This window comes from Trematomus bernacchii, unplaced genomic scaffold (genome assembly GCF_902827165.1).
Source record: "Trematomus bernacchii unplaced genomic scaffold, fTreBer1.1, whole genome shotgun sequence".
NCBI classification, from domain to species: domain Eukaryota; kingdom Metazoa; phylum Chordata; class Actinopteri; order Perciformes; family Nototheniidae; genus Trematomus; species Trematomus bernacchii.
This window is the reverse complement of record NW_022987869.1, coordinates 1,010,155-1,071,102: the sequence shown is the minus strand read 5'-3', so window position 1 is coordinate 1,071,102 and position 60,948 is coordinate 1,010,155. Positions and strand designations below refer to the sequence as shown.

The window sequence follows — 60,948 nt, the reverse complement described above, 5'->3', positions numbered from 1 at the left end:
CAAATGCAGAGAGACTAACTTATGGCAACACAAAAGAAAATATGGGAGCGGTGGAGATGAGGAGCTGTCGGCGTTCTGGCGATTTACTCGGAAGGCTTCAGTAGAAGCTGCTGGGAGTCCCAGCAGCTTCTACTGAAGCCAGTCCCCAACTCCGGGGACTTCCGGCCGGGGACTCCGGGTGGCAGTATACACCGTGAAGTGGTTTGCAGCCTGCCAGTAAACTCAAAGCAGAAGAAGAAGAAGTGACGTCAGCGGCTCATCTGCATAATCTTCCCTCAGGGAACTTATTCCGGTGTGAACGTGATCTGTACTAAGTGCCCTGGGGTAATAAGTGCCCTGGGGTAATAAGTGCCGGGGCACTAAGTGCCGGCACTAAGTACGGCAAAGTACTTGGTGTGAACGCGGCTATTGAGAACGCAGTTTAGTTCTGTGGGAACGTCATTTTGAGGAGACAGGGTTGCTGTAGCTTATGTGCATATGACATTAAAACCTTTGAATCTTGAATCTATAACTTAAAAGCATGAAAGATAATTTAGAAATGAATAGTAATCCTGGCAGACATCTGATTGGACCCCAAAAATAACACTTAAATTATTAAATGTTAAAGGATTTTCAAACAGTATCTTTTAGATAGTAGGTACATGTACAAAGAACTGTGTAGTATAAACTAGAAATCATTAAAGGTTAAATGAGTGCATTTTCATTGTTGTAATCACTGCAGCCTTGGAACACAGTTGGCAGAAGACTCATCGAGATACAAAGTACATTTTTATCTTAGTTTTACAGTCGTTGAACAAGAAAGAATACAATGGAAATACTGAAAAGCAAATGTACTTCAAATATAAGGACATTATAAGCATTGCAGGACATAAACAATGTAAAGATATTAGAAAATAAAACAGATGTTGAAACTAAATGTGGTCAGGGCTCTCTACGGGTCAAGAGATTAGGCAACATTAAAATCTGATCTCTTTATTGCTTGAACCGCTGTAAATACAGCCTACAGAAGAATCCAAAACACAGACATTGAAGCACAATCACTCCAGTCAATCTGAAGAAAGGCACCAAAACTACAGGAAGGATGCTCCTCTGAAGAGATCTGCAGAGGAGCAGTGAGTGAGTCAGAAGTACTTTAAAGTCAGAAAACATAGATGATAATAATGATAATACAGTACCAAGTCAAAATGACACTACTTTACATATTGGTGCAACACTCTAAAGACATATTTGATAAACATAAAAGTTCAGACACATTTAACACTGGTGTTTTATACAAAAATATATATCAAACACATCAATAAACTGCAAGCTCAAAATAAGGACTGTCTCCATCTGAGAGAAGAGGGGACAGAATGACCAGCATGTGTGAGACAGGGACTGTTTGACACTTTGACTTGCATACTGTACCTCCAAATACACACGTGTAACAAGGGACATACCTGTAGATTTGTTAACTGTAAGACGGGCCTGTATCTCAAGTACTCAAATCCTCCTCCTCTTCCATCTTTAACAGAGAGTGAAGGGCTGCCTCACAACATTTAACAACTCCAATTCTTTACAGTAAAGGGGTTTCTGTGAAAGGCTGTGGGACTTTTAACAAGTGATGATACGGATTGTTTTATAGGAAATGTAGGATCCAGTGTTTTTTGGAGCATGACATATATTTGGGTCAAAGAGTCAAGATGGCTCTGCCTCTGCCTAAAAAAGCAAATATGGAAATTGTCAGTGTTCAGGACCAGCTGTGTTTTCCATATTTACGGCATAAAACATTTTTGTTTGGCTTTTTTCTTGTGTAAGCATGACAGAAGTACACTTCACAGTGAACTCAAGAGCACATCAACATTTGTCTCTTTGATTATATCATTTTGTACGTCACAAAATTGGCAAAAGATATTTACTCTCAATATATAGATTTGTAGCAGAGCTGTAAATATGATATGATCAAGGGAGATAACGGGAAACCAGGATATTTAAGTGTGTTAGGTATTTGCAGTACCTAACACTGCCGAATATAACACTTAAATATTTACATTTTAAAATGTAAAAGATTATAAAGAAAATGTAAAATGATAGTGAAAATGACTTTTTATTAATACGGAAAAATGAAGATGAAATGGAGAAGTTTGAATTAAAAGCTCATTTAAAATAAGCGATGGTGGAAGAGAAAGGTTTAATGTGAAATGATTTGGATGCTGTAGGTTCACGGCTGGTACTTCTGTAGAACTGTGTGACGATATGCAGGAAACCTAAGTATCTTAATGTCAAGGCAACCCTTAAACAAAAGCGTGTCCACATCAGAGCCAGATCAAAAGCAGGAAGAAAATAAAAGAATACACAGGAGACTGAAGCCACGCTGGCTCTGAGACCATCCTGGGCACAGTGGTGCTTTGAGCTGAATAGAAACATCAACATGCTAACATGTCCTATTTGCTTATTAGCACAGGAGCTGAGGTTTAGGGCATTTGGTTAGATAAAAGTATTGATTCAATTACAAATGCTGAGAGTGGTGCTAAAGCAATGTCAGCAGATCTCCAAAAGGATTTCAAATCATCCTGAGTGGGACATGGATTCTTTAATAGTTGCTGAGATATTTCAGTCCAGACCAAAGCAGCTAACCAACACGGGCTGAACCCAGATGCTAACATGGCTAAAAACATCTCAACAATGAGCAAACAGTGAACCTTTTGGCATTCCCCGTCACAAACATAAAGCCTCTTCATGAACACTGGAGATGTCTGGATGAAGCAACTAACTGTGCATTCACACTGTCAACATTTGTAACCTGATACTGAGGAACTATCATTGTTCACCACATCAAACCGTGGAACATAACTATTCTCTCATACTGTATTTCTATGCAACCTTTTCTATCCCGTCTTAAATTTGACTCATCTATTTACATCAGCTATTGCATATGCACGTTCTACCAAGACATAGTAGTCAGTTTGCTTATTGTTAACCCTGAAATGTTGAGAACCCCAAAGTTTTATGTTAGAAATGTATATTAGGGTCCCCAGCACATAGAAACTGCCGGATGCTAACCTGCATATGTTGGGCAGTTTGCACAATTATTATAAGTTGCGTAAATTAGTATTGATAAGCATTTGCAGACAATAGTTTTAAAATGCTTGGATGATTTGGGAGTGGTTTTGGAGGTTATTGAGGATGCTGAACATTCTGACATTTCCAGGATAAAAAAATGGCAGTTTAACCAGAAAGTGGCCATATTAGTACTTTCTTTATGAATTTTGGGTACCTTTTCAATCTTTAGGGGACTAAAACTGCCATTTTTGATCCCGAAAAATGGATTCAACATCCTCATTAACCTCCAAAACCACTCCAAAATGTGAAATAGCTATTGAATGCATATGCTAATTAATGCAACTTTGAATGCACCTTAGCATCCAGCAGTTTCTTTGTGCTGAGGATACATACTCTACATTTCCAGGTTCACAAGGCTTGCAACTAGAATATAGACTAGATTTGATCCTTGATGTCCATTTATGGCGAGCTCCCTGTACTTCTAGAACCTGTAACAGACCTCTGAACTCTCAGTGAGCAGTGTGAACACACAGTCAGTCATGCACACAGCATTATTTCATCCCAACCACACCTTCAAAGTGAACAAAATACCTATGTGGTTATTTACAACTTAAGGGGATGACGCTCTTCCCTTCATAGGAAACCAATGACATCTCCTGAGTACATCTACAAAAATAAATCAAATAAAGGAGTATCAGACATATTGAAGTCCTGTTATGTGGGTGGCACCATATGAAGAGAGAAGCGGGAAAATGAAGCAGATGTGTGTTAGACCCTGCAGGAGAGAAAGGTGGTCCGAGTCGCTCAGACAGAGAGGGAAACAAAGCTGTTGTACTGCTCAATGTTTCTCTTCAGGATGTCAGAGCAGGGGCCGAGCACTCGCTCAAACCGGGGCCGGTCCAGTTTAACACACTTGAGGGGGCCCAATGCAACAACAGTGGCAGCCCGGGGCCGGTTCATCAGCAGGGCGATCTCACCTGGAAGAGAGCAGTCATCAGGTTACACAGGCAAACTCAATGCTTAGAAGTCCTGCTTTTGTTTAAATAGATACTATATTTAAGGTATTTTTGACTGTTTTCATCCACACTCGGCTTCTATCAGCTTCTTGGTGACAAAAAGCCGGTACACGTCTGATTTACCAAAGTAGTCTGAGGGTCCCAGTCTGCCGACCTCCACAAACTCCTCGTCCTCGGAGCGCCTCTGCAGCACCGCGGCTGTACCCTGGGAGCACAACAGAGACCACTTACACCACAGAACATTCACATCCAAGTCGCAGATGCACTGATTATAGAGCCCAATTTCTCCAGAGAAATCCAATGTAGCTGTTATCAAGCTAATGGTGGAATGCATGACAAAATAGAAAATATTCTTTGGGGGAAAAACTTTGGTAGTTGTTTCATTTAAACTACTTTTGTTCACCCTAAAAGATATTGCATTTTTAAATTGCCACAGTAACTGTTTAATGACATTGGTGCTGTCTAAGTAATGGGAAATCAATTGTTGACAGAATTCACACTGAGGGGTTCAACACCAAAACAAGTTGCCTGCCAATCCATGCGCTGTGTGCTGATTGTTGCTACAGAAGGTGTTCCTACCTCCAGAATGATGAAGAACTCATCCCCAGGCTGACCCTGCACCACTATTTTCTGGCTGTCCTCAAAATGCACAGTCTCCAAGGCATCGGCCACCATCAGACGCTCCCACTTATCCAGAGACTCTGTCAGGAGCAACAGCAGGTCAGCAGCTCAGTGATATCTTCTTTTAAAAACAGGAAGCACTGCTTCAATCTGATAAGACACTACAGTTCTTACCTAGAATGGACACCTTGCTGAGGAACTCCTCATACATTTTGCGCTTTCTCAAAGTGCTTCCCTAAAAATAGAAATGGTGTCAGTTCATGACGATCTGATCATGCTTGTGTCATTTCATTTCGGGCCTGGGACTGCAGCTCACCATCAGTATTCTCCTGTAGCTGTCTCTGTCGATGCCCCACAATTTGACGTCAGACTTGGCCCGGACTGAAGCTGCTCGAGGGGTCCCGTAGATCAGAGCCAGTTCCCCAAAGCTGCCCCCCTCCCCAATGCTGGTCACCCATTCATTGTTCACATATATCTAAATATAGATATAAAAGATAAAGCAGAAATAGGTGAGCCGGTTTCTATTGACATCAATCATTGTATCTATAATATGATAATGATGGCTGATGAGGGCTAAGTTTGTCTATACTGCATCCACAACATTCATATGCCAGTTAAGTGATCAACATCTAGTTTTTCATTTCTTTTCCTGACATCAAAATATCACATGACCAAAACCACGTTAAGGTATTTGATATTTAAGTATACATCAATTACAACTAGCTATACATACAATTTAACAACAAAAGAGAAAGGCCCCAAAAGATGACATCAGGGTACTTTCCCTCTATGCAAGGCCACGCCCCTTTTGGGGTGAAAACACTTGCTATCATTTTAATGGCTGTAAATACAGATTCTGACGTTTTCGGCAATCACATCAAAAAAGTAATACCGCGCCTTTTTTTATCTACAAGGAGCCCAGTTATGATGGTCAGACGGACAAACAATTCACGGTTGAATTGAAATCAATAGGAGACGGATGACTGGTTTAATTTAATAGGGAGGGATGAAACCCTCTTTAATGGTCACACATGCAGAGCACACAGCACACACAGTGAAATTTGGCCTCTGCTTTTAACCCATCCTAGTACAAGGAGTCTAGTACTAGGAGCAGTGGGCAGCTATTGGTCAGTCTGCCGGTGGACGAGCGGCAGGCTAACACTGAAACTGTGATTTCTGAATCAGATCGTTTCTTTTACTGTCCTTTTTCTGTAGAGGAAGTAAAGAAATCGTAATGCAGGATTTTAGGCATGAAGAAAAGATGCCTTGTTTTCACTGGAAAGTGGGCGTGGCCTAATATTATCCAGGAGTGATGTAGCGCAGCTATAAGGTTAAATTCTCTTTCGCTAAAGTTAAAGCTGTACAATTATATTAATATTTCTGTCCACTTGGGGGCAGCAGAACACCTGCAACATAACTCCACAGAGCAACCTCATTGTTAAATAAAGAAATTGTTGGTTTTAGTCTTGTTAGTACTCCAAACTTGTCCCTGTCTGAACCACTAAAGGACGTGGAGGTAAAGTCGTTTTTGAATACGTTAATACAATGACAGTTGGTTATGAAGTTCAAAAATGCACACAAAGTATAAGGAAGAGCTCTTACATCCATGTCTCCCTGGTCGATAACATAGAAGTTGTCCCCCTCATCACCTGCAACAGGAGCAATGAAGAGTCCTATGAATGAATGAACATAAAGAAACTTCTCCATATGTTATGCCTGTGTATAAAACGTACCTTGTTGGATGACTGTTTCTCCAGCAATGTAGTTGACAGAAAACATTGCGTCAAAAATGTCACTGGTGGGCAAAAAAAGACTCTGGTTAGATGGAAAGGCGTTAAGAAAGATTGAAAACGACCAATCTGAGTGGAGCCATTACCTCCTCTCATTGTCGTCCAGGTGTGCAAACAGCACATTCTTCTCCATGGCTTTAGACAGCGACGCCATGCTCTTGTAGTCTTTTGGGATAACCTGGGGGGAGAAAGCTTCTTTAGATTTGGAATCAAGTCCAATATCAATATTCCTGATTTGCTCTTTAGTAGCTAAATGCTCCACTATGTTCTCTGCTCCGTTAACCTGCACGATGAGAACAGAGTTTTAGAGCCAGCTACTTTGCTAAAGTCTAGGCTTCATTCCTCAGTAGAGCGGAGTGTGTGGAGCTCTCTCGGTTGGTTCATCACATCACCCACTACACATGTTGTCAGTTCATAGAATACAAATATGGATTTGTGCAGCTTTGAAAACAGTATGAAGGTGTGTGGAATAAGAAAATGAAAGGAACCACCACAGACCTTTCTGACATAGGAGGCGGCGTCCTCCTCAGTGTACACCTCGGCACTGATGGCTCCTCTCCGGTTCCGGCCCCTCACCACAGGGTTCATGGGCGGGGACACTTCGTCCTCGCGTGAGTCTGACCGCGAGCTCGACTTCCTCTGAGAAGACATCTGCTGGACCTCCTCCTGCTGGGCAACAGGTACACAGAACCATACATGTGACACTCAAGAATAATTAAATCCTCAGATTAAGGATGGGTATCGTCGTATTTTTTAACTTAGTTTTTATTTCAGAACCAACATAAGGAGATCAACAAAAAAGCAGATAAAAAAAAAGAGACATATTAAAGATAAGTACATAAACAAAACAAAAGTTGTGGCGGGACTCTTTTTAGAAATATTTCTGTCTGGATCCTTAGAGAATATGTTATTTGCTCCATCTGATAGAATTCCCACACCTTCTCAGTCCATAAAGTGGATGTTGGGGGTCAGGTTTTATCCACTAAATTGTGATACATTGAATTGTTGCTGTAGGCAATATTTACCTCAATGCCTTCTGGTCGCACACCTAGCAGTGCCACCTTAGGATCCTTTGTCAAATGTTGGTGGAACACTTCATTTAGGGCCTCGAACACTTCATCCCAGAACTTTCTTGGTTTAGGGCACGACCAAAACACATGGGTATGGGTGCCTACTTGTGCACCACAACTTCTCCAGCATCTATCTGAGTTTGTTGGACTCATTTTAGCTACTATTTCTGCTGTTCTAAAAAATCTTGATCGATACGATACTTTAACGTTATTTGATCGGTTCTTTTTGTTATCTTTTAAGGGAAAAACAAATTGGAAACAGAATTAACTTTGCTTTATTTTATGTAAAATATTTTTTCTTGTGACAAATTATTAAAGACTAATGTGATGATGGAAATGCAAAACAAATGAAAAAAAGAATGAATAAGTGCAAAATAAAAAATGGTTACATTGAATCCATGTTTGTAAGAGTTAGTTAACTCCCTGTGGGGGCTCTGGGCTGCCAGCAAACATAACACACCTGACGTGGTAACGTTACACGTAAATGGGGCACCAGAGCTACGAGTGATAGCAGTTATTTTCATTATCCGACTGAATATGATGCCTTTTGGCCAGATGTTTGGACAGCTTATGACAAACAAGCATGATCTAAATCGGGCCATGTAGAGTGTAACTCAACTTTTGAAAGCTCCGTTCTCTCCGTTTTGAATTTGTAGCCCTGGGGCCCATTCATTACCTGGTTTAGCAATCCCTGCCTTAGATGGGCCCTACATCCTGCATTCATCAATAGTTATATACGAGTTGAGCCCCCACCTTCTCCAGTCTGTCGAAGTGATCCCTGAGGAAGGCCAGGGGCCGGTCGGGCCGGGTGGTGCACAGCTGGATGATGCAGTCCTTGAGCAGCTTCTGGATGTTGTGCTTCTGGACATACTGCTCGCACTCTCGGAGGCTACGCTCCTCCTCACCGCTTGTGCTCGAGGCCATTTTTGTCTTGTGACCTGGAAGAAGAGGAGAAGGGAAAACAAAACGGATCAGGAAGCAGCATTCTGATATTGGGAATTATTCGGAAACTGTGCTTTATTTTTGACCTATGAACTTAAGGGGTATCCCAATTGAAAGTTACAAATAGCATGCCATGTTTAGAGGGGACAAGCACTGGCCCTTCCATACTTTCATTTCCTTTCATGTCTAAAAGATAAACCTTATTAAACATTATTTCACAGCTTCTCTAAAATATGTGTCCCATAAACCTTTCAAATGAGAAACATGCCATACTATGATTGATTCCTATCTTGAATAATGTAACAAGAACCATAATATGACTTTATACTGACACATTTTGCTGGGTGATAAAAGCAATAAAGATGATTATCTAAAAAAACTCAAACATTTGCTCAATGACTTTGTGTGATGTATGTGATGGAAGAATCATTCTTTATTGAAGCAGGTTAGGTATAAAGTGAATCAATTTGTGTTGATACAGAACGGTTTCGAGCCACAAAAATGTTTGGCATTAAAAACATAACCTGTAGTAAAGATTGGAAGATGGACACTAATTTTGGAAAACATTGTCTACACACTGAAAAATAAAACGCAAAAAAGCTAGTGCGCTGATCCTCAGATCAGGGGGGCTGGGGAACACCGGTTCAATCCCACCCTGCAGTCAACATCTCACACGTAGATGCATTTGTAACGATAAAATAAAAATAGATTCTAACAAATTGGTAAGATTTATTTTATTGTTCAAATGTAAGTACCTTGTAACCACATTCTCTACTTTTACTTCAACATTTTGAGATTCTGAATCTGGAACTTTTACTGGAACTCTTGAGGTAGCCCTGATGCATTGCCTCATTAGAGAACTCCTTTTACCACAGTTATCAAACTATTGATCAGCAGGGTCATTGTTACTCCATTCATAGGAGCAGGTTAGTTAAGGTGAGTATTTTCTCCTGGAACGCAGTAAATTAAGATAAATGACAGAATTACGTTGTTAAGGATTTCAATTGTATGCTAGTTTGTACTTTTACTCCACTACATTTATTTAATACCTTCAGTTACTTTACAGATTTGGATTAATGATGTGAAATATAATCAACACTTAAATAAGACTTTAGTAACTTACTAGAGTAACATTTTGAATGCAGGGTTGCGGTCGAATAGTCCAAAAATCAGCTCCTATCGTCTATCCCTATCGTCTATCCCTTGACCTCTGAGTGAAAGGTCACGGGGTTAAGGGATAGTGGATAGGAGAATTCAAAAGGACTTAGGAGAAGAGACTGCGGTGCTTTGAGAATCCGACTGCACTTTCACTATCCAACGTGTTTATGATGCGCCAGGGGAGGTCATAAATGTGCGCCTGCTGCTGTGGGGAAACTATGGAAACTACAGTTTTCTATACAGCGGACTACAACATGGATGTTTAATAAGAACGAGGGACTACTGTAACTCATCTAGAGACTCTGCACCGTGCTCTGATGCTGTTGTTTTATGCTTTATGAACGGGGACAACAGAGAAACATATTCTTCATGACCAAAGTTGAAATTGAAATAAAAAAGGAAAGTGAAACTTATGCTCGTCACCCTCTCCCTCCGGTCCACATTAATACAAATGATCCCAATACGTATTATTGTATGAAAAGATCTTAAAATCAATACAAATGTATTTATTATAAACGTTAGTCCTTAACATCTATCACTGTGTATATCACCATTCAAACATCTTTTAAAAGTTGAACAAACCCCACACAGCTCAGTAAAGACTGTGAAATGTTGACTTTATTTGATAATTTCAGTAAAAACTAACGTTCATATTTCTCTTTTTGATTATAATACTGATGAACGTTCAAAACAAAGCACTTTGGCAACTTACCACATACGTTTTAAAATGCTTAATAAGCACCGTAACTTTCATGATATAATTTCTCGGTCATAATCGGTTGTTTCCGTGAACGACCGAATGTTGTGTGACGGCAAATGCTGCAATATATACACTTTTCAGCATACAAGATTAATTCAAGTGAAGCACAGTGCATATATCCCTTATATCCCTTCACAGAACGGATGCTTTTAAATAAGGTTTAATGATATGATGGAATCAAAGCTGAACTGTATAACATAAAAAGGCACACATGCTGAAAACCCAACCCCAGAAGGGGGGTGTGGGGGGATTCTTAGGAGATTTTTAGAAATACTAACATATAAATACGCATTCTGGTACACTCTGAGATGAAAATAAATACATCTATTACTACCCGACATATTAATAATATTTTATGCCATTGTTTGTTTTTCACTTTGTTCTGAAGCTGAACATGCTGCTCCACACAGAGAGAAGAGCAAAGAGGAGATAGTCTGTGTGAATTACTTTAAATTGTGGGTAAGGGTAGATAGCCCCCATTGTTCTGTGACCTGTCAATCATCAAACCGGGGGTCATATTTCATTATCTGTTCATTTGTATCTGAAGTTGTACCCATGGATGTATAAAGAATAGAGAGGCGAAGTCCCTCCCTTTCCGGTGGACCTCCATGGGACCTTATTTCGGAAAAATTATGTATTGTCAATGGAGAGAAAGATTATCTTTCGATCCCGTTTGAATTGTGCCACAAATTACACATATGATGTTTGTCAATTTAAAAGATAATTTTGCAAGTCAAAAAAAAAATAATGTGTCGTAAAACTGTAACACATTTGTTTGTGTGAAACGCTCAATGAACTACATCTCTGGTCTCACAGAACAACAAACGTCACCAAGATGGCCGTCACTACTGTCTTGCCAAAAAAGGGATTGACTAGCAGAGATGGGGTCGTTACTAAAAAAAAGTAATATATTACATATTACATATTACTTTAAAAAAAAAGTAATATATTACACTACTTCGTTACTCTCTACATAAAGTAACTCGTTACTTTACTCGTTACTTTACTCGTTACTTTACTCGCAGGGCCGGCCCGCCCCTCCCTACAGGCAGATCACGCAGACTGCTAAAGTTTCAAATGTTCTCTTTAGTTCAGTTTCCATTGTCGCATAAAGGCCCTGACACACCAGGCAGTCACCAGAGAACTCACCGACACCGACAGTTCCATCGACGAGTTCTCCTGCGTCTTGGCCATGTGTCGCACTGGAAATCACCGCAAAGACTTCAGCCGAGCACGTACGAACTGCGCATGCGTGAGTGGCAATAACTCTCCTTACCAGCAGGCGGCGGTAGTGTGTATTCGTCATTCAAAATAGGCAACAACCGGAAGACAGAGAAGAAGAACAGACTGATATAAACAAACAAATAGCGTGTGCGTTCCATTTTCACTCTCGTCCATCGAAAACATGTTTTAGAATATAAAAATACATGAATGATGAAATGAGCACATAAAGTGCAGACATACTATAAAATCACAGTTAATAGACCTGCATCTGATGATCGCAGTGTTCTGGCGGGTGTGTCGTTTATTGAGTCAGCAATGTAGTAATGTATGTAATGTAATAATGGCCACTTCTTGCTAAATTTACGATGAGATGAAAAACCGGACTTGACCAAACAAATCACGGAGCTCTCAGCAGAGGACAGCCGGGGGACGCTCCCGCCGATATCAGAGATGTCCCTGCTATGTGTGGGAGGTAAGAGAGGACATTTAAGGGCTATGTTTGATGTCTTTAAGCATCACCTGCTGGGGTTTAGCTGCTGTCCTGTGCCTTTTTTTATCGTTTGTTTACGTCCCTCACTTCCGTTTCGCTTCTCATTTGCTAGCTGAACAGCTGATCAGAGTGGTTTCTTGGCCCGATAGCTTGTGGCAGTATTTTGGCCGATTCAACATGTTGAATCGGCCGGGTGTCGACCGTGAAAGGCCAAATAAGGCGTGTCACGGCCGAGGGTTCGGGACACACCAAATTGACTTTGGGCGACAAGGAACCCGTTGTCGCCAGACAACGCAAGACGGCCGAATACGGCCTGGTGTGTCAGGGCCTTAAGACTGATCCAGATAGCTCTGACCATGGCTGTCCTCTGTCTCCTGCTATCTGTATTTTGCGCAGTATATCTCTGAACGATGCGATGGTGATTCCACTGTGCAAATGGGCAACATTACCTCTACTATGAAGGATGCTACAAGCCTGTCCATCTCTGCTTTGGTTACCGGTCCTCCAAATTCTAATTTGTGCTGCTTCGGAGTCGGCAGCGGCGCACTCACAACATCCTCACTCTGGGTTCGGGGGTCCTTAGCTATTAGCTTCACCTTAGCATGTGTTCTTTGCAGGTGTTTGTTGAGGTTTGACGTGGTGTTTGCAGCAGTGGATAACAGCTTCTGGCCTGGACACAGTTTGCACCTCACCGTCACATTCCTGTCTATTCTTCGGACGAACTCAAAATAATGGGCATACCTCCACCCCTCGAAAGTTATCGCTGACTCTGCCATGTTTATGCAGCAGTGCACGTGGAGATGTGGACGCGCAAGTCGCGCAGATTACATACATATAAACCTGCGGCGGAAACCCCTCGTCTGTCAGTGTGATTATGACTGATTTTATAAAAGTAACGAAGTAACGCGTGTCGGGGCAATGTTAGTAACTGTAGTGTGATTACTGAATTATAAATTACATTATATTTAAACGCGTTACACTACTCCGTTACCGACAAAAGTAATATTATTACAGTAACGCGTTACTTTGTAACGCGTTACACCCAACTCTGTTGACTACCCTCACTATCACCACAATGAAACACGTCCAGAAGAATGTCATGCAAAGCTGCCTGCCTTCCTTTGATTCTCTCTGAACTGCCTGATCTTTTTAATGTTTAATGTCAACCATTTGTGCAGATAGCATGAAGTAGAAAAGATCGCCGATGCTAATGTAGCGTTAGCATTTCTCCCCCGGGCTTAAATGGTGTATTATAGAATGATCACACCGGTGTGACAGTACTATTCAAAGGGTTCACGAAATATGACTACTACTCTTACTTTTTAACATTTTGGGTTACTTAATGTTACTTCATGTTAAGGCTAATAAAAATGACAAGGCTAAGGCTGTAATGCTAACTAACGTGCTTGCTACTAGCTAGGTAGCTAACTGGATCCAGCCACTCCTGGTCCTTTCATCAGACGGGAAGCGAAAGAACGAGCAAGACCCATTGCTGGTATGATAACAACCTGGTACTAAGCACACAGGCATCTTGTTAAAGTTATATTATCTTAGCTATCTCTTATTTAGTGGAGGAAAACAATTGTGACATCAGTTATGACATCACTTACTCTGGGATTTGTAGTCTTTCTAGTTGCGTATTTTTCATAGTCTTATATTTCAACAGTTTTACGACAAACTGTGACTTTTTTGACATGGAAATGATTTTTTAAGATTGACAAACATCATATGTGTAATTCATGGCACAATTCAAACGCGATCGAAAGATAAGTTTTCTCTCTCCATTGACTTCAATACATAATTTTTCCTAAATAAGGTCCCATGGACCGGAAGTAGATGGGCGTGACTTCGCCACTCTATGGGTGTTTCTCAATCGCGAGTACGCTTGCTTGGTAGCACATGTCTGGCGAGCATCTTGCTTCAGAAGCGAGGCAAGAATACTTCCTGGCATTCGGAAAACAAAGAGTGGAACAGGCTAGCAAGTGTGCAGGTGTGCGTCATATGAGAGGCCCCGCCTCTTACATTTTCAGTCACAGATTTGGGGAAATTGGTCCGTGCGCAAAGCATTGTGGGGATTTTAAGACCGCGGAGTCTACTCATGTGCAGCCTCGATATTTCTCCAAACGGAGTACGCCGGGCTCGGTAGATTTCCAAGTATGCTGGAGATTGGAACAGTACTTCGGCGGCACTCGATGACGTAGTATGTTTGAAATAGTGGCTCTGCAGCAGCTTTACTCGCGATTGAGAAACACCCTATAGTTCTACCGCAAAGTTATTCTCCGTGGGGACTTCCGGCAACAATCTTGATTCTGATTGGCCAGAAGACTAGAAAAAACATCAGCAAAGATGTTTTATTGAGATGATGATCACTACGTGACAGAAGTTTTCAAAACCGTTTATGGTCGGTACTTCCAGTCCAAAGCCTACTGCATGCACAGCGTTAGAAAATCGGGCCTTCAAAATAAAAGTCTGCCTTTTTCAAAAAAAATGTCTTCACTCACACATCTGCGACCCACTCGAAACGGGTCCGCGACCCACCAGTTGAGAACCACTGATCTAGAGAATTCGAACGGCACTTATCATGGCTGCCACTGAGGTACTTCCGGGTCATTTCACTCCGTTAGGAAGGTTCCTAAGCTAAATGGACTATTCGACTGCAACCCAGGACTTTCACTTGTAACAGAGTATTAGTACTACACTCTGTTACTTCTACTTTTACTTCATTACAAGGTCCAAGTACTTTTTCCACCTCTGCTATGCTACCCAACTAGCCATTGAGCTATAGCTGTAGTACACTCACTCAGTATTATTTAGTATTTAGCAGAGCTGAGGCTGGTCTATTTACACTGTTAGCTTCTAGCAATGCAATGCAATGCAACACACGTGAAAAATTACTGTTATTTCACCAGATGATTTCTTATGATAAGCCTTCTTGAAATACTGACCACAAACATTAGCTTAGCGAGCTAACAGTTAGCACGACAGCCTCGTCTGAAAACAAGGTGAATAATGAGCGGTAACAGACGGAAACACGACCCAGGCTGACACTAAGTCATGCAGGACAGTGTGCCATTATTCACACAGCAAACAATAAAAACATATTTACCAAATATCAAATGACGTGGCTCTGATTGTTTTCCTTCTTGACAGCAGAAAACCACCACTTCCGCCTGGACGTTTCACAATAAAAGCATCGCCTCTAATTCAAGAAAAGAAGATGATAAATTCGTTATGTGTTTTAAGAAATCTCTAATAACAACAAATAACATATACCGGTCCAAATTATATCCATAGAAGGTATACTGAAACTGCAAACTTTCGACTTTTTTACCGTTTTTTTTTATCTTGAAACACTCACGGATTTGATTAGTTATTTTGATATGACATGATGGTCTTTATAGATGTTAAAAACAAACAAATCATCCGCTGTTCTTCACCTTCTTAAGGTTGGCATTTTCGGCAACTCTCTTTTACCGTATCAAATTAAGTTGAACATGCTGGGGCATTATATTATGTATAAAAACAAACAGAAACCATATGTATCTATAGTAGGCTATATGATATTACATATTGTTTTTGTTGTTGTATTTGTTTAGCATGTGTATGCTCTCTCTTGTGGTGGTTTATTACCACACACCTGCTCATGATGGTTGTTGCTCAACAGCTATCAGCAGACACACCCACCTTTCTCCCCTCCCTCCTGTAATAACACAGTCACTTCCTTCACCAGTCGCACTGCTTCATTCGTGTCGACTGCCCAGAGTCCACGAACACAGCCCTGCACCTCTGAGCAGCTCCACAAACTGAACCTGACCACAGAGCAAAAGTAGGTCATAACATCACATTTTGTTTTATTACATTTATTTATTACATCAGCTCACTCAGTTTTTGATCACTTGTAAAACAGTTTTTTGCATTCCATCTGGTCCATATAGTTAGGAAAACAGTATATCCCAATCTGTTTGACAAGGCAGGACAAATACAAATACCCTACTAACACTTGGGATGTGCTCATACTATATGCACAAGTTTAGTTTCTTTCCTGTAAGATCCAGTAGTTGTTAGAGGGCACAGAATACAGACGTTACAGTCACAGTGTTTGTACAGTGTGCACCACACCTGGTAAAGGTGTGCCATTATCTTACAGTCACTACTAGCAGCTCACAGTTGCTATAGACAGGGAACTCATACATTCATACAGTAAGTGCCAGTAAAGTAAGCAATACCAGTCAGGTGGATTTAAGATGTTATGATTAAATAGGAGCATGAAAGTCTTATACGTATACTTTATTGTTATTGCTTTAGAATTCACTCCTCACATTATTTCTCAACCCAAATACTACAAAGGAGCGGTGCTTTGTCTCTAAAAATGTTTCTCTACTAATTATCTGTCTTTCCTCCTCCCTGATCTGATCCTGGGACCTGCAGCAACACATCTGCAGCTCAGCAGTAACAGTGCTACATTCCAGAGCCTCCTTCTGTTCAGACATGTCGCTCTACAGTTTTGGACTGGAGCCACTCTCCTGCCACTCCTGGAACAAAGACAGGACCCGTAGGTGACCAGCAACACAGTTACACATGCCTCTGTGTTCTTTTTCCATGATGGGTGCACTAGTGGGTGGGACCACACTAACAATGCAGAGCGAAGATACATTTTCTCCCTGATCTAATTTCATTAATGTTGTCTGGAGAACCGCAGGGAATCTGATTATCTATGCAGGAAATGGAGTCAAAGAGCCTTACTGCACGCATCTGACTGCACTTCAGTTGCAGGATGTCTTATTCTGTGTTTTACTTTGCATTACAGTTACACACGGAAGCGCAGATTACTTTTATACACACTTTAAATTTGTGGTTGTTATATTTCCATCTAAGTTAAGGATGTTAGCATATGAGCAATAAAGGTCACCTATTATGCAAAATGCACTTTTTTGATGTCTTTTATACATAAATATGTGTCCCTAATGTGTAAGGAGACTCACAAAGTGTCAGAAAATAAAACCCTCTCTCTTTTCCTCCTTACCCACATCTCTAAAAACGTGGGGTACAACAGAGCTGATCCAGATTTGCTACAGTCATGACGACATTACTAAAATGTGAGCTGGCTTTACGTTGAACTCCTGGCAACGTCCCGCCCACATCCCAACCTATTGTCCCCATATACAGTCACTAGCTGAATCCCCTCCCTCAGCTGTGTGTCTGTGTATTCAGCAGGATGTCTATGAGAGGGACTTAGAGTAAAGTTGTTATATATATCTATAATACATACAATGGCTCTGTTCTAGCGGTAAACACTGAATAAAGAACATGTCAAGCTATGTGCTGTATCAGAAACAATGGGCAAGGTGTTTTGGAAGTATTATGGTCGCGGGTTTACCACAAAGACAGTACCTTTTATATCCGGCTTCTTTACACATATTCCCTCCAGTACAGGAGTACAGCAGTACAGAGAGAAAGCGTTTGAGCTCCATACTGTTTCAGAAGGAACATAATATATCGTTTAATCACGGCAGCGTTTAGCTGAGTTTCTGCTGGTAAACAGCCTTCTCTTCACTGCTTGCATGTGGACGCTCCAAAGGGGCGTGGCCAGCAGCAGCTCGGTTACATTTAAAGGGCCAGTCCCAGAATCAGCACTTTAGTAACAGGGCTGAAATAGAGGGGTATGAGGCATGCACACTTCAGAGACATGTTTGTATAGATATGGCCCTATACTATATTGTTTAAATATAGCATTATAGGCAGGGGTGCACACAACTTTCTCAGTGGGGTACTCAGATTAGTACCTGGAGTCAGTGTTTGGTACTCCAACTTCTGACGATTGTCAAGGGGGTGGGGGGGTGGGGGGTTGGCGTCAGTGGAGTACAGCGCTTCGCGATTGTCAACGGGGGGGGGTAGCGTCAGTGGAGTCAACGGGGGGGGGGGGGGGGTGAGCTTTAAACAAAGAGACTGCTGCCTGAGGCTGATGGTAAAAAGGTAACCTAATGAAGTAATAACAATCACTTTTTTAGTGACCAGAAATGTACAAAGATGTCATGGCAATCTATCTAACTGTTGTTAAGATAGATACGTCTGAAGTGGAGCAACTAACTGAAAGACATTGCCAAAGCTCATGCAACTCTGTTATGGATGATCATGGTCCCCATACTGAGGATTTCTCTGGACGTGAACTTTCCTCTGGTGGAATTATCAGGACAAGCTATAGGCCTGTACCCATTAAGAATCAAAATGTAATGTGCAGTATCTATGAAGAGTACTTAATTTTTCCCAGAGGATTAATCTTTTACCTTTCAGGCGTTTTTTAAGAATAATCACAAATGAAAACTGTGAATTTCAATTTGCTTCTGTAGGTATTAAATCCTCTAAAGGTGCCGTATGCTGTCCACGATATAAAGACCCCTGACACAAATGTCATATTAGGTTTTATAAAAAATAAATGAAATTATTGATTGAAAATGTAACTGGGCATATTACCATGACATTGTCATGCTCCTCAGAGGATGTAAACTGACTGAAGTGACATTTCCACTATTGCAAAAATAATAATGAATGGCTAAATGACATGGCATATCTGTGTATTAACATAAGATGAACCCTGTTTTGTCAATTTTGTCACCCTGAATATGGGTCATCACAATGCACATTCATTCTCCTTAAATAAAAACTATGTCATATTTACTACCCCTGTGTTTTTGTATTAGTATCATTACATTTCAAAAGCCTAACATTTGGGCATACATATTTATTTACAGAGATTGCAGTGAGTCCTAACAACAATGTGGTGGACATCTATGAAAAGAAAGGCAATGAATGGGCCAAGGTCCACGAGCTGACTGAGCACAGTGGGCGGATCACAGGTACTGTATCCCTCCTCCAACAGTGACGAGGCCGGGGGTAAAGGTGCAGCTGGACATTTGCCCCTTGCCATTCTCCTACGACTTGTATGTTTCTGTTTTAACACACCAGGATTGATGGGATATGAATTGATATGAACATTCATTTGAGAGAGATAATACGAGATGTATACAAATGTTTTTTTATTTAATGTGATAAGAATTTGGGACTGAAAGTTTATTCTTTTACTTGGGAATAATGATTTGATATAATAGGCTAAAACACTTATTGGCATCACACCGTTATATTTAAGAAAAACTAGTCTGATGAAAATGATAATGAATTCATATTACAAGAGAAAACATTGGAAGGGTTCTGGTGCTTTTATTCCTTTATACTGTAAAACACAGCATGGTCATTCCCTCAGAGTTTAAAACATGAGAGTTTGGGCAGCCAATAAGAGAAACTACATTTGAATTCAAATGTAATTATTTGACTACATGTTGGTATTGATATCCACAATTAAGGAAGCACATTTGATTTGAGGGTGTCTGAATAATAAAAACTGTTAATGACATTAAGTTAAATTCATGATTAGAAAGAAAGCATTGCATAATTTATGCTTTGACACTTGAATGGAGCTTCACAATGATGTCCACAGGCATTGACTGGGCCCCAGAATCCAACCGCATTGTGACATGTGCCTCTGACCGCAACGCCTACGTGTGGACCCTAAAGGATGGCGTGTGGAAGCCCACCCTGGTGCTGGTGCGCATCAACCGTGCAGCCACCTGTGTGAGGTGGTCCCCGCTGGAGAACAAGTTCGCCCTGGGCAGCGGAGCGCGCCTCATCTCCGTCTGCTACTTCGAGAAGGAGAACGACTGGTGAGCAACACGTGACCAATTCACCATGATCAGAGACCAGAGGTGGGAAGTAACTAAGTACATTTACTCAAGTGCTTGTAAGCACAATTTTGAGCTACTAGTACTTTACTTGAGTATTTCCATTTTATGCTACTTTGTACTTCTACTCCATTACAGTTCAGAGGTAAATGGTGTACTTTGACTCCACTACATGTATTTAATACCTTTAGTTACTTTACAGATGTGGATGAATGATGTGAAATATAATCAAGTGTTAAATCAGACTTTAGTTCCACCTGGAGTAAATCCACAAGCTACCCTGCAGTATACAAAGTCATTCAAACTAGCTGCACCTTTACCAGCTTTGAGAACACTTTCATGATCAATCATTATAAAACATATCATATATATTATTCTGAAATGGACCAATCTGCACAATGAGTTTAATTACTTTATTTAGATGCTAATACTTTTGTACTTTTACTTGAGTAATATTGTGATTGCAGGACTTTTACTTGTAACAGTAGTATTCCTACACTGTACTTCTACTTTTACTCAAGTACAAGATCTGAGTACTTCTCCACCTCTTCCAGAGACTTGAGATTATATTGATTTTGAGGATCAAGATGATTTACCGCAGTAGTGTCTGATCTCATGAAAAGTGATATCTGTCAATAAGTTAAGAAAAGGATAAAAAAGTCAAAAAATGACTGTACTGTCACATCCAGAAACCTACAGAAACAAATATAAAAACACAACAAATGCTCATATATCTCTGACCTCTTCCTTGATACATTTATTGCCTTGATGTTTGCCAATAATTTAGTTTACAGGTTGTCATCATTCTCCTTCCCTTTCAGGTGGCTGAGTAAGCATATCAAGAAGTCCATTCGCTCCACAGTCCTGAGTCTGGACTGGCACCCCAACAACATCCTGCTGGCTGCTGGCTCTGCAGACTTCCACTGCAGGTGACACCCCCACCAGTGCTCTGATACTGGAGTCTTAGTTCTACCATCAGATAAGAACCACCACAATAATAACTAGCTTGAACAGTAAACACTCAATTTCAATTAAATCATTCAAAATTAATCCAAATATGCTCAGGCAACGGTGACATAGCACTCTTTGATTCCGTTTGGAATTTGAGGTTGCAAGTCAGACCAACTTTAAATCTTCACACATTCACACAGTGCAAAACACACAGTAACATTTACACTCTGCATTTAACTCATCTTAGTATAAGGAGCTTTATGTTTACAGCAGTTGTGGGGGCCTTGCTAACAGACTGTGTTTGTCCTTTCCCCTTGCTGATCTTATATTATCTATTTTAATTTCCTGCAACCGGACGTCTTCCAGAAGCAGGCAGGTAGTGGTAGCCTTTGTTACAAGAGTATTTAATAATATCTTTGACATTTCTTTTTTCATTATTTTCCCTTTTTTAGGTTCAATTAAGACCATGGCAGAAAAAGACAGCTCCAGAATTGTATAAAATCAGCATATCGTTAACTATCAGCTTTTCCAAGACATTAATTACATGACATGTTACTTGTTAGACGCTTTTATCCAAAGCGACTTACATACTCAATACTGTGGGCAACCCCCATTAATATTTCAATGATATCAAACAATATAAATAGATCTGCCTGAGCAGGAGGTCTGACAGTACTTTATAAGCAACCCAGCCTTTGACCCCAGCTGACAATAACAGTCTGCACACTTCTCAGGGTGTTGTCAACCTACATCAAGGACATTGAGGACAAGCCTGGGCCCACTGCCTGGGGGGCCAAGATGCCGTTTGGAGAGGTGCTGCTGGAGCATAAGGACTGTGGAGGCTGGGTGCATGGCGTCACCTTCTCCCCCAGCGGAGACCAGCTGGCCTGGACGGCCCACAACAGCAGCATCGCTGTGGCTGATGCCACCCAGGGGAAAGAGTGAGTACATCTGCTAATACTAATACTAATATTCAGCTAAACGTACAGAAAGTCTGTTACAGAGTATCAAGTGACAAACTTGACTCTGTAACAGGTACTTTATGTCTAGACTAGAACATATTCTAGTGGTAGTGGTGGTCTAATGGATACTGAGGTGGGCTGAAGATCGGAAGGTTGTGAGTTCAAATGGAACACCTGGAACACATCCCGCCTGGAACACCACCACTAGTGTGCCCTTGAGTAAGGCACTTAGTCCTTAGTTACTCCAGGGAGAATGTCCCTGTAATCGGTAATTGTAAGTCGCTTTGGATAAAAGCGTCAGCTAAATGAAATGTAATATTCCAACATAAATCTGCTTCTTTACAAACTCACCAGGGCAAATTCCACAACTTTAAATGTTAACCTCTGTTTATTTCTGTCTGATTTTCAATGGCTAAAACTCCATTAAGAACCATTTAATCAGATGTAATGTGTTACAAAAAAAGTGACAAGCTCCACCACTCTGTCTCTGACCTCCAGGATTACCATGCTAACCAACAACCGTCTGCCCCTGCTGGATGTCCTGTACGTCAGCCCCACGGAGCTAGTTGCTGCGGTAATTATTACCTGTGTGTGTGTGTGTGCGTGTGTGTGTGTGTGTGTGTGTGTGTGTGTGTGCGTGTGTGTGTGTGTGTGTGCGTGCGTGCGTGCAAAGTCAAAGTCAACTTTAATGTCAATCTTTCAGTTTGTGTGTACAGACAGAGAGATCGAAATAACGTTTCCAACAATCCCGAATACAAAAATACAATAATACAAATATATATACAAATATGTATAAAATATGTATATCCTATATATACACAATCAACACATTTACACATATGCACACATTAAGATAAAAACACAACAACAATCAATATATACAAAATAACAGTCACTTTAATATCTTTGGGAATTAGTGCAAGAATGTCCATAGCAGCGTAAAAAAGTGTCTGGTGCTGGAATTGAGTGTCTGAGTGTGTGGGGGTGTTAAAGTCCAGTGGGGGCAGGGGGGAGAGAGGGGAGAGGGAGGAGAGAGGGGAGAGGGGTGAGGGAGGGGAGAGGGAGGAGAGAGGGGAGAGGGGGGGAGAGAGGGGAGAGAGGGGAGAGAGTTCAGCCTCCTGACAGCCTGGTTGAAAAAACTGTTCTTTAGTCTGGTTGTGCTCGACCTCAGGCCTCGAACCTTCTCCCTGAAGGCAGGAGGGTGAAGAGGCAGGTGGAGGGATGGGTGGGGTCACTCACAATGCTGAGTGCTCTGCGGGTGAGGCGGGTTTTGTAGAGGTCCAGGAGTGATGGGAGTGAGGCACCGATGATCCTCTCAGCAGTGTTCACAATGCGCTGCAGGGTCTTGCGGTCGGATGCTGTGCAGCTTCCGAACCACCGCGTGATGCAGCTGCTGAGGATGCTCTCGATGACGCCTCTGTAGAAGGAGAGCATGATGGGGGGGAAGCTCCTGCTCTCTTCAGTTTGCGGATGAAGTCGAGGCGCTGCTGGGCTTTCTTGGTGATTGACGTGGTGTTGGTACTCCAGGAGAGGTCCTCAGTGATGTGCACCCCCAGGAATTTGGTGCAGCTCACCTGCTCCACTGCAGTACCACCAATGGTCAGTGGGTGGGGGTGTTGGGTATCGTTTCTCCTGAAGTCACTGACAATCTCCTTTGTTTTCTCCACATTGAGAAAGAGATTGTTGTCTCTGCTCCACGTGGCCAGCTGGTTTACCTCCCTCCTGTAGTGGGTCTCATCGTTGTTGCTGATGAGACCCACCACGGTTGTGTCATCCGCAAACTTGATGAAGTGGTTGGAGCTGTGGCTGGGTGTGAAGTCGTGGGTCAGCAGGGTGAAGAGCAGGGGGCTGAGCACACACCCTTGGGGGGTCCCCGTACTCAGTGTGATGGTGCCTGATGTGTTGTTGCCGACCCGTACAGATTAGGGTCTGGCAGTGAGGAAGTCCAGCAGCCAGTTGCAGAGAAAGGGGCTGAGGCCCAGGTTTGTTAGTTTACAAACCAGCTGCTGGGGGATGATGGTGTTGAACGCTGAGCTAAAGTCTATGAACAGCATCCTAACATAAGAGTTTTTAGTGTCCAGGTGGGTGAGGGCTGGGTGGAGAGCAGAGGAGATGGCATCCTCAGTGGACCGCTTCGCTCAATATGCAAACTGAAACGGATCCAGGGAGGGAGGGTGGATTTGATTTGCTTCATGACTAGCCGCTCAAAGCACTTCATGATGGTGGAAGTCAGCGCTACGGGGCGGTAGTCATAGAAGCAGGAAGGTGATGACTTCTTCTGCACAGGTATGATGGTGGTTACCTTGAAGCACGAGAGAACAACAGCCTGGCTCAGGGAGATGTTGAAGATGTCTGTGAGGACATCTGTGAGCTCAGCTACACAGTCCTTTAGCACACGACCAGGAATGTTGTCAGGCCCAGAAGCTTTCCGGGTGTTAATCCTTAACAGTGTGCTCCTCACACTGCCTGGGGACAGACAGATAGCCTGGTCGTTGGGTGGAGGCGTTGTTTTCTGCGCAGGTGTGCTGTTCTGTGTTTCACACATTCATGAGTGAGCATAAAGTAGTGGAAAGTGTTGTATGCCAAAACCAAAGACGATGCCGAACTAATGACAAAACAGGTAGCTGTACTAAGGAAGGAGTAGGCCGGCAAAAAAAGAGCTCGAGACACTCTGGAGCAGTGCACACTACTGGGAGGAGTAAGGCTGAAGTCGCCTTAGAGTCGGTGTCCCTATCGATCACCGGCATACTAACCCAACCACAGAAACCTGAGCACAAACAACAATGTCAAAATGGCCAGTTCAACACATCCTCACTCCCAGGTCGGCGTATGTTGACGTTATGTCAAGGTCCCCTGTGGTCTTTTTCCAACGCAAGGGGGGCGGCCCTTAGCGTACATTTTCAACTTTCCGGGATGTCCATAGGCTTCTTGAGATCGCGAGCGAATGCTTCCCGCCGCAGGCCATTCTCTGCTGAAGCATACGTTGCTGCATTGCATTAAAAACATTATGCTCTCTATATATTGTCTTTATTATGCTTTAAACAGTGTCTCGGGCTTTGGCTATTGGGCGGCTCAAAGTATTTTGTCCGGCCGTTGTGAAGACTGCTTTGTTTATTGTCCTTGTTTTTGTTTTAAATAAAGCATATTCAATCGAGACATGCCAAACATGTGACGTCATATGACGCGTCGCATCTGCGCACAGGGAGCAGGGAGACCCCGAGATCCGTATTCCCCGTATTTTTTAAATAAAGAGATTTTCAATCACGGGCGCGCATCAAACGTGTGACGTAATGTGGTATTAAAAGTATTAAAAGAGGTGAAAATCACTACAAGTCTGGGCATGTTGAGAGCTGTACATACACACAAGGGGAGTTAGTCGGTTCTGTAATGTCGCGTTTCCACTACACGGCCTCGCTCGGCCCCGCTCGGTATGGCTGGGCCTCGTTAGGACTGGCTCACTTTATGGCGCATTTCCATTACAGTTTAGGAACTGGGGCAGTATCTATAGTAACGCAGTGTAGGCGGAGCCATGACGTGATCTTCAGAGGACCCCAGAAAAACAACACAGCCGTTAGCTGTTAGCACTCAGAGCTCACAGCTCCTCATATATGTTCAGAAACTAGACAAAAGTTAAACAAGTACAAACCACAGACTGCCTGTGTCATGGTGAATACAGTCGCTGCTTTATTTATGTCTGTATAGGCCGTTGTTGTGAGTGTGGACGGTCGGGGCATATACTGCGTTAGCTTAGCCAATCTCCATTTAGAAAACAAGCATTTTAAAAGGTTTTTCCCCTGCCGTCTGTCTGCAGACTTGACAAAGCATTAATTCATGGTTTTTACTAACCGGTATCAGTATGTTGTTACTTCGGCATCATTTTGAAACGTGTATTACAATTAAATCACGGTCAAATATGTCCATCTTGTTGTAGTTGTTGCCCCCTTGCCAGCGACGCTCTCTCTAGTTTAGCATACTCAGCCCGACTCAGCCTCGTTGCCTCTGGCCCTGGCCCCACGATTTTATGAGGCCAGAAAAACTGTGAATTAGGACCCGCCGGCCGGTACTAGGCCAAGTGGAAACGCAACCAAAGACGGGCCGCTGACGTCACAGCCCTCTTAAACCGGGCTGCGGGCTGTAGTGGAAACGCGCCATAAGAGCCAGCATGCGGGATTCTGGGATTTGTAGTCTTTCTAGTTGCGTATTTTTCATAGTCTTATATTTCAACAGTTTTACGACAAACTGTGACTTTTTTTACATGGAAATTATTATTTAAGATTGACAAACATCATATGTGTAATTCATGGCACAATTCAAACGGGATCGAAAGATAATCTTTCTCTCTCCATTGACTTCAATACATACTTTTTCCAAAATAAGGTCCCATGGAGGAACCCGGAAGTTTGACGGACATTACCCACAATCCTCTGGTGCAACAGCTTCGGTTCATGTTAATTTACAAACTCTTCAACTACAACCTAGTTATATTTAAAAACATGTTAGAAGGCCTCACGAAATACTTTAATGTATATTTAAATTTAAATGTGAAGGAATGTGTGTATAACAAAATACATAAACGAAAACGAAACCGGAAACAGACGTAGGCAAGATCCTCAGCTCGATGATTGGATGGTTTAGCCGCAATGCACGCTTGTATAATAAAATAATAAAATTCAATAACGTGCTTTAACCACTAGGCGTCCCTTTCTATCAGCTGTGCACTGTTATGGTGTAAATACAGCCTATCTACCAATTGGATCAAATATAAAAGTCAGCCGAATTAGTGTTGATACTGCAAGGAGACGTATTGTGTGAAAAGAAATGTAAGATGTTGTTTAATTGCTGATATATTTAAGATCCACGTCAAGTTTTCAGTTTTGGTGGCAGTTCTTCCTGTTTGTATAGAAGTCTTCTCATCAGGGCTCTATAAATAGAGAACTACGGCAGATATGTAATATTTAATGCAGCCGAACCGTGTATTACAATGCCGTTATGTGATGACTTTCAAAGAGAAAAGCAAGCACACTCGGAATAAAGTATTATTCTATTTAAAAATAAATGTGTTCGGATTTCACATCGCATAAACACCAAATCCCAACGTGCATTGCGGCTAAACCATCCAATCATCGAGCTGAGGATCTTGCCTACGTCTGTTTCCGGTTTCGGTTTCGTTTATGTATTTTGTTATACACACATTCCTTCACATTTAAATTTAAATTTACATTAAAGTATTTCGTGAGGCCTTCTAACATGTTTTTAAATATAACTACGGTTGTAGTTGAAGAGTTTGTAAATTAACATGAACCGAAGCTGTTGCACCAGAGGATTGTGGGTAATGTCCGTCAAACTTCCGGGTTCCTCCATGGGACCTTATTTCGGAAAAAGTATGTACTGTATTGAAGTCAATGGAGAGAGAAAGATTATCTTTCGATCCCATTTGAATTGTGCCACGAATTACACATATGATGTTTGTCAATCTTAAATAATAATTTCCATGTAAAAAAAGTCACAGTTTGTCGTAAAACTGTTGAAATATAAGACTATGAAATGTGTGTGTATGTACAGCTCTCAACATGCCCAGACTTGTAGTGATTTTCACCTCTTTTAATACTTTTAATACCACATTACGTCACACGTTTGATGCGCGCCCGTGATTGAAAATCTCTTTATTTAAAAAATACGGGGAATACGGATCTCGGGGTCTCCCTGCTCCCTGTGCGCAGATGCGATGCGTCATATGACGTCACATGTTTGGCATGTCTCGATTGAATATGCTTTATTTAAAACAAAAACAAGGACAATAAACAAAGCAGTCTTCACAACGGCCGGACAAAATACTTTGAGCCGCCCAATAGCCAAAGCCCGAGACACTGTTTAAAGCATAATAAAGACAATATATAGAGAGCATAATGTTTTTAATGCAATGCAGCAACGTATGCTTCAGCAGAGAATGGCCTGCGGCGGGAAGCATTCGCTCGCGATCTCAAGAAGCCTATGGACATCCCGAAAAGTTGAAAATGTACGCTAAGGGCCGCCCCCCTTGCGTTGGAAAAAGACCACAGGGGACCTTGACATAACGTCAACATTAGCCGACTTGGGAGTGAGGATGTGTTGACCAGTTACATACGACCTTCACACTGAATATGCCGCCTGTAGCTCCATACCACATCTCCCGCGACCCCGATACTTGAGAAGCAATTTAAGAAGGTGGGCCCAGCAAAACAGGTGAATAGAAACAGCATAACAGTCAATATATTACATATTTACATATATATTTGAAGTCACACTAGTCCCAGTCCAGTCTGCTTTTTACAAAAGAAATGTCAAAGATACTCTACATCAGCTCTGCCATGTTGCATGCGAGCAAACAACCTGTCCAAATGTTGTCCAATCGGCCGACCATACTCAGGCTCATACAGAGCACCTGCCCCAACCAACACAACCTCCCCCACTGAGGTGGTCAAGAGATTCAGCCACAAACCAGTTCCCATGGCAGCACAATGGGAAACAGCAGCACTCTCCAACTGAGCAACAGCCAAAACATGCTCAAAACCCCTGTTGGAAGAACGGTCAGCACGTTGATCCTGGACAACCCCACTGCCAAATTGCTCTTAAAGAGCAACACAAACCCATTTATAATTTTTTTTTTTGTGCTTTGATATTTTACGTCCTTATAGAAGGGAAGAAACATTTTGAATTTTAGTTAGCCTTTTTGGTAATGAACTATTGAAGTGATTGTTGTGATAGTGGCATTACTGTTGTGGCGGCTCAATCCCCAGTTGCGTTTGAGTCGCCGAGAGGCTAAACTTGGCTATAAACTGTGACGCGTTTTCGAAGAGAAAGTCCATAGTGAAGCAAGATAGTTTTTGGGATATTTAATAAACAAAATCATAACATGGACAAAACGGTCAACAGAAAAAATGACAGCACAAGCTCACCCTCTGTCATCCGCACTCGACATGAAACAGGTGACTTAAATAGACAAACCACACCCATGTGACAATTACCGGAAGTGCGCAACAAACAAATAAAATTGACGTAAACAAATAATAATACAAATAATGAACTTATGCTAAGTAGCATTATGGCACCTACAACTGTACAATACGCAGGAGAACTCGTCGATGGATCTGTCGGTGTCGGATGTCGGCGAGTTCTCTGGTGACTGCCTGGTGTGTCAGGGCCTTAATACTGTATACAAACAACTTTCCCTATTCCCAATGCTTTTGTCTTTTTCTTGGTTAAAAACACATCATTTAAAGTTCATGAAGTCTTAATTTTCCCTTAAACATTCGTATGATTCTATATCCTTATGTGATTTGGTCAGGGTCATGACTGTTGCCCCTACCAGTTCAGCTATAAGGGTCCAGGTGCTCTGGAGTTTGTGAAGAAGCTGGACATCCCCAAGCAGTCCTCCAAAGGCAGCCTGACAGCCATGCAGCACTTCCAGAACCTGGACAAGAGGGCCACTGACGACGACACCAACGAAGTGGGGACCCTTCACCAGAACAGCATCACGTAAGGGCCAACGCTTTCCATTAAACTACAGACAGAACCCAAACTGAGAAGATTTAGACTGAAGTGGAACTATTCTGTAGCTCTGGACCCAGCAGACTGCAGGCCTTTTGTCAGACAAAGCCTGCTAGTGTTGCTCAATTGCTAGGACTAGGGGTTATGATTATGTTATATGATTCTATATATGCTACATAAATATACATAAAAGCTCGAACTCTGGGGACGTTTTTTTTGTAAAATAGTTATACCTCTTCCTGTAGAGAAAATTATTTGTTTTTAAATATTCCATGTGGTTTATTTAACTGGTTTTGTTGAAATATATTTTTTGATATTAATATTTAAACACATTAATGCAGGAGTTGCAACCTAATTTAGATGACACATACTGTAGAGGTCGTCTTTATGCAAACCTGAAATGTTGCAGAACATTTTGCCTGCATACATTTCGTCATCTGACCATTCAGTTATGTCACGATGAGGGAACCCTCCAACAATGATCGGCCAGTCAGCATGATGTCTTGTTCTGTGTTTCAGATCTTGACCAACAAAGATGATTTTGTTTCAGAATTCGGTTTTAATTTGAATTGGTCAGATCATGAGAAACTCACTTTTTAGGTGCTTATGCATGCACAGGTCAGTTTCTGCTTGGGTCAGAAAACAGGGGATTCAGACCCCCCCCTGTTACCTGCAGGCCTATTAGAATACATACAGCTGTACTTCAAACTGTTACTGATGTCAAGGTGTCTCCAGAAATCAATGTTTTTGATGTTTTTTTGCAACATTAAACACTATTAGTTCAGCTTTTGTAATACGTGTGCATGTGTTGTGTTGTGTTCTGCAGACAGCTGTGTGTTGTGTCTGGGGAGAAAGCCAAAGTGGAGAAATACAGCAGTGTGGGTCTGGATGGAGCCATGGTGATCTGGGATTTTAAGGTACAAAAGTAAATCTGTGATTTAGTAACTAACTGATCTAGTTCACTGTAAAGTGTATTACTTAATTACTGCTTCCACTCTTTGCTTCAATAACAGTTGAGCAAGCTTTGAACATTTGAACATTACCATGTTAGTCACATTGGATTGGTCTCACAATCTTCACAAACAGATTTCATTATATAAAGTCACATCTGAAGTTAGTTGATGTAAAGAAATACTAGAAAAGGTCAGTTGGTTGCTGACATATTTCTCAGATCCCATTCATTATCCTTCAAAGTCACTGTTTATGTTTTTGAGGATAATGAAGTCAGATAAAGCATTGTTATTGTTAGCCTGATACTTATGTTGTATCTGATTTTCTTATCCTCAAAACATAAACAGTTTGGAGGACATTTTGGTGCACTGTATTATAATTTCAAAAAATATTTTGATAGAAATAGTCTTATTTACGTACATAAAATCAGTTGAACCTATAGGGCAAATTGATGTTTGAGAAATGTGTTTTATGAATAATAAAACTTACATAATCTGCCTTTAAAGCACCACATCAGTACAACTGTGTGGGATCTATGCTGACATGTGTGTCCTCTCCCTGCAGCACTAAGACCCCCCAGAGCCGTCCTGCAGGAGACCCACACTCAACTGACCATCACACCCTTTTATCAAATGCATTCGGCTGAATATAACTACAGAGATGCCTTTGAGAAACTGGAAAACACTATAAGCACATTTGCTTTGTGATATTTGAGTAAATAAAGAGTGTACAGGTCAGACAATGAATTGTAGTTACTGGTTCTTTACATTTTTCTGTTGTGTACTCACTGTGTATTGTTGTGTCATTGTTGCTGCCCGACTGCATATACATGTATTTCTTTAGGTTATGACTCTATTTCTGCTTGACTATTGCACTGCCGTACTTCTACTATTTGACCTTCTCCTTAAGGGTCACTCTGCTTAACGGATGCATCGCTATCATCAATGTTAGTTTCTGAAAATACTACTCATCCTATAGAACTGTGTCCCAAAGAATACCTCTGATAATGTCATCAGGGTTGTGCCAGCTTTTATACCATAAATTCTACTAAAACGTGTTTTTATGTATGCAGTTTAACTTTTGTTCTGTGCTTTTATATTATTATATAATTCAGACCAGACGCTGAAATGGATTGAATTACTACAGGAAAGCTTTATTGTAGAACACTGAGCATGTATACAAGCCAGGTGCAGTGTTTAAGGTCGGACTGGAGTCAGGGTCGTCAAAATCAATACTGACACTTGGAACATCTCAGTAGTATTTTGGTGTCATAATGCGTGGAGATATAACTAAGAAGAAGGGTGGGTTGCTGCGGGCCCCTTTTGCATTCTTCAGTACATCAGGATGATAGTATGTCACATAGACTCTGTAACAAACACAAGTCCTGCTTTCAAAATGTTAAAGCAGGACTTATAAATACATGTAAATAAAGCATTTCAAATATAGCCTGCCTGGAGCACAAACAAATCAAGTAGCCTATTCATTCTGCACACAAACCATCAGCCTATTCCAAAATAATATGTTATGTTATTGGACTATTTAGTTATTAATGTAATGTCGTTTGTAGCTTCTTGTACAAACACACAATATATTCAGGGGGGAGCTTGTGAACGTTGAGGGTCCACTGCTGCCAACCTGCTGCTCACTGTTCGTGTGTGTGGGGGGGGGGGGTGTACCTACGTCACATGAATGGACGGACACAAACAAAGCCCACAAGGCGCAAGCATCCAATAGAAACACGTTGGAGCACGCTTGGCCAATCAAAATGAAATGCAGTGACAACATAATTTCACTACCAGCCAATAGTAGGAGGCGAGGGCGTGACGTAGCGCTGTCAGCTGTTCTTGTTTTGCTTCTGTTTTCCCGTTCTTTTCCTCAAGGGTCTGGATAACCGACCTCCACAAATACCCAGTGAAATCAGCTAGTATTTGTTCCGTAGCGGAGAAAAGCAGCCCCCCTGCTCCAGCCGCCCACCGACCTTCCTACAGGTCGGCATTTCTCTCACATTGGAGCCGTCTTCCGCCGACATCGAGCGAAGAGGTGCAGCCGATCCCAGGCCTCCAATCCAGGGCGGAGGGAGGGAAGGAGGTAGCTGGGAATCGGGATGGAGAGCGGAGAGGCGTGCCCCGGCGGAGAGGCAGCGGGGCCCGGCGGAGAGGCAGCGGGGCCCGGCGGAGAGGCAGCGGGGCCCGGCGGAGCGGACGGGCCGGGGCTGCAGTTCGGCTGCGCCTCCTTTAACCAGGACTCCACGTAAGCAGCAGAACATGACATGAGTCAAGCAAACACTCAACATGCTTTAGATCTGTCTCAGACTAAAGGAATGCAGGAGGCTTTGATCAGATTGTCCTGGGATCACCTAAAATCCATAAAGGGGCAAGCCGATTTCATATAGGCTAGCCTATATCAAAACGAGTTTAGCTAATGATCAGATTGAGTATCATCCAAAACATTGCTTTGTCTTCTGGCTCTGGAGAAGATTTCCTTAATTTGAGGAAATAACCCTGATGATGTCATAGTGATGGTTAGGGTTATTTTGACTTGGACACCACTAAAAACAGACATCTAAAAGAGATGGGGTTTATGCACACACCTCTGAAATTGAACATTTTGATCTCTTACTATAAAATGGACACTTATCAAAGTCAGTGTTCTTATAAACTTGGCAAATCCGTTAACCCAGAAGAAGCAGCTGTTTGACCTGACACAACATAGACAATCACATGATAAATTCAACTCGGAGGCAACATCAATCCTATTTGCATGTTTTAATACAAAATAATGATAGGCCTATAGGCCTACTTTCGTATAATAAAACAAAACTTGAATGAAACCTTATATATAGGCTATATATAGGATAGGCTATATATAAGGTTTCATTCAAGTTTTCTGTTTGCACCTTCAAAGCTCGTGGTCAGAAGTTGTACATTTAAACTGAGGATGTTCTGACCTCTGAGTTGTCCGGAGTGCAGCCGCAGACTAAGATTTTATTGTGAAATGGGAAATGTACGATCAATATTTCTGGAATTTGACTCATCCAACTACAGGGGAGCAAAGACAGGATACTGTATTGGACTGTGCTGGACAATACCTGTCTCTCACAGCTCCTGGCATCTATGATGTTAGGTTGGGGTTGCCATTTAAAACACAACCCTATTGACGGCCAGTGTAACCATGGTAACCCATGTTGATGGCTGTAATAGCAGCGCATGGATCAGTAGGGAGTTTCCTGTGCCTTGCTTAAGAACGTCTCTTAAGGGTGTAACTCGTATTGCAGAGAAGCTTCCACTGCTTAGTGTCAGATTATTTTTAATAGTTTAAACACACAATAACAGAGGTCACTGTATTTTAGACAGGCCTGCCTCTGACATGTTGTTAAAGTGCTGAGTAATCCAAAGATTTAGGACATTATAGAAAGAAATGTTCAAATCTGTCTGGTTATGTAGCCTACTATCACCTGTGTGTTGTATTTATCTCCAGTCCATGTTGCAGTAAGAGTTTCAGACAGCAGAAGAACAGAAACTCCATATTTATGCTTTGTCTATATCTTAAAATGACAGATTATATAGATAGATACTTTATTCATCCCACATTGGGAAATTATTAAATCACAGCAGCAGTGTTGTCAAGCATTACATGAGTTAACATATTTAAAAGATACAATAAGATACAAATATAATAAAACAAACAATGACCATTCACAGCAAATATATACAAAATTACAAAAGAAAATACATACTCACTAGAGTATCCAAATAATACACTATAAAGAAACTACTGAATACATTTGAACACTCTACAATTACTTTCCAGAATATCAATCAACTCTTAGCTTTGCAAAAATAATGGAGGACCTGAGAGAGATGCAGCTTCATCAGTTTGTGATAGGACAGGACGAGACAGGACAGGAATGTGCACACCTGGTGGCTATTACCAAAATGACCTGTGTAAGAATAAAGTGATGTCTCCAACACGTACAACTGGGTTACTATAAAGTGTAATGGCCAAATAAGTACAGAAATGGAGGAGACAGAACGTTGGTCAGCTTGTAAGCTTGCTTAAAACATCACATTTATATGTATTCAAATGTAATGGAAACAGGTGAGTTTGATATCATTTTTCTTCCTTTTTTTATGGACAAACAAAATGACAGGTCATCAAATTAACCCACAAAAAACCTGGAATATTAATCTGCCTTGTATCCCACAGCTGACCATAACAAGGCATAGATGGTGTGTATTGATGGACAATACCTCTGTCATTCTTACGCTTTGGAGCTGTGGTCTAAGTCTCTGGAACATCAAAAGTGTTGCTGTCGTTGTTTATCACCTATCTCTAATATGTTGTTACTTATTTCTCATTATCTCTACCATGTTGTTACTTTGCACTCCTGGTTAGCAAAGGTCCGAACCATGACCACTGGATTGGTGGTAGATTTCCTGTTAAGGAACAAATTACTCTATACTCTGGCAACTACTGTAGCAAATGTTCCATTGCTATTTGATTTAATTTAGATTTAGGGATCCATGTGTTCATCTGTTCAAAAACACTTTTGTTTAGCAAAAAGTGACCCTTTGAAACAGCAGTGTGACTTTTATAAAAAATATTCAAGGTGTGCTCCAGCAACTTCATTGTTTACCTTGAAGTTTGGAGACTCAAAATATCCTGAGTTCAGTAAATGCTATGGGTCAGCAGAAGACATGAAATGTTTCCAGAGCTGAGTGGAGATGGACTTCATGTGTACCTGTTATCACGTGACCTACATACCATTACTAAGGTTACTTTATAACTACAGAACAACTGCATGATGACTGAGACAACTGCAGTCTGCATCCACTGAGGGACACTGTTTGATCACATTCAAAGAAAACGCATCAGAGAGATCTATTTGTTAACTTCTGTCATTGGTTCTGAGGGTTGTTGGATCAGATCTCCAGCTGATCCTTTTGTTTCAACAAGGCCATTTCCACCACTAGGGGTCGCTCTGTAGTAAGGACAAGGGAAGGGCTTGCTAGATGTGTACGAGTTGTACTGATGTTTAGTGTGTGTGTGTGTGTGTGTGTGTGTGTGTGTGTGTGTGTGTGTGTGTGTGTGTGTGTGTGTGTGTGTGTGTGTGTGTGTGTGTGTGTGTGTGTGTGTGTGTGTGTGTGTGTGTGTGTGTGTGTGTGTGTGTGTGTGTGTGTGTGTGTGTGTGTGTGTGTGTGTGTGTGTGTGTGTGTGTGTGTGTGTGTGTGTGTGTGTGTCGCAGGTCACTGGCTGTGGGAACAAAGACTGGCTACAAGCTGTTCTCTTTGACCATGGTGGATCAACTGGACTGTCTCCATGAGAGTGGTCAGTATGAGTCTCTGTCTCTGCACTTGATTTCTCTGGCCCACCGGATAATGATGAAGCTCTGCTGCTGTTACACTGAGACTCTGCTGTCCTATTGGTACTCTTGAACACACTACATGTACTTTCCGCTAACTAGGGATCAACCGCTCTGTCAACTAAAGATCAAGTCACTGAATTACTCAAATCCTTTATCTGATTCAAATATACAGTTAAAATGACCAACAACAACTAAATACAAAGTCAGTTCATAACCGCTTCTGGCAGACAACTCCCAGGCCCTTAAAGGTGACCAAATAAAACGGACTGTTACTTTTATTGTTATCATAGAACAGATTGCTTTAGGTTGTTTGAAACATGGGACATTGGGACAATGTAAGAACAGAAGTCCACTAATTATACACCACAGGTCATTTTTAGACATGAATCTATAACGGCATAATGTGTTACTGGTGGATCATTACGTTTCATTGATTATGGCTCATGTAATAACAGGACAAAGACTGCATTGTGTGAAGTGTTGTATCAGCTCATCTGTCCCACACTCCTCAGGTTTCTGTAAAAGCAACACTGAGATTTTGAAATGCTGACACGACCTGTTACACAGTGCATAACAGGTTTATTGTTCATAACCAGGTTGAGCTCTTATTGAGGTTAATCTGTTTCCACTAAATACTTTCTTCTTACATTTATTTCTTGCTACAAGTGTTCAACCTTTCCAGTGTTTGTTCCCCCTCAACTGCTATAAATGATCTTTAAAATATTGCTGTTTACATGATGGTGTTTACTGTATACCTTGCCATAAGAAACAGCTCTGCTGATGTTGGCTTTCTGCTGTTACACTGATCACAAAAACATAACAAAGTACAATAATTACAATGTTCATCATCTTAGTTTATTCTGATAACGTGCTAACCGGATAAACGAGTCAAAAGCTATTTTTGCTTGATGAAAATGTATGTTGTACTGTGTGTGATAAATAGATGAATCACAATTCATCCTGAGGAGAACAGGAAGGTCTGAACTGTATTTCATAACAGTCCATCCAAAAGTTGTCCAGACATTTCATTTAAAAACCCAAATGCACACACTGAGGTTGTGCTAGAGCAGAAGACAGAGCTCACCAATAGGACACATTAAAGGACACACAGGGATTCATTGATTCATGTCAGGATGTACAGAAAATGTCAACAAAGATCAATAGGAGTGCTTTCAAATATATTGCCTTAAATCTGTATCTGGTTTCTGAATATGATCTCAACATAATGTGTGTTGACCAAAAACTCCACTGCATGCTACTATTTATTGTCGGTATTGTTTCTCATGATATCATTTGATTTCAAATTCATGTTGAAGACCACCCATTTTTATTCATCAGATCTAAAAAATGCCAGGCTGACATGTACAATGTTTATTAAATGTTGTACAAACATCTGAGATATAACCATCTGATTGAAATGTCTTTAGTTTGAAGTATCTGGAATTATTTCATCTGACCAGAAGTTAAAGAGGATTCCAGGTTCTAATATCCGAATGGTAAGGATCTAAGAGAAGCAAAATAAAGGAGCGTTCCCATCACTACCTGTGTGACCCCCCCCCCCCCCCCCCCCCCCCAGCAGAGACTCCAGATGTGTACATCGTGGAGCGTCTGTTCTCCAGCAGTCTGGTGGTTGTAGTGAGCACCGCCATGCCGCAGCGCATGAACATCTACCACTTCAAGAAGGAGACGGAGATCTGCAATTACAGCTACCCCAACACCATCCGGGCTGTCAAGCTCAACAGACAGGTGAGCTGCCACACACACCCCTCAAATACTATAGTGGATCCCTTTCTTCATAACATTTAGGAGGTCATTCACATAGCGTTTAGTCACTGGCCGACACGAGGGGGCAGTTTCCTCTCTTGGTGAACTTGGGTTCCCTTCTAGGGTGGAAATGTCATGAAATTCCCACTCTGGGTGCCTTTTCAGTGGAAAGATAATGCAGTGTGGGCACAATGATAACACAGTGCATGTGTTATCAATAATAATGTTCTTTTTCAGTTGAACTTACAATCCTGCCCATCCTCTTCTTTATTGCATATTCCCTTTTATTCATTGCTCCAAGTTTTCAGAACATTATATAATTCTTGAATCATAGAATCAGGTGTCGATATAGCCTGACCTTTAGTGTCTAGTACGGGTCAAGCTCCTGGTACTCTGAATCCTACAATCCCCATAATGCAACTCACCGCTTGGTAAATGTCTGGATCTTCCTGATGTTTTGTAGGAGTATGATAAGAGATGTATAGATTCCAATCATCAGGGGTTTTCAGATCCCTGCAGAGCTTCACTTCATGTCCCCTGTCTCTGGACATGTGATGTCCTACCGTCTGTGGGGCTGGACCATCTGGACGCTGTGGACTTGATCAATGAAATCAGAAAGACACCTAGAATGAACCCAATCCCCTCTGGCCCACTGTCTCTGCTGACACCAGGCAGGAGGGCAAGGCAGATACAAGGAGGCGGGGCAACTCTGGGGGCCGGGGGCCACGGCAGAGAAACTCTGGACGACGGGCAGGAGGGCTGCGGAGACCCCGATGGGACCCCTCCTGTGGCCCTGATGGGACCCATCCTGTGGCCCCGATGGGACCCATCCTGTGGCCGCGATGGGACCCCTCCTGAGGCCCCGATGGGACCCCTCTTGAGGCCGGATGGACAGCAATGGGAGCACTGGGGAAAAAGGAGTCAGGAGGACCACCGGAGCAGGAGCACTGTGAGCAGGAGTCGACCGGGGGCCGACTGGAAGGGATGTGCACTGGGAGCCGGTGTTGGCTGGACCCCCAATGGAATGGTAGGGACAGAGGGAGCCTGTGTCTGAAGGCCCTCCGACAGAACGGGATGTGGTGTCGGCGGGACCCCCGACGGTACAGGAGCAGGAGACAGTCAGGCAACAAGCTCTTTAGCCAGGGCTTATTAGCTACCTCCATCCGTGCCATTTGGAGGGCAGCATCTTTGACCTCAGGCCCTCCTCCAGTCTTCAGAGTGTATTTTAATTCATACAGCTCTTGGTCACAGACAAAAACAGCTGGGTCCATATCTTGGTCGGTTCGTACTGTCAGGAGCAGGGGGTAATCAGGACCCAAATGCAGAAAAAGTATAAACAAAAAGCGAGCTTTATTAAATAAAAATCTGTTCCAAAAAACACTAGAAAAATGTACGAGCAGGAATGATCAACAAAGGAACAAACCAGGGAGACTTGGAGACACGGGACCGCAGACCTGCCTATAGAAGTGTTCCACAAGTTGAGCTAAATAAATGTTTGTAGGTTAAAAGCCGACCGGCTTCTTACTCAAATGTGAGTGCAAAAGGGAGGATTTCTTTGGTACAGAATTGGACCTGTAGGATCACTGTTATGACCGAAGGCAGACTGTTGACAGAAATCAAGTCTATAATATAGTATCATTCAAACAAAAGTGTTTCCTGTGAGCTTTAAGTTCCCTTTGCTGAGTCGACTGAACAGTTGTGGTTTTGACCTTCTGCTCCTATGATTTGTGTGTTTCACTGATGTGAGCTGCGCTGTGCTCTGTCCTGCAGAGGCTGGCGGTGTGCCTTGAAGAGTCCATTTATATCCACAACATCAAAGACATGAAGCTGCTCAAGACTCTGCTCAACACTCCGTCCAACCCCTCAGGTGAGAGAGTGGACTGAACCAAGTCTTAGAGGATCATTCAGGTTGATTAAAACTGCTCTTGTTGTCAATAGTAAAGCATGACAAAGCACTCAAGAGTGGATGGTCATCACACTAATATATATATATATATATATACTGTATTATGCCCTGAGAAGCAAGTAAGAAAAAACATTCTGATATATTTTAAAAATCTGACCTAAATAGTTTTCTTTTGTTTATGACTTAAGAACAGGTGCAATAATTTAATCCTTGCAGTTGATGATGATGATGTTGATGATGATGATGATGGTGATGGTGATGATGATGATGATGGGGACTGACTGATTGTCCGCAGGTCTCTGTGCTCTATCTATCAACCATTCCAACTCCTACCTGGCGTACCCCGGCAGCGCCACCACCGGGGAGATCATAGTGTATGATTCCAACAACTTGGTAAAAAACATATAACACAAAGCACCTGAAATAATATGCTGCAGTCTGTAACCCTGGTTTCTGTCAGGGTGAAGCAGTCAGCTGTTGGAGGACATTGTTTCAGGGTGAAGCCGTCAGCTGTTGGAGGACATTATGTCAGGGTGAAGCCGTCAGCTGTTGGAGGACATTATGTCAGGGTGAAGCAGTCAGCTGTTGGAGGACATTATGTCAGGGTGAAGCAGTCAGCTGTTGGAGGACATTATGTCAGGGTGAAGCAGTCAGCTGTTGGAGGACATTATGTCAGGGTGAAGCCGTCAGCTGTTGGAGGACATTGTTTCAGGGTGAAGCCGTCAGCTGTTGGAGGACATTATGTCAGGGTGAAGCAGTCAGCTGTTGGAGGACATTATGTCAGGGTGAAGCCGTCAGCTGTTGGAGGACATTATGTCAGGGTGAAGCAGTCAGCTGTTGGAGGACATTATGTCAGGGTGAAGCAGTCAGCTGTTGGAGGACATTGTTTCAGGGTGAAGCAGTCAGCTGTTGGAGGACATTATGTCAGGGTGAAGCAGTCAGCTGTTGGAGGACATTATGTCAGGGTGAAGCAGTCAGCTGTTGGAGGACATTGTTTCAGGGTGAAGCAGTCAGCTGTTGGAGGACATTATGTCAGGGTGAAGCAGTCAGCTGTTGGAGGACATTATTTCAGGGTGAAGCCGTCAGCTGTTGGAGGACATTATGTCAGGGTGAAGCAGTCAGCTGTTGGAGGACATTGTTTCAGGGTGAAGCCGTCAGCTGTTGGAGGACATTATGTCAGGGTGAAGCAGTCAGCTGTTGGAGGACATTATGTCAGGGTGAAGCAGTCAGCTGTTGGAGGACATTATGTCAGGGTGAAGCAGTCAGCTGTTGGAGGACATTATGTCAGGGTGAAGCAGTCAGCTGTTGGAGGACATTATGTCAGGGTGAAGCAGTCAGCTGTTGGAGGACATTGTTTCAGGGTGAAGCCGTCAGCTGTTGGAGGACATTATGTCAGGGTGAAGCAGTCAGCTGTTGGAGGACATTGTTTCAGGGTGAAGCCGTCAGCTGTTGGAGGACATTATGTCAGGGTGAAGCAGTCAGCTGTTGGAGGACATTGTTTCAGGGTGAAGCCGTCAGCTGTTGGAGGACATTATGTCAGGGGTGAAGCCGTCAGCTGTTGGAGGACATTATGTCAGGGTGAAGCAGTCAGCTGTTGGAGGACATTGTTTCAGGGTGAAGCAGTCAGCTGTTGGAGGACATTGTTTCAGGGTGAAGCCGTCAGCTGTTGGAGGACATTATGTCAGGGTGAAGCAGTCAGCTGTTAGAGGACATTATTTCAGGGTGAAGCCGTCAGCTGTTGGAGGACATTATGTCAGGGTGAAGCAGTCAGCTGTTGGAGGACATTATGTCAGGGTGAAGCAGTCAGCTGTTGGAGGACATTGTTTCAGGGTGAAGCCGTCAGCTGTTGGAGGACATTATGTTAGGGTGAAGCAGTCAGCTGTTGGAGGACATTATGTCAGGGTGAAGCCGTCAGCTGTTGGAGGACATTATGTCAGGGTGAAGCAGTCAGCTGTTGGAGGACATTATTTCAGGGTGAAGCCGTCAGCTGTTGGAGGACATTATGTCAGGGTGAAGCAGTCAGCTGTTGGAGGACATTATTTCAGGGTGAAGCAGTCAGCTGTTGGAGGACATTATGTCAGGGTGAAGCAGTCAGCTGTTGGAGGACATTATGTCAGGGTGAAGCAGTCAGCTGTTGGAGGACATTATTTCAGGGTGAAGCAGTCAGCTGTTGGAGGACATTATGTCAGGGTGAAGCAGTCAGCTGTTGGAGGACATTATGTCAGGGTGAAGCAGTCAGCTGTTGGAGGACATTGTTTCAGGGTGAAGCAGTCAGCTGTTGGAGGACATTGTTTCAGGGTGAAGCCGTCAGCTGTTGGAGGACATTATGTCAGGGTGAAGCCGTCAGCTGTTGGAGGACATTATGTCAGGGTGAAGCAGTCAGCTGTTGGAGGACATTGTTTCAGGGTGAAGCAGTCAGCTGTTGGAGGACATTATGTCAGGGTGAAGCAGTCAGCTGTTGGAGGACATTATGTCAGGGTGAAGCAGTCAGCTGTTAGAGGACATTATTTCAGGGTGAAGCCGTCAGCTGTTGGAGGACATTATGTCAGGGTGAAGCCGTCAGCTGTTGGAGGACATTATGTCAGGGTGAAGCAGTCAGCTGTTGGAGGACATTGTTTCAGGGTGAAGCAGTCAGCTGTTGGAGGACATTATGTCAGGGTGAAGCAGTCAGCTGTTGGAGGACATTATGTCAGGGTGAAGCAGTCAGCTGTTGGAGGACATTGTTTCAGGGTGAAGCAGTCAGCTGTTGGAGGACATTGTTTCAGGGTGAAGCAGTCAGCTGTTGGAGGACATTGTTTCAGGGTGATGCCGTCAGCTGTTGGAGGACATTATGTCAGGGTGAAGCAGTCAGCTGTTGGAGGACATTATGTCAGGGTGAAGCAGTCAGCTGTTGGAGGACATTATTTCAGGGTGAAGCAGTCAGCTGTTGGAGGACATTATGTCAGGGTGAAGCAGTCAGCTGTTGGAGGACATTATGTCAGGGTGAAGCAGTCAGCTGTTGGAGGACATTATGTCAGGGTGAAGCCGTCAGCTGTTGGAGGACATTATGTCAGGGTGAAGCCGTCAGCTGTTGGAGGACATTGTTTCAGGGTGAAGCAGTCAGCTGTTGGAGGACATTATGTCAGGGTGAAGCAGTCAGCTGTTGGAGGACATTATGTCAGGGTGAAGCCGTCAGCTGTTGGAGGACATTATGTCAGGGTGAAGCCGTCAGCTGTTGGAGGACATTGAGGCTAATAACAGCAGCTGTTTAAAGCTCACTTTAACTCGCAGCCTCTAACAGTTCATTTTATAAAACGGTCACAACATATACATTTCCATAAACTAACACACACCAACAAAAAATGTAATTATTTATTGATAACAAATTATTATTATTTTGCATTTCTTAAAGTTGCCTAGCAACACACATACGCTGTGAAGCTTTATGAAAGAGCAGGCTGTAGGTGAGAATAGTTGCCAGCTATCCTAGTGAACCCTGAAATGTTGAGAACCCCAACGTGTAATGTTATAAATGTACAGTAGGGTCCCCAGCACATAGAGCTTCCGGATGCTAACCTACAGATGTTGGGAAATGTGCGCAATTAGTTTTGTTATTAGCATTAGCTAGCATTATAGCCTATGTGGACAATAGTTAACAAATGGCTTGGCTGATTGTGACAGAGTTGTTTTGGGGGTTATTGAGGACGCTGAATCCATTTCTGACATTTTCAGTATCAAAAATAGCAGTATTACCATGCAGAAAGTGGCCATATTTGCTCTCTCTGTAGGCTCTTTTGATGAATTCCAGGTCGATCTTGACAAGGGGAGGCAGACATATTTATTTAAATAATATTTTGATGGTAAATCAGTGTGTTCAAAGTGCTTTAGAAACGTATTGAAGCCTCGATTGCAGAAGATCTGCTGAGCTTCACTAAATCTTTATTGCTCAATATCAAGAAGTTTTCTCTATGTTACACAATAGTAGCATGTATTGTTAAATATGTTTTAATGTTAATATAGTTTCTCCTTCATACACAGAACAATAACAACATATCAGCCCTATATTTTCCAATTCTAAACAAAAAATATAAATGAACATTTCGACTTTATACAAAAGTAAAGGTGCTGCACCGGACATCTTCACAGTTCAAAATAATCAGCCTGCAGATTTAAACAGTGTGCTTTACTGGAAATTAAACCATTATCAATAATTATTATAACAACAGCACGAGTTATAATAATTAAGAACTGTGTGTTGTGAGAAAAATTGTGTTATGAGCAGTAAATAAAATGTGTCGTCTTAAATGTTTAATTCTACTTCAACCCCAACACTATGATATAATAATCTGTGATAAGAAGTAAGTATCCAACAATGATGTTAAAAAGACCAGAACCAGCAATGTTTATTTTTTTATTTACATATACATGTTTTGATAGAATTATTTCATTGTTGGTCTGCCATATTTTAAACAACATTATACTGTAATGCCGGCCTGATCCTTTACTCTTTAAACCATTTTTCACAAAGAGTCTGGTATTATTGGTTTGACATTAGAAATATTTTACATAAACTTCTTCATCAACAAGCACATTTTCTTCTGGAAATTAAGAATTCAAATGTCACTTTTTTTATTTGATGCCTCGTCATGAAAATAAACATTTTGCAACTTGATGGAAATACAGCCAGCGTTAGAGACATTAACACATCAAATCAAACGATTTCCTTCTTTCAGAACACAGTGACCATGATCCCGGCTCACGACAGTCCTCTGGCAGCTCTCAGCTTTAACGCCTCGGCCACCAAACTAGCCAGCGCCTCAGAGAAGGTAAAACCGCTCTCAGACCCTGTGGGACACGGCACCTTCAGCTCCAAACACCTCAGTCCTGTGAGAGCTGGTGAAGGACCAAAAACAATGAATCCTTGCTTTGTGACGACTTCCTGACATTTCCTTTTACCCCATCATCATGAGCTTTACACTATCTTTTTGCCATCCTGACATCAGCCAAACTAATCTGTTAGTAATGGCAAAATCATTAGTCCATGGTTTATTTCTGCTGATGACATTGTTTCAGATACAGAGGCGTTTTATGGTTGAAAATGTTTATGTGCTATCAAATACTTTAGATAGATGCGAAAAGAGAACAAACATGAAAACAATTGGCTATTTGACATTTGACTCAGTAACATGTTCACATTTCTTTTGTTTTCATCTAACTGTTGCAATGCCCAGTCTTCAGATTGGGTAACCTCATGTTACCACATCGTCCCGCTGCTCCATGTTATTTCATCCTTTAATACAGTTTGAGATCCTCAAAGCCTTGGAATAACAGTTCCATCCTCTGAGGCTAATACACAAGAGGAACAAACAGTGTCTTCGCTTATAACCAGTTAGCAAATAGACATATTTTCCTGAAAACACTCCATTTTTACTCTTTCCTTCATTTTTACAAGTGGTTTGGCTTATAAATATGTGCTTTGCGCCAAAGTGTTTAATCCAAGTGTTTCGAAAAAAAGCTGACTTTCAAACATGTGCTAAAATAGAATATTCAAATGAATTGTAGATGGAATCTTCTCTAAATAAAATGTGAACTCCTGCCAAGAACAAGCACACATTCACAACAGTGCTTGGCACCAGTCAGCATCACATTCTAACATGCGGTTTTCCATCACTCTGGGCACTTGACACTGGGGGGCTGTGATGGAAACTTTTGAAGCAATGGAGTTAACGGCCGGAGAATCGACAAGACATGTGCTGCCGCCACGAGGTGACACAGCGGTTGCTAAACCAATTCTGAAGAACTCTTCTGCAGCTCGAGGTTTTAACTAGTTCGGAGTGTAATAATCCACATTCTTTATCAGTGAGACTAAAGCATTATGGACCCTGAATCTAACTAGAGCTCTCGTCCATAGGAAAGAATGTGCGCCAGGGAACCTACGTCCCTGAACAGTAAACTACCTCATGGCGGCTTGTGCTCTGTCATAGACTGGCAACAACAATGCGCCCAAGCTGCCCCTCCTAAAGAGAGATAGCAGCAATACCCAAGGCCGTAGAACTATGCCGTGGGAAAAGAGACAGTAAAGAGAGAAAACGATGGACTGGGTCGAAGGTTGAATACCTAAGCTAATTATTCCCTAACAGGGGCTATCCAATAACAAAACACCTTCACCTGTATTAGGTTATGCATTAATCCAGAATTGTATTCGACTCTAAGGCTTTGCCTCACATCCCCCAATGACCCAATACATCACGTTACATATAAGATTGTAAGAGGAGGGACACCTGTGCTAGAACATGATGTAAACCAAAGTAAAGATGATGCATCACCGGCTGTCTGTCTCCACAGGGAACCGTCATCAGAGTGTTCTCCATTCCTGAGGGCCTGCGTCTGTTTGAGTTCCGCCGGGGTATGAAGAGGTCAGTGCTTTAAACCTACAATCATACAAGATCTGCACTCTATGAAAGAATCACACTGTCCAATGCCAACAGCCACACATATTAACCAAACTAAATAAACTAGATCATGGTCAGAGGTTTCCGTCACTATAGCCTACTCCAAGAGATTTATCAACTTCAAATTATTGATTGATCCTGAAGTTTTTGTGCTGTGGAATTGTGTGTGTGTGTTTTGTCTGTCTGTCTGCAGGTACGTCAATATAAGCTCCTTATCCTTCAGTCCTGACAGTCAGTTCCTCTGTGCATCCAGCAACACAGAGACGGTGCATATCTTCAAAATGGATCAACTGGGACCAAGGTGCACACACACACACACACACACACACACACACACACACACACACACACACACACACACACACACACACCTTGAGAAAGAAACATTTGTTTTCACATGCCTCATTGAAGAGCCAAATTGATATTAAACATCTGTTTACATAGTCTCACACAACGTGTGCATAGTTGAAGTCTCATGTATCCAGTTGTGTGCTCCCTACTTTACTAGGGTTTCCATTACTATGTAAAACCCTTCTGCATGTGAAAGGTTTGGAAGGACATGAGCTGGATAGATGAGATCTGGATAACACTGAATATGCTGTGTGAGAGCTTTTAAAGACCATTCTCCATTTCTGGATTCTCAATGGAGGCATGCAAGAAAAAATAGGTTTTCTTCAAGAATTCAAGGGGAGACAGAGTAAATAATATACAATTTCCATTTTTGGGGTGCAGTATTCCTTTAATCCTTTGTTTTGTAGCTCTGGCCACTTACTATCATTTTCGATAACATTGTACCGACCAAAGTATAAATGCCGTTTATGATGAAGCCTTCTTGCAGTGGAGGGGACGAGGCGGCCACCTGGACAGCCTACGTGGGGAAGATGTTCTCAGCAGCCAGCAGCTACCTCCCGGCTCAGGTCTCGGGCATGATGAGCCAGGACCGGGCCTTTGCCATCGTCCACCTGCTGACATCCGTCCAGAGGAACGTCTGCACCATGGCTATGTGAGCTGCTCTCTATGATCAGTTTACATTGCACTCAATCAGTCCTCACCTATTGAAGACCTACCTGAGAGTTAACATGTGTGTTTACACTGTGATGAATATTTATATTTGTCTTCACCACGCCTCATTAGGTCCTCACTGATCTAGCTATGACACAGATATTATATTTACTGAAAACAACATTTGGGTGCAGTTCCTTGTCCGATCACTTTTGTGTTGGACGAAAGAGTGATGCCATGATTTTTTACACAACAACTGAAAGAAATACTTGATCTGATGTTTCAGGATCCAGAAGCTTCCACGGCTACTGGTGGCCACCGCTGATGGTCAGCTCTTTATTTACAACGTGGATCCGCTGGACGGAGGCGAGTGTATGTTAGCCCACAAACACAGGTGAGGCTATAACTCCAACCACAGGGGTGGAGAAACACACTCTAGTTTGTCTCTGAATGCAGAAATCCTGTACACATTTCAAGATATACATACAAATCTAAAGATTTATTTTAAAGGGCCCATGTCATGGCCCTTTCCACTGATCATAATTCCATTGTTGAGGTATACTAGAATAGATTTATATTGTGCATTTTTCCAAACTCACATTGGTTTCTTATACAGCATCTCTGTAAACTATACGTGTATTCACTGAATTTCACTCTCTGCCTTTAACGGCTCGTTGTAGCTCCCAAAGCTCCAGCCCCCACCCTCCCTGTGAGCACAGTGTGCTCTGATTGGTCGGGACGTTGTGAATCGCGCTGAGCTCCGTGGAGGTGTTGTTTCCTTGTTTAGGATACATAGCGAAACACAGCCAAACTCATCCTGAGCACACACAAAGTCACAGCCGAAGTAAAAACAATAAGTTTGGCTTGATATTGAGTAAGAAAAAGGTTGATAAACGCTGTGAGAATGGGTCTGCAGAGAGAATTTCGCCGCGATCCCAACTGTCTGTTATCAGCCTGCAGCCAGGGAGGAGAAATCAGCAGAGAGTTTCTCCTCCCAGAGAGTGTGTGAGGAAGTCCGTGGATTGGTCAATTTGGACCAATCAGCGGGAGCTTAGCGTAACGGCTCCGCGGACGTAACGTAATGGCTCCACGGATTGGTCCATTTCGTTCCGGGTACGGCTTGACATCATGCCGTCCCGGAAGAATCAAATGGACAATGACGTATCTCCAACGAGGCGTTTTGGGGAGGTATTTTCTGTGTTAGAGTTTTACTCGCTACAGGGTGTACTTTGAGGGTTTTCACTCTGCACACCGTTTACATGCATAAAAACCTTCATAACACACAAGGGGACGGGTAATAACCGGAAAAGCATGACATGGGACCTTTAAACAAAGTGAGATTTTTCAGTCAGATTATTTGGATGGAATTAGGCCTGGTGTAAGGCCATGTTTTATACAAGATTTGTAATGCAATCTCTTTCAGAATTGTACATGTATAACATGTACAACAGACGTAAACCTTACCAGTAATGAGCGGGCTCAGTGCTTTGAAGATGTTTTCTCATTAGATTCTACATATACAATTTGGAAAATTGGAAAGATCCTGATGATTTGATGAAGGTAAACACAGTGAACTGCTGTGAGTAAACAGGGCCATATTCCAACATTATGAAGTCATACTAATGGAGAATCTATAGAAAATTCCATGTATTAGCAGGTGTCTATCAGGAAGGTCCGCACAAGCTGCTTAAATATCTTGGTTCTCTGTAGCTTGGAACTGGTTTAAGCTGTGACTACTTTAAATCTTCCGTTGTTGCTTTTCCAGCTCCTTCTGCATGGATATGGTGCCTGCATTGCCTAACGCTTCATGTGTGACTTGCACCCCCCCTCACTGACTCTTACGGGACTACCCTTCCTTTTGGGTGTTTTGTCCCTTTTCTCAAACTTTACAGGGAAATCTTTATTTAATTTATGATGCAGTTTACTTAAACATTTTTAACTTCCAAAAAAAAAATGTATAATTTGTTTCACTAATATTATTTCTAATAAATATTAGATAACAACAACAGAACTAGGCCTACAGTAAATTGCATGGAGAGCCCATATACTGTGGCGGCCCCCTCTCTCCCTGCCCAAAAGATATATAAAAGTATTCAGCAGGATGTCTACGAGAGGGACTCAGAGTAAAGTTGTTATATATATAATACATACAATGGCACTGTTCTAGCTGTAAACACAGAATAAAGAACATGTCAAGCTATGTGCTGTTTCAGAAACAATGCGCAACGTGTTTTGGAAGTATTATGGTCTGTGTTTACATTAGCAAGCATCGCTAACACTCAGAGCTAACTCTGTACTGGAGAGAATATGTGTAAAGAAGCAGGATATAAAAAGGTACTCACATTGTGGTAAACCTGCGAGAGAGAAAGCGTTAGCAGCAGCTCCAATGGGGCGTGGTCAGCAGCAGCTCCAAAGGGGCGTGGCCATCAGCAGCTTGGTTACATTTAAAGGGCCTGACCCAGAATCAGCACTTTAGTAACAGGGCTGAAATAGAAGGGTATGAGGCATGCTACAATGCATATTCAGTGTTTACCGCTAGAACAGTGCCATTGTATGTGTTATATGAACTTTACTCTAAGTCCCTCTCATAGACATCCTGCTGAATACACAGACACACAGCTGAGGGAGGGGATTCAGCTAGTGACTGTATATGGGGACGATAGGTTGGGACGTTGCCAGGAGTTCAACGTAAAGCCAGCCCACATTTTAGTAATGTCGTCATGACCGTAGCAAATCTGCATTAACTCCGTTGTACCCCCGTTTTTAGAGATGTGGGTAAAGAGGAAAAGAGAGAGGGTTTTATTTTCTGACACCTAAATGGTGGTGTAGTAGTTATTTTGTTGCAAATTCAAGTTCAACATCAGCATTATGTTGTTGTTATGCAACGCAACCAAAACTTTACTCTATAAAGTATATACCATGTGATCCGTTGTGTGTTTGTGAGATCTAATTTCAAAACACTGCTCCGTGTGAGGCTTGAACTCACGACCTTCAGATTATGAGACTGATGCTCGGCCAACTGCGGCAACAAGCCTGAAGAAGTTCAGTATTGTGTCACCGGTGTTGTCACTGTTGCAACCTCCTGCAAATATGGACAACAAAATACAAAATAATTACTTGTCAGTCTGTATTGTCAAAAACAACAATGTATCTGCACACCAAAAAACTCACACAAGGTCTATGGCCGGCCCTTTATTGTGTCATATTGCAGCGCTCGAGCCTGTACAAAAGATGAATACTATAACTACAACAAAAGACATGATTACACAGTGCATGTGGTGCGCGGCAAGCTGAAAGCGCGCACTATCGCGCACAGAGCTGGAGATTTGGAGGAGTACAGGAAACCTAGGTATGAACTCCGGAGAGCTATCTGCAGTGCAAAGAGACAATACAAAGACAAGGTGGAGTCTGACTTCAAAGGCTGTAACACCCGGAACATGTGGGCGGGACTAAGAACAATGACAATGACCCTCCCAGATGAGCTGAACAGTTTTTTTGCACGATTTGAGAGCAGCCAGGCTGTGGAGGTACAGAGGGTCCAGGAGCTAGAGCCCTGCCCTTTTGTTTTAAACAGGGCAGATGTGTGTAAATCCTTTAAAAGGGTTAACCCACACAAGCTCAGAGACCTCGGGCTCAACAGCGCCCTCTGTGACTGGATCCTGAACTTCTTGACGGGCAGACCCCAGGCAGTGCGGGTGGGAAACATCACATCCTCCACCCTGATTCTAAACACCGGTGCCCCTCAAGGCTGCGTGCTCAGCCCTCTCCTCTACTCCCTGTTCACCCACGACTGCGTGGCCACACACGGCTCCAACACCATCGTGAAGTTTGCTGATGACACGACCGTCATCGGCCAGATCACAGACGATGACGAGACGGCGTACAGAGAGGAGGTCGAAAACCTGACATCTTGGTGCCAGGAGAACAACCTCCATCTCAACATCAGCAAAACAAAGGAGCTGATTGTGGACTACAGGAAGCAGCAGGGAGAGGGACACGCCCCCATCGCCATCAATGGGACTACGGTGGAGAGAGTCAGCAGCTTCAGGTTCCTTGGGGTCCACATCACTGAGGACCTGACATGGACTCTTCACACCACCACCATCACCAAGAAAGCTTGACAGCAGCTCTTCTTCCTCCGCAGGCTGAGGAGGTTCAACATGGACTCCAGGATACTCTGCAACTTCTACAGGTGCACGATAGAGAGTATCCTGACCTTCTACAGGTGCACCATAGAGAGGATCCTGACCTTCTACAGGTGCACCATAGAGAGTATCCTGACCTTCTACAGGTGCACCATAGAGAGCATCCGGACCTTCTACAGGTGCACGATAGAGAGTATCCTGACCTTCTACAGGTGCACGATAGAGAGTATCCTGACCTTCTACAGGTGCACCATAGAGAGTATCCTGACCTTCTACAGGTGCACCATAGAGAGTATCCTGACCTTCTACAGGTGCACCATAGAGAGGATCCTGACCTTCTACAGGTGCACCATAGAGAGTATCCTGACCTTCTACAGGTGCACGATAGAGAGTATCCTGACTGGCTGCATCACGGCCTGGTACGGCAGCTGCACCGACCTCAACCTAAAGCTTTACAGAAGGTGGTGAAAACTGCACAGCACATCACCAGGACGGAGCTGCCATCCATGGAGGACCTTTACTCTCAGCGGCTCAGGAAGAAAGCCCTCAGGATTATAAAAGACCCCCATCACCCCAGCCACAAACTGTTCTGTCTGCTGCCGTCTGGCAGGCGGTTCTGCAGCATCCGGACTAAAACCACCAGACTCAGGGACAGTTTCATCCCACAGGCCATAAGACTATTAAACACCTGAACTGTTGAAACAACATCCATAACATTCATCTGGCTGCTACTTAGAAATTATTTATCTATTTACCTAATATATCCTATTTCAATGACTTGCATATAGACTCTTATTGCACTATTTCACTATTTCACTTTTGTAAACTATTTTTCTTCTTGTATTTACTATTTACTATTTACTTGCACTATATTTGTCTGTTTGTCTGTGTTTTGTGTTGCTCTGTTGGAGAAGCCTGTGACACAAGATTTTAATCGACATAACTACACTGTAGCTATGTTCGTTTGACAAATAAAGAACCTTGACCTTCAACCTTGAGACAGTGTAGTCAGTGGTGCATGTTTGTGCATGGATGAGTGTGAGGTATGCTGTCAGACAGCTGGACAGAGTAAACTAACAAAGTTGAGTAAGAGAGATGCTGGCCTGAGAGCAGCTGTAAGGACATTACAGATGTACTACACACAACCAATGAAGAAACACTTCTGAATGAAGGGCAGTGTAATGGTTAAGTTTGCAAATTCAGTTCAACATCAGAATAATGTTCTATTCCTACACCTCAAATAACTGTTTCATTGTTATGCAACACTCTGCTTTAGCCAGCATGTACTTTGTGTCCTGCATTGTGATTTTTTTCTTTTGATATTAAAACTGTAATATTATCCAGGCATGGTAAAATACGGGAACTTTTCTGCCTGTGGGTTTTGAAAAAGCTTTTCACAGTACAAATCCTGTTGAAGCCAATGGAACTAAAACACTTCTGAATCGTACATTTAGGGTCGGAGACTGCACACTGCGTCACTGATCACCGTGCTCAACATGTGGAAGTCTGAAAGACTCCAAAAAGTCTTAACAAAATGTTGTGTTCTTGTTTTCATTCTTTACCTTCCCTCTCAGGCTTTTTGGTATAGATGATAACGTGGACGAAGGAGAAGAGTCAGAGGGGTCAGAGGTCACAGGGCCAGCACAGGCGTGTCCATCCTACGCTGCGACCGCTGCCTTACCAGTCTCTGGTCCCACCACTGCTACCCTCACTGGTGAGTGGTAACTGACAGGAGCGGTTTGACTTCCCTGTCAGTTCAGCTCATTCAGGTCGTATGTTTCATTAAAAGATTTCCCACCCGAACAGAAGAGATGAACCAGGGTACCAGGTTCTTTATAACTGATGTTGTCCCTGGTGAACAGGATTAGTTTTAGCCTTATACAGATTCATATTAGTCGTTTTTAGCTTTGAAATAAGATATGTAATTTTAGCTTTGAAATAATGCTAAAATTAAATATCTGCTTGTGGTTGGTTAATTTCACACCACTAAAGAAAATGACATTACATGTCACTTCTTAGATGCTTTTATGCAAAGTGACTAACATACATTCAGTATTGTGGGCAATCCCCAGAGGAGTGATTATGGGTGAAGTGTCTTGAACTTGCTCTCCCCTGATACCAAAGATCAGCCCACTACTCCACTGAGCCACAGCCTCCCCCTTCAACCACACTGCTTGGAACTACATGGATATCACCTTAAAGCAGATTCAGATTATTTGTCTGGTCCAACTAACATCTCGAAAAAGAAATAACCACCGTAGGATAAGAACTTATTAAATGTCCAGAGGTTTGCATGTAAGTAAAGATGATTCTCTGCCTCCTTTACCGGTTTCTACCCAGGCTACTCTGAAGATGGCGGGGCAAAGAAAGGCGAAGTCATTCCAGAACACGAGTTTGCTGCTGGACCTGTGTGTCTGGACGACGAGAACGAGTTTCCTCCTGTGAGCATCCATAAGGGTTAACTCTCTCCTACAACAGGCTCCTCTAGAGTCACCACACGGCAGCGTTGAGAAATAATGTCCTCCATTGCTATTCAAATGAGAGCAGAATCAGAACCTTGGACTCAACTGAGGACAAAGTTGTCTTAACATAATTAACATTAGCAATAAAGTGTCTGTGTCGTTGTTAGCATATACCAGGCAAAAACGTTTACAAAACAGTTTAATTCAACAATCCTTCCTCAAAGAAGCTTTTATGATCTAGTTTTGAAAAAGCTTTTTAGAGAAGTGTTGATTCGATGACCCTCGTGAGTGCAGTTTGTTGAAACTCGTCTTCCGAACACTTAGAAGTAATGAAAGAAAATAGGTAACCCCCTTTCATCAGAGAAATAACTCATATTCACTTTTCCATTTTTGTTTGTTTTTTGTTTTGTTTGTTTATTTATTTAAAGGACAGTGCACATTAATCCACATTGCTGTAAATGAGCCAGTATTAGCCAGCAGGCTAATTCTCAACTGTTGTCCTTGGCAAGATGTTAAATAACCATGTTACATTTTCTTTTTTCATCATAGTCAAGTACCTAAGCCGATTTCATAAATGCTCCTTTCTATAGTTTTCTGATTGCCATTCAACATTGTAGGAATAAGCAATGTAAGAATATATCACTTGATTATCATTGCTTATGTGCAAAACAATATGTTATAAAACCAATATAACCTTGTATCATATTGTAATTGAAGTGGTATCCGAGGTTATTTTGTCTTCTGTAACGGCGGGGGAGAATAAAGATCTCATCCTGCAGCTCATCTCAATTCCCGTTTTGCTGGGATGTGTCAACGTTATCAGCTCAACAACTTATATTTACTATATTTTTGCATGGGTCACTCTATATGTGAACACCACTGGGCCCTACAAACAGGCAGTGGAATTTCAAAATATAATATAATAATGTAACAGTGAATCATATTTTAAAGACACACTATCAGTGTTGGGGGTGATAAGTAAGGTTTTGGCAGAAAGCTACATTTGTGAATCCATCGTTAATGCACTCTGAGAGAGATCAGAAAACACTCTTCTGCCATTATTATCTTTCTTTTACATCTCCAGAATGAAAATCATGCAGAAGATATTTCCATAACAGTCATGCCTGGATAAAGCCAAAATAAATATTGATATGTAATGGCCATGAAATGTACAGTAGCACTGATGTGGCCTTTCAGGGTTTACGTTGTGAGGCCTCCTGCCTGATAATGCAGATGTTCTACTAACAAGCCTTATTGAACATCCTATACAGGTAGTATGGCTCTGCATGATGTCACCACAGTAAGTTACTTTATGAGCAGTGCGTACTGTGGACACAACCACATTATATTACAAATATATGTTACATTAAAGTAGAAATGGTGCTGTTTTCTACTCTGTCCTCTCTATGGCTCATGCAAACTTTAACTGTTGCCATCCCCTTGAATCCATCAATAAAAACAATGAAAAAGTGGCACATCCCTGTAAAAGCTTTCCAAATGTACCTTAATTGTGGAAAAATGAGTACATCTGAGGTAAACACAAAAGTTAGCTCCTTCATTTGCTATCTGCTCATTTAAGGGAATAACATTTGGATTTGCTTTCAAGGTAACTAGCCTGCTAACCAAACTACAGTAGCTACCTATTCATCTGCAGTAATAACGAAACATGCATGACTCATTATTTCCAGGTATGATTTGATATCTGCAGAGGTACAATGTTTTGTATGTGTTGTGCCAGAATTCCCCACAGAAAGTGAGACTGAGGGAGCTGATCTGGACAAATCCTGTAGAAAAAGTAACGGGTGTGTTCCTGTGTTTTTGGTAGATTAATTGGTGCCGAGACGGGACTGGAGGTGGCCCGGCCAGGCGCTCCTGAGTGGGTAGAAGGACAGATGGACAGACACAGGCACTGGTGGGATGAACAGCAAAAAAAAGTATTTCAAGGTGCCAAGTTTTTATCCACTTGAGAGCAAGTACTATGGATGAACATACAAGGTGACGTGGGAAACCAAACACTGACCAAGAATGACATTTTATTTAGTAATCCAGAGAGAGCCAGGTTCTGGTCCTCATGTTACGTAATGCTAAAGATACCCTTCTGATTTAGTCACAGCACCTGTAGACCTCTAACCTTCCTCCGTCCTGTTGAGTTTCATCTGTAACCTTGGAACTATAATCAGGGAGTTTGTGTTCGGGGAGTGTTTCCTGGAAGTATGAGGTGCATGCTGGAGCAGAAATATAACCACAACTTTCATAGCTTTTTTACTTGACGAATATCTTTAGTAAGTTGCATTACTGTAGCACATTTGTTTTCTCATTAACACTATTTTAGTTCACTTCCATGATGAAGACTTGTTTTCATTTGTATTCTGTATTTGACTGCATTGACATGTAGTAGATGTTTCAGTGTACGCCCCCTGGTACATTTCAGAAGGTGTGTATGTGCTGTATATTTGTTTGTGCCTATTATCATTTGGAGAAGAGCAAATTATTTTAAAGAATTGCACAAGACCAAAACAAGTGAAATAAAAAATAAACAGTGAAGAAAAAAATGAACCTATGCAAAGCAACTCATTTGTCTTGTTTTTTGTTCTGTTTTATACATGTAATTGTTCACGTGTAAATGTAGCAAACTGCTCCAGAGTGTGTTGAAGGTCACAATGTGATGAAGCCAATAGTCATGTTAGTCTGTATAGTGAAACACATGTATCTCTGGACACCAAAACAACTCACACAAAGTCTATGACCAGCCCTTCATGTTTGAGTCAATGGCTCGAGGTCACAGCGATATAACATCTCTCCTGTGTGAGGCTGAACTCCAGGACCCTCAGAGTATACCTACTGAATACATGGTGGTGTAGTAGTAATGTTTGGACTTTTTTATTGAAGACACATGGCACATAGAAAATACATTCTGTACATCAATGGGAAACACCGTTACAGAATAAAAACAACTTAACTACAATTGAAAAGCCATTCCTTGTGTCGTGAGTAGTGCTCCTGAAGGCAACTCAAGGCCTGACTCCTCCCCCAAACATTCCCCTCATTAGAGCAGGGTATAAAATGCACCTGGTTCCCTTTGTTCTTTCCCTTGGCTCTGCTGTCATGGTCGGTGGTACAGGTAGGTTGCCTAACCAAAATATAGGATACTTTTCTCAGTTCTGCCTGTATCTTTATGCTTACTTGCTGCTTCATTGCAGATTCCTGAAGCTCAAGGTTCCAAATCCTCTTCCTGTGGTTCACCTGCTGCTGTTTTCTTATCTTGACTTAGTTATTTTTGTTTATGCTGTCAACATCTTGCGTTTTGCATAGTTTTGTTTGTTTACTGTGTTTTGGTTGATTTAGTATTTCGATTAGTTTTGCATTTGTCTTACACTTATACTGTACCTGTTTATCATTATTTAACCAACTGGGATCCTTTTTGTTTAACCGTGTTTCAGTTGTTTGTTTTATTTTAGTAAAGCTGAGTGCCGGTCATTGGGGGGGCTAGTCACCCTCACTGTTTGTTGTGATGAAGAGCAACGGGGAGCATGTGTCTGCTGTGTGTGGTTTGCTGTGAAGTATTTGGTTGCACCCTACTGTCACGTGAAGTAGCCTGCCACCCCATTAACTGGCCTCAGCCCACCTTAGTTTTGATTTGCTCTTATATAGACTTTTAGTGTTGCATTTTAGGTCAATATTTTTAACATGTAATAAAGATAATTTAAAACTGAATAGTTATTGTTTTTATAACACAATTTTATCTTACAGCCACCTTTCCTGAGTTATTTTGATTACATTTAAATAAAAATGACTTTACTTTGAAACACGTCTCCGCCCCTCAGTTAACGAACCCGTGTCCTGAATTACTGTATTTTTGTGTCTATATCCTGGGGTGCAAGCCCCCAGGTGGCGTTGTCGGTTCTTTATCCCCTATTTTAGTACTATTAATATTTACAAACACACCACCCCGCCACATTCTGGCGTTGTCGGCAGGATTACTGTCAAGGCAGAGACGTGTTGTTTCTTTATTTGTATCCCAGTTTAGTTAATTAATATACTGTAGGGGCTTGTTTATTTATTGTTGGCAAAACAGAAGCAGGTTCTGAACGGACCCCTGCAGGTCCAGCTCGTACTCTTGTTGTCTCTACAGCCCTCTTTCGTCATGGAGGAGGAACTCGCCCAATTAAGAGACTTGATCACACAGCTGCAAGCCAAGAACCGTCAGAGCAGGAGGTCAACCAGCCTGAGACCAGTGCTGCATCTGCAAGTTCTTCTGCCCCTAGACAGCCTTCTGTCTATGCACCTGGACCAGAGAGAATGGTGTATTTTCCCAGAGACAGGAAGTGCCCAATGTTCAGGGGTAGGACCGGTTTAAGCATTGTTGAGTGGATTGAAGAAGTCGAAGCGTGTACTCGGCATCTGAGACCATTATTGTGCAGATTAAAACCCCAGTGCATGTAGTTGATTTTACCTTCGTCGTGGTCGTCATCGTTGGCCACTGAATCCGCCGTTTGTAGTCCTGCCTGAGTTTCTTTATTTTTAGCCGGTGTGCCGTGGGGCTGTGCACGATTCCCAGGTCGAGTGAAAGCTACTTAACTGGCTTCAGTAGCATTCCCTGGGTCGCGTCCTCGGCGTAGATCTCCAGAAGCGCCGACACCTCCTCATCATTTCTTGATGTTTGCCATAACTGCTTTCAAAAACAACTCCGTCGGGGCGCTGGGTTTTTGTAGCGAGGAAAAACAATGGCGGCTCTACAAAACATTTTCACAGTTGTACGGGGCGTGGTTTGCAATTCGCCCAGCTAATCAGCACTGGGGCACTTTTCACCCACAGGAAAGTACGATCTCTTAGCGGGCTCTAAAAATGGGGGTAAAAGTTCCCGAGATTAAGTACGATTTTTGGTGTGAACGCGACATAAGGGGTACTAACGGAACTAAACGCGAAAAGTACGGTGAAAAGTACTCCGGTGTGAACGCGGCTAATGGCATTACAACGAGAAAAACGCGGCTGAAGGTTAATCCAATGTGTCTGTGTCACTTTGAAATGATTACTGATAATCCATCATTCAATTTTTATGTCAATAACGGAGTTTTCATATAGCTGCTATGATAGCTACTAGAGTATATGACAGCTTCCGGTTTTGGGTATTCTGGCTACGCATCACTCTCACTCCTTATTTGGTAACATGTAGGTGGATTTAGGAACTTCCCCTCGATTCTATTGGCTTTAACGGTTAAAAAGAGATTTCAATCATCAAAATCGATCCGAGGGGGGAAAGAGATATGGAAAATCCACCCAAATGACCCCAGAATCGCTCTAAAAAGGTCAAATGTCACTTGTTTTGCATCAATCTTGATACAGCGTACTTATTATATGTTATAGTTTGGATTCCTAAAGCTTGTAGTCTACTATCCCATCATTCAAGGGTGGTTTTTAAGTAATAAGCAATAATAAGTAATGTTTTTTTTTGGACGGACACTAGAATTTACATTTTTTTACTATGTTCAATCTGAATTTACTTTAAAATAAAATAAATCAATATTGTTTCTGACTTTTCTACATCCAACTCACAGGTTTATCATTGCTTTGAGAAAAAAGATTATTAATTTAACCCTTTTAGAAGGGAAGATATGGTCATTTGTTCTGGGAATGTCATTTTCAAGCCTGAGGCCTGGAAAACAGGCTCAGGGCTTAACAGGTTAAGTACAGGTCACAGGAGGAAAGGGAAGATCCAGTTAAAGTGTTTGGATATATACTACAGGAAATGTATGGGTGTACAAGATCTTATGTGTCCTTGCAGGAAGAGTTATTTTCAAGGAAGCAGCAAGAGGGTGAGACCTTTCAAGAATTTTCTCATGCACTAATGTGTCTGATTGATAAAGTTGCCAGAAAGGCCCCTTTTGATTTTCACACACAAGGGGAATAGAATGAAACCACACAGACTATCCAAAACTGGACTCGAACAGAACTACACATGCTGGCTATTGTGTTTTGCAACATGTTCTATGGCACGTCTCTACTGGGAATTGTAGTTTTAAAAGACGTTTTCAAATCAGTCATAATCACACTGACAGACAAGAGGGGTTTCCGCCGCAGGTTTATATGTACGTAATCTGCGCGACTTGCGCGTCCACATCTCCACGTGCAGTGCTGCATAAACATGGCTGAGTCAGCGATAACTTTCGAGGGGTGGAGGTATGCCCATTATTTTGAGTTCGTCCGAAGAATAGACAGGAATGTGACGGTGAGGTGCAAACTGTGTCCAGGCCAGAAGCTGTTATCCACTGCTGCAAACACCACGTCAAACCTCAACAAACACCTGCAAAGAACACATGCTAAGGTGAAGCTAATAGCTAAGGACCCCCGAACCCAGAGTGAGGATGTTGTGAGTGCGCCGCCGCAAGAATTTGGAGGACCGGTAACCAAAGCAGAGATGGACAGGCTTGTAGCATCCTTCATAGTAGAGGTAATGTTGCCCATTTGCACAGTGGAATCACCATCGCATCGTTCAGAGATATACTGCGCAAAATACAGATAGCAGGAGACAGAGGACAGCCATGGTCAGAGCTATCTGGATCAGTCTTATGCGACAATGGAAACTGAACTAAAGAGAACATTTGAAACTTTAGCAGTCTGCGTGATCTGCCTGTAGGGAGGGGCAAGTTACTTTACTTGCGAGTAAAGTAACGAGTAAAGTAACGAGTTACTTTATGTAGAGAGTAACGAAGTAGTGTAATATATTACTTTTTTTTAAAGTAATATGTAATATGTAATATATTACTTTTTTTTAGTAACGACCCCATCTCTGGGTATGGCCCTACAATATATCATTTAAATATAGCATGATAGGTCCACTTTAAAACACATAATTAATAAATGGGTGAAAATCGCATTTATCCATAATGGGCAGCATTAATATATACCCACATGACAGCTCATTGTTTCTTTGTAATTCTACTCCACTACAATTCAGAGGTTAACCTGGTATTTTTACTCCACTACATTTATTTTAGTTACTTTGCAGATTCTGATTAATGATGTGAAATACAAACAGAGATGGGGTCGTTACTAAAAAAAAGTAATATATTACATATTACATATTACTTTAAAAAAAAAGTAATATATTACACTACTTCGTTACTCTCTACATAAAGTAACTCGTTACTTTACTCGTTACTTTACTCGTTACTTTACTCGTTACTTTACTCGCAGGGCCGGCCCGCCCCTCCCTACAGGCAGATCACGCAGACTGCTAAAGTTTCAAATGTTCTCTTTAGTTCAGTTTCCATTGTCGCATAACACTGATCCAGATAGCTCTGACTATGGCTGTCCTCTGTCTCCTGCTATCTGTATTTTGCGCAGTATATGTCTGAACGATGCGATGGTGATTCCACTGTGCAAATGGGCAACATTACCTCTACTATGAAGGATGCTACAAGCCTGTCCATCTCTGCTTTGGTTACCGGTCCTCCAAATTCTAATTTGTGCTGCTTCGGAGTCGGCGGCGGCGCACTCACAACATCCTCACTCTGGGTTCGGGGGTCCCTAGCTATTAGCTTCACCTTAGCATGTGTTCTTTGCAGGTGTTTGTTGAGGTTTGACGTGGTGTTTGCAGCAGTGGATAACAGCTTCTGGCCTGGACACAGTTTGCACC

The 60,948-nt window shown here is 42.2% G+C and overlaps 3 protein-coding genes across 5 annotated transcripts; 2 read left to right on the top strand and 1 right to left on the bottom strand.

The window, feature by feature from the left end:
- Nucleotides 1-751: 751 nt before the first annotated feature.
- On the bottom strand, nt 752-15,322 carry prkar1aa (protein kinase, cAMP-dependent, regulatory, type I, alpha (tissue specific extinguisher 1) a). 2 transcript variants are annotated; one of them, XM_034113699.1, is made up of 11 exons: nt 15,220-15,322; nt 8,293-8,477; nt 6,968-7,138; nt 6,556-6,647; nt 6,413-6,474; nt 6,282-6,328; nt 4,996-5,154; nt 4,854-4,914; nt 4,638-4,759; nt 4,182-4,263; nt 752-4,019 (listed from the first exon to the last, which is right to left on the bottom strand). In XM_034113699.1, exons 2-11 carry the CDS (start codon nt 8,461-8,463, stop codon nt 3,847-3,849), a joined length of 1,140 nt encoding a protein of 379 aa, XP_033969590.1. In that variant the 5' UTR covers nt 8,464-8,477; nt 15,220-15,322; the 3' UTR covers nt 752-3,846. The 2 variants fall into 2 exon arrangements, with proteins under 2 accessions (XP_033969590.1, XP_033969591.1); XM_034113700.1 differs by having other exon boundaries at nt 6,968-7,135.
- A 486-nt stretch (nt 15,323-15,808) lies between these two features.
- zgc:86896 (uncharacterized protein LOC415190 homolog) lies at nt 15,809-31,293 on the top strand. The gene is made up of 10 exons (XM_034113701.1): nt 15,809-15,939; nt 16,542-16,665; nt 18,863-18,967; nt 19,606-19,828; nt 20,668-20,775; nt 21,532-21,738; nt 22,258-22,333; nt 29,084-29,274; nt 30,113-30,203; nt 30,802-31,293. Exons 2-10 carry the CDS (start codon nt 16,602-16,604, stop codon nt 30,805-30,807), a joined length of 1,071 nt encoding a protein of 356 aa, XP_033969592.1. The 5' UTR covers nt 15,809-15,939; nt 16,542-16,601; the 3' UTR covers nt 30,808-31,293.
- A 768-nt stretch (nt 31,294-32,061) lies between these two features.
- On the top strand, nt 32,062-55,868 carry wipi1 (WD repeat domain, phosphoinositide interacting 1). Of its 2 annotated transcripts, none has more exons than XM_034113697.1 (13): nt 32,062-32,487; nt 35,483-35,565; nt 37,179-37,348; nt 39,137-39,233; nt 39,568-39,665; nt 43,985-44,077; nt 45,597-45,667; nt 45,897-46,004; nt 46,542-46,706; nt 46,992-47,099; nt 52,425-52,564; nt 53,191-53,291; nt 55,138-55,868. In XM_034113697.1, the coding sequence occupies exons 1-13, from the start codon at nt 32,342-32,344 to the stop codon at nt 55,186-55,188; spliced, it is 1,431 nt and encodes a 476-aa protein (XP_033969588.1). In that variant the 5' UTR covers nt 32,062-32,341; the 3' UTR covers nt 55,189-55,868. The 2 variants fall into 2 exon arrangements, with proteins under 2 accessions (XP_033969588.1, XP_033969589.1); XM_034113698.1 differs by having other exon boundaries at nt 32,063-32,487; nt 37,182-37,348.
- Nucleotides 55,869-60,948: the final 5,080 nt, after the last annotated feature.

Coding starts and splice junctions, on each gene's coding strand:
- prkar1aa (XM_034113699.1), bottom strand. CDS start 8,463: ATGGCCTCGAGCACAAGCGGTGAGGAGGAGCGTAGCCTCCGAGAGTGC. Junction 6,648..6,967: donor CCGCCTCCTATGTCAGAAAG/GTCTGTGGTGGT, acceptor TTCTCCCCCCAG/GTTATCCCAAAAGACTACAA. Junction 4,915..4,995: donor GCTACAGGAGAATACTGATG/GTGAGCTGCAGT, acceptor TTCTATTTTTAG/GGAAGCACTTTGAGAAAGCG.
- zgc:86896 (XM_034113701.1), top strand. CDS start 16,602: ATGTCGCTCTACAGTTTTGGACTGGAGCCACTCTCCTGCCACTCCTGG. Junction 16,666..18,862: donor CTGGAACAAAGACAGGACCC/GTAGGTGACCAG, acceptor ATTTATTTACAG/AGATTGCAGTGAGTCCTAAC. Junction 18,968..19,605: donor GCACAGTGGGCGGATCACAG/GTACTGTATCCC, acceptor TGATGTCCACAG/GCATTGACTGGGCCCCAGAA.
- wipi1 (XM_034113697.1), top strand. CDS start 32,342: ATGGAGAGCGGAGAGGCGTGCCCCGGCGGAGAGGCAGCGGGGCCCGGC. Junction 46,707..46,991: donor AACGTCTGCACCATGGCTAT/GTGAGCTGCTCT, acceptor CTGATGTTTCAG/GATCCAGAAGCTTCCACGGC. Junction 53,292..55,137: donor ACGAGAACGAGTTTCCTCCT/GTGAGCATCCAT, acceptor TGTTTTTGGTAG/ATTAATTGGTGCCGAGACGG.